At 30.7% G+C, this 72,089-nt stretch overlaps 4 protein-coding genes across 5 annotated transcripts in view; 2 read left to right on the plus strand and 2 right to left on the minus strand.

Moving 5' to 3' along the window:
- Positions 1-22,589: 22,589 nt before the first annotated feature.
- On the plus strand, positions 22,590-23,917 carry LOC100572343. Its single transcript, XM_003245440.4, has 3 exons — positions 22,590-23,408; positions 23,468-23,597; positions 23,661-23,917. The coding sequence occupies exons 1-3, from the start codon at positions 23,061-23,063 to the stop codon at positions 23,786-23,788; spliced, it is 606 nt and encodes a 201-aa protein (XP_003245488.1). The 5' UTR covers positions 22,590-23,060; the 3' UTR covers positions 23,789-23,917.
- A 38-nt stretch (positions 23,918-23,955) lies between these two features.
- On the minus strand, positions 23,956-28,338 carry LOC100572249 (dolichyl-diphosphooligosaccharide--protein glycosyltransferase 48 kDa subunit). The gene is made up of 8 exons (XM_003245439.3): positions 28,000-28,338; positions 27,083-27,247; positions 26,889-27,025; positions 25,145-25,333; positions 24,940-25,071; positions 24,706-24,864; positions 24,402-24,632; positions 23,956-24,315 (listed from the first exon to the last, which is right to left on the minus strand). Exons 1-8 carry the CDS (start codon positions 28,136-28,138, stop codon positions 24,163-24,165), a joined length of 1,305 nt encoding a protein of 434 aa, XP_003245487.1. The 5' UTR covers positions 28,139-28,338; the 3' UTR covers positions 23,956-24,162.
- Positions 28,339-31,927: 3,589 nt separating this feature from the next.
- On the minus strand, positions 31,928-38,401 carry Eri1 (exoribonuclease 1). The gene is given in 7 exon segments (NM_001162474.1): positions 31,928-32,252; positions 32,326-32,517; positions 33,514-33,603; positions 33,715-33,864; positions 35,694-35,832; positions 37,774-38,125; positions 38,237-38,401. Coding segments are annotated over 6 exon segments (1,023 nt in total). The 5' UTR covers positions 38,112-38,125; positions 38,237-38,401; the 3' UTR covers positions 31,928-32,138.
- A 22,391-nt stretch (positions 38,402-60,792) lies between these two features.
- LOC100159643 (short stature homeobox protein 2-like) overlaps positions 60,793-72,089 on the plus strand; it is a 22,158-nt gene continuing 10,861 nt past the window's right edge. Inside the window, exon 1 of one of the 2 annotated variants that reach the window (XM_016805571.2) lies at positions 60,793-61,580. In XM_016805571.2, coding sequence (XP_016661060.1) covers positions 61,238-61,580 — 343 coding nt within the window. In that variant the 5' untranslated portion in view covers positions 60,793-61,237. The remainder of the gene's footprint in view (positions 61,581-72,089) is intronic. The other variant, XM_001946523.5, reaches the window with a different exon arrangement.

A 72,089-nucleotide genomic window follows, 5' to 3' on the forward strand; every position in this document is an offset into this window, starting at 1 on the left:
TTAATTAAACCTAACCATACAAGACAAAATTCATCTAAATCATGAAAATTTGCAAATTATTTTATAAATAAAAATTTATAAAATGGAAAATAAAATAACCATTTTTGTTCCTCAGTCAAAAAGCTTAAATTCTATGTCCCTCATATACATTTTTCTTAAATCAGTTACAAAAAAACCGAAAATGCAATTTTACAATTTTGGCGTTTACTAATTATACATAAAGTATAAACCAATTTAATTATTCAACAAAAACACATAATATTTGTGCTACATTAATACAATTTACTTTTACAGTATCTAATTTACTTTTTATACAAACTTACAACCGTCCAATCTACCAACAATAATTTGAACACTTTATTAAGCCCTTTTCAAAATAAAATGTTTGAGATAAATTGTATACCATTTCAATATCAGGTTCGTTAAATTAATAATTTTAATCATTCACAAATGTCCTAACATTATTTATATTTAAACCATTTTTATGTTTACGTACTTATTACATAATAATAAATTATACAAATTACACAAATATACATAATATATACAAATATACAAAATATGTTCGAATGAATGTATACGATTTATTAAATTTAGCTTTTTATGTCATCGTGGTAATTACTAATTTGTATAATTATTTCAAATATTCTTACATATACCTACAGGAATAGTTTATTTATGATATAATATAACATTACCTATTTATTATTTATATTATAGTATTAATATTAATCGTTTAAATAAATGTAATGTGTAGGTGATGCAAATTGTTATTTGAACATATTTTCATCTCACTTTGACATTTTGTAAATTTATCTCAAACAGGGCGTCAAGATAATTTAAAAAACTTTGTAGTTGATTGTACTTATACATTGTATTAACTATTTAGCAGCATTCTCAACGGCTCAACAGCAATTGCACGGAACTACACGCAGTACAACAATCTCCTGAAGAATTTTTAAGTACGTTTCCAAAATGATTGGCACATATAGGTTTGACCGCAGTGTTAGATCCAGGGGGTGCAAAGGGTGCTACCCCCCCCCCCCCAATCACCGTAGTTTCACCACGTGTTTAGCCAATTTTGTATGGCCAATTTATGTACTTTTTGTACTTTTTCCCCCCCATGCCACCCGCAAAATTAAGCCCTGGATCTGCCACTGTTTGACTATGTTCGTGGTTACCACCTGGTCCGTTATTACAGCGTCTGTATTTTGCAGATCTACACAAGTGACCGGAACCGCTACACCGAGTTCGGCCAAGGTTTTTGCCTCCGTTGGGACAGTCGTGGCAGACGGCGCTATTGGATTGCGGTTTCAGGTGTCATCGACATGATATTTGGCATGGAAAAACATATTTTGGTCAGTGGACTTGTAGCGTAACATTTCGCATGACTCTTGGCCTCAACCAAATTCATCTCGTTGAATGGAATACCTATTATATTATATTAATATTATATAAATAAATAAAGTGCAGCCTTGAGTATTATAAATTAATAGGTTAAAATGTAACAACCGGTTTCCAATTTAAAATACATCTTCTATAACTACCAAAATAAATTTGAGTAAATGTTTTAAAATAAGTTATTACTTAATAATATTCTATCTCAATGCACGTTATATTACTTATTTATTAATAATGACTTACATTGAATAAGGTATCAATAAAAAATTAGTGATATCCCAACAAAAACACTAGGTACCTGCAAAAAAACGCTAAGTATAAAAAAACTCCTCTTTAAGCTATAATATAATTTTATAGCTAAGTCTTCATTAATTAAATAAACTCATACCCTAATTTCTGGTCAGGTGGCACTACTGGGAGCCTTCCTTCTCTTGTTACTTTTTTTTTTTTTATATATTACTTATTTACTCTGTCACCACACTTACTCATTATACACTTATGTATAAATTGTAAATATACTTTATTTTTAATAAAAAAAAAAAGCTAAGTCTTTGAACTATAGATATAATTTATGTTAAAATTGTCTGCTAAATAATTGAACTTGAATTTGAGACTTAAATTAAAAATTAAAAAATACTATAGCATAATGAGTACATATGGCAAACGAAATTTAGTTTAAAATGTATTTAGGTGCCTAGGTAGGTATTTAGCTATTTTGAAGAAAAAAAAGCGCCTCTTAAAAGTCTTAAGAGGATGTCACATCCGTTATGTTGTCTCCGTCTTACAGACGTACAACAATACAACATAGCAAAAACTGTTTTGCGCTGGACAACTTTTATCTTTCTGTGTTTGTAGTAGTGGCTCCAAAATTTCCGAACATATAGGGTGGAATATTATCAATGCAACAGCGTGCCCATATTTTAGATAACATAAATACAATAAAAGTCATTTGCTTCTGAACATTTGGTTTTTTCATTTGCTTATAAAAAATGATTGGATAGTGCTATTAAAAAAAATAGCACGCTGTTGCACAGATAAAGTTCTTCTTTACGTGTTGTGAAAATTTGGTAGTTCCAAAACAAATATGGTGCGATAAAAGTTGTCCCGCGCTAAACAGTTTTTGCTATGTAGTACATCTGTAAGACGGTGACAACACATGCGTGTATGTGACATCCTCTAAAACGTGGTCCACTAGTTGCTATCTAGGCATAGCTGCCACACGAACACACTGAGGTGAAAGTTGTACCGAGTAGGTAAGTTTGAAGTGTGCAGCGTATAGTCATTCGGTTCTTGACGAAATCATTACTTATATTCGTAATATTTGCTATGTAATTGCCTCTACACAACGTGATATTATTATAATAATTGTATTTTTCACACGTACTACAGTATAAATATAAAACAATATCATAATCTATAGCTGTACAGCAGAATGCATATGGCTTTGGCATAATGGATATATAAACTGAAAACCAAAATGTTCGCGTGCTCGTAGCTCGTGTGTCGGTGAGAAAATTATGTTTTGGATTTATGTACACATAATACATATTTTATACATACGATATAATATAATGATGTATTATATACGTTATATCAGAGCGTTAACATAAGTACATGAGTATATAATGTATTTGTGCACCGATTTTCGTTCAATTTTATGTTTAGGTGGGTAGGTATGAGTTTTCCGTCGTTATAAATCTCCTTAGCTGTAATGCGTATTTTGTACTGCAAAAGACCCGACACACGTGCGATAAACTCGTCGAAGGCCGGACGACCCACATTCGATTATTTGTATTACTAAATATGTTTACATATAAACGGAGAGAGCGAGAGAGTTGGAGCGGGAGGGATCTTTAGATTCTTGAAACTTTCTAGGAGTATCGATTTTTTGCGTGCCTACTATTGTTCTGAACACGCGATACGAGTATCGGATTAATTTCAAATCCAAACTTTGGCTACCTGTACCAATTCCGGGTACCTATCCTCCATAAAATATCACAATGCCGTATTATATTATATATATATTGTATATTATTATAATAATATGTACTTGTAATATCATGATATACGGCAGAGTGCGGGCCACTTGCAGGGCCAGCGTACGTTTATTATTTTTTCCGACAAATTGAGCGCAGGAAAACACTGTGCCCCCAATCGCATATTATGTATTATCGCATACACGTCATATTATTATGCGTGTTGTTGTGTTTTATGTACACGATAAACTGTAGTGAAATTTTGTTATTACCGATTTTACCTGATATATTATGCACACCTTCTGCGCTGGGCACGGGGCGTGACATTGCGATGTTATTATTATTTTAATATTATTATGTGCTCGTGCCATCGGACATCGAGTTTCGTGTTCGGTCGGCTTCTTATGCCCGCACCCTTAACAGAAAGTAACAATTATTGCGCAATGAGGACTGTCTCGATAAATATTATGGGGGTGACGAAGAAGTGAATGCTTTCGCCCTTCGCCTGATTTATACCACCGAAAACGGTTCCACCGGTAGTGTTCACAGAAATGAAAAAAAACAATCCTCACGCGTCGATCAGATCTCGACATCGCGTGTTTCAGAAATCGTTGTTTCACAATAAAATAGCCAAACTATATTTTAGTCTTATACCTCGACTAAAACGTCATGCTAAACTATACAGGGTGATTTTTTTAGCTTAATTTTCATCTGTTTTTAAATGAATTGTTTAATCGAAGCAATAACAATTGATAAATTGTTTGAACATAGACTAAGGGGCAACAATTATTATTTTTAATTCCAAAATATTCAAAATATATCGAATTTAAAACCAATATAGATTATTGCTATAACAACCATTATAAGTTTCAAGAACAAAACTTTGTAAGCTTTGATCTACTTTAAATGCCAATAAATAATAAATGAACTTTATTAGGTAAAAGGTATTTCTACGACTCTATGCCTAACTATAATATTTGATCCAATGTTTACAAATTTTCTGAAAAACTTAAGCTAAATAGATTTGATAAGCTATGTGCCTATGTGTGTAAGTTAATTAATGCGCTTGGCATTTTATATTGAAAGAAATAACCGTTGAACAAATACCTAATTATATTATTATTTTTTGAGACCCTAACTCGTAATAATTAAACCAAACAAATTGTTTTCTCGTTACATAAAATAAAATAAACATATCATAGGTTAGGAATTTAGGATATTATGTCAAGTATTGTCGAATAAAATCCACATTTTACAATAAGATTTACATTATTCTAAAAATGTTCTAAATGCTGATTTTAATAATTATTTTTATTAAAACATAGTAATAAACTACCTAATAAATAACAATTCAAACACCGTGCGTGTCTGACCTGTGATCAAGTGTTGTTTTTTAGAATCGTATAATATAATATTTTAGTTTATATTATTATAGAATCTACAGGGTGATTGCTCATACATTCTCCATCGTTTCCCCTTTTATTCATCAATAATGTATTTATTCAAATTATGATTATTTTGATTTTTTAAGAATATTCATACGTTAACACTTTATTTTCAGTATAGATTTTGAATAACTTCAGTTCTTCTATTAGACTTTGATCCATTTACGAGTGCCCTGTAGCAATACAAACTTCTTTTTTTTTTAAAAAGAACCATCCTCTTAACAATAAATTAATAAGACATTTTTTTTTTAATGTTGATGCATTTAAATCAAATTTCAAATAAGTGGTTTTTGTGTTATTACACTAGAAATAATCTTTAATAATAGTTTTACATGAAATATTTATAGTAACCTAGTAATTATTATACATAGACAGTTTTTACAAGTATTATAACTGTTTAATTAGATAATAATTACTATAATTTTCAAATTATATAGGTAGGTATCTAATAGACCTCATATCTTTGAACCTAGTATCAAGGACTATCCTATAAGTACATAAAGTTAAATAATTTAGAAACTACCCGTCAGTTCAAATTTCGATTTATATACCTTCATAAAAAATAAATATAATCTGTTTAAGCATATTTTTAGCATATTATGTAAATCTCAAAAAGAAAAATTTAATATAATTGATTATTAATAAAAATTATCTGGATGAGCATACTTGGTAAATCAGCCGGTATAGTGTATGTGTTATTTGAAATTTATTATTCAGTTTGATCGCTATCCCTACTTGAATGACCTCTATTTAGAACCCCTAAAGTTACCTACATAGACTTTCAAATTACTTGCATTTTAAAATATAATGCCTTAAGAACGGATATAATAGGTAATAGGTATAGATGCTATATCTTCTAATTATTATAATTTATGTGCGTATTTAATACAAATAATTATTAACATATGCGTGCGAAACAAATATTATACATAAATTAATCGTTGTTAGATCGATTAAAATGATTCAATACATCTATATGTACGCATTACTGCAGTGCTATGCTTGCTGTTTAGTTTTTCACGCGCTTCTACAATAAATAATAAAAAAAAAGTAAAGACCTGTCGCACACGCATTATAAAGGGTGATTCATTCAATTTCTATTGTTTTTTTTTATTAACGAATTTATTCAAATTCTTGGAATTTTAATATTAGGTAGAATATATAGAATATAGAAATATATTTAATATACGTCTTAAGGGCCATATTTTTGGACTATATTTAAGCAGCGTACTGTGGTGATTCGAACCTCTATTTTCAAATGAAAATTGCCCTTTTTTATAAATTGTTAAACAGATGACCATTTGATCATTTTAATGTACCTTGGTCGAAAATCTAAAAATTAGTTTCTGAGTTATTTAAATTTGTATACTAAGGATGTCCATGATGATGTATTTGAAAAATTTTGAAGTGTTTGATGATATAAAAATTATAGTAATTACTAAATAATAGTTAACGATCAACATTTTATAATCATAAAACTATACATGTAGCCATATAAATACATTTAAACAACTCAGAAACTATTCGTTCAAATTTTGATATCAAAATTTTATAATAAATCAACTACTGAATTTACATTTAATCAAAAAAGTTTGTATCGTCACAAGACATTGAAATTTAAAAATATATATACTTATTTAAAAATATAGACCTCAAGTGTACTTAAATAAAAACTCCAAAAACCAAATATTAATTTTTAAAGGAAAAATGGAGGTGCAGAGCATACTTGGTGAATCGCCCTGTATACATATATAGGTATTATATATTTACACATATTATAGAATTAATATATACAGTACAATATAGAAAATTACACTATAAGAAAACATGGTAGCGGTATGCTCACACTGTATATATGTAGTGCAATATTGTCCTATAAGAAGTATACCTAATACCGTGTCGTAGCGCAATTTTTTCATAACAGCACTTAAACGGTTCATAAATTACCTATATTTAATATTATGATGTCAGTCGCACTCGCCCGTTTCCGTTTTTCCCTCTACATGCGTACATGTTAACCAGATACGGATTAAAGTGACGGGGTGAGAGGTTAGGGTGACATCGTGAAAAAACCATTTGACATTTTATATTATATATGTACATTGTACAATGTACATTTATATAATAATTTTTATAAAAGGAACGTGCAGGACAGCAATAATAACGATAGAAACCAGAACAACGCGGTATTACTTCCGTCTAAATGACTATATTTATTGATCATTGATAATCTGACTTACATAATTTATTTTATTTTTGACATTTTGTCACTCATTACAATATGAGTTATATTTTGAACCACTTATAGTAGTAGGTACATAACTTTCGCTCAGTACTCGCCTAATCCAGAAAATATCATGCATATTATAAACCTTGATACTAAAAATGCTAAGCTTATTGATTTCAATAGTAACTAACCTAACCTTTGTCATTTGCCAATTTATAATTATTTTTATAAGCGTGATGATGTATTATTAACAAATATTAAGGATAGATCGTATCGATTCTTCAACTCTCGATTTCGTCGTCAAAACTGTGTAGGTATTATGGAAATGGCTTTTAACTTTTTTGAAATTACAATAGCCGCATTAGAAAATGCAAAAAACAATAACGTCGAATTGCAACAGGAATAGGAAAAATAAAACTAAAAAGGTTGGTACAACCACGTGAATCGAATGGGACTTATATATGGAACTAAAACCACCTGTTATCAATGCTTTTGAAATTATGTCGAGCATTTGGAATGATTCGACCACATTATCCGGAGCTTTTCATCTGCTCATCGCTAGTTAAACTAAGAATTTCAAATATCAATATGTGTTCTACAAAACCTACGATGAACTGGAATCGTTTTATAGCCATCGTGTTATAAAATTTGAAGTTGAGCGAATATTTGATGAATTATTAACCGCGCCGCGTGAAACTGTGATCTTATTACAAAAAATCAAAAATAATTCGTATCATATTAAGTAATACCATCGATTATATAAATATAGGTAGTATAAGTACTATTATATTTATATTCATTGGTAATAGGTACGTACGCTATTCTATTAAATTAATAATTATAATTATTGCAATCTATACACAAAATAAAAAAATTAAAACACATATTTTAATTTTAAAATTTGATATTCTTCTTCTTCTCTTTGTGGCCCTTCTCTCGCCCTTTTCGCTTTGAATAAATCCCACAGTGGCACTCCTTTTTTTGTTCCTCGTTTGACGATAATCGATATGAACTTATACGAGAGACAAGAGTGTACCTACACTGGTCACTAATCTACGATTGGCTGTAGCTATATAATTGGATTTTCTACAAAGCTATATCGACACTCGTGTAAAGTGCATATAAGCTCGTACTTTTATTATTATTGCAATATTATTACTGTTGGTGCAAAGAAACAAACCTATCACTGCGGCGGCTTATAGCTATCCTTACCTACCAGTCAAACGTATCCGCGATGAAATTCGAGCACTTAATCCATCGTCCAGAACGTCAATAACACGCACCATATAAAACATTTTATATAATAATATTTTTTTTATTATTATTATTGCTTATTAATAATAAGTTATTATGTCTTTAGTTTAAGTTGATATCTGTGTGCAACGAAAATAATTATGGACTTTTCAAAATTTTGGAACATTTTCGACGACACGTAGTCTTATAATTTTTTTAAATATATTCTTATCTATATTATTTTATGATTGAAGTCACTTATAATTTACAAATTGATGTTCCGTATCCGTGGATATTGTCCAGTTGACTTTTTATTTTGTTTTCCTCTTTATCGTTGTGATTTTTATTCTTTGCTGCGTTTACGTACTCGGAAACGGACAAAATTACTATACAAATAAAAACAGTTCAATACCTACAGCCTACACGTATATTATACCTACATAGTTGGAGTGTAATCGGATTGCAAAAATCTTTAGTAAAAATTGTTTAGGTATTATACGCATTATTATTGCGATTTATATTATATTAAATCTATATAATCACTATAATATACATTTTTTGTATATATCGAGATATTATTATAAGCCCATGTATTACAATATCATACCTTAATACCACACACAGTCATTATTAGTGGTAGGTAGGACGAATATTGTATACCAAATTATGGACGCTCATGAATGATACAAGTGGTGGTCGTAAACGTTTTACGGTTGTTTGGTTTTCTTTTTTTGGGTTATTCGATAAAATAATGGGAAATATTAGTATAATAATATTATAATCATATTTTAAATTATTATTACTATATTACAACAATACGCCCGACGACATTGTCGTAAAAATCAGTAGTGCTCGTTACATTATAATGTTTCTAAGCTATTTATTGCGTGATGATGGTTGACGCGGTTGTTGGAGGTATAATATTGTTTCGTACAGCACAACCGTAATAATATTATACGACTTTTCTGCAAATGTAAGAGTGTACTTTTTTTCGTCCAACAAATACCTATGGTCCTGTAACGTTTTCCGTCGGGTTAAAATTCCATATTTTCGTGTTTTCTCCTTTATCCCGGTAATATGTATTATTTACATTTGACGTATGCGATATGTCACCCGTGTAGTGGAATAGTACGAGACCTGTAGCCGCACGGCCGTGTTCCGTAAATCATATGTAAATACGTCGGCAGGTAGGTATACGCGTAGGCATTATATATTATTATTTTTATTTCATTTTTTTGTGCATAGAAATTGAAGTTTTTCGGCATGAACGCTAAGTCGTTAAGCCGTAAAAAATACATTTTGATTCTTGAAATGACGAAAAAAAAACTAACCACGTTTTGTGCCGTATTTCCTTATTATATATTATTTCGTGATGATATTTTTTATTATTGTTGTCGTATGGCTGCAGCAGATGTTTAATATTGGTATAATAATATAACTCTATTATAATAGTAATGTACCGTGTATGTAAACGTTTAAGTTTTGATATTATAATAAAATGTAAATTGAATTTTATTCTTTGAGTGATATTGAATTAATTATTGTTTCATGAAAGGTTATTATGTTTCAATTAGGTTGAATGTATCTTTAACTCACATTTTCTTAACCTATTCTGAGACACAGACTATCACTTTAAATTATAAACAAGTATATCCACGAACCCCTTTCCTAAAAACAATTGTTGATTTTGATTTTGATTATTATTTAATGTTTTAATGTAATTTAGTAATTATCGTGACCGATATTGAAATTCCAGACTCGCAGAGATATATGGGTAAATGTAATCAAAAATTACATTGCCATGGATACAGCTCACCGATGTCAAAGTACACCAAAATTCGATTAAATTTTCTAATTGAAAATCTTGGTGTGACATTTCGTTTGATCTTAAATCAATTATATACTTATCATATTTCGCGAGGTCTGAGTCGCGTCTATATAGTGTTGAAGTCCACAAGAAATGGATATGCGTATTCATGTTTCTGCTTTTGCATATATAATAATATGTAATATTATGTATATTCAATATTGTATAATTTAAACGAAGAATATAATAATAATATATTACTTATATATAATCAGTTGTAAATTATAGTTAATGCATCAATGACAAGTTGAATTTTAATTTCGACAATTTATTACCGAGTCATCAAATAGTCTGAATTATTTCAAAAAATATATGCGTATAATATACCTACTTGGATTATTTGAAAATAATTCAGGGTTGATCCGTGCACCACCTGCAGTGAAAACTTCGCCCCGTAAATTCCCTTTTGTATTGCAGAAAATTTAAATAACTGCATGCGCTTTACCAAACCGAGAGTCGTATATGGAATTATCGTATTATATATATTTATATCGTCTGTATATATTATAGTATGATATAAGTAGCTACTTTCCGATCGAGGATTTGATATGATACGACTTATAGACACTGCAATATAATGTTGCACCGAGGCAAAGAGAAACGATGAATATAAATTAAATAATATAATATTTTACTATAATGTCACATGACTGTTGCAGTTGCAGCGTATCTCTCGTCGACTGTTCGTCGCGTATTCATATAACGATATATTACTATTATTAAAGGCCACTTTGAGTTTTCTTATACAATGTATTTTATAATATCATACTTTTATATAATTATTTATCTCAATTGAGACCCCCGAGATTATAAAATACGACTTTGGTATATCGAGTCGCTGGAAATAAAAAATTCATACTCAATATATAGTCACTCGTATATACGTCATAAACATAATATGTACGACCCGGTTCCCGAGTACCGAAGAGTATACCTACCAAGTATAATATAGTATACACAGATCTCAAATAACATCTGATCTGCAATTGATTTTTTTCAAACTAATACGAATAAAACTTTGCGCCTTGCGGTAACAATTTTATTGCTACTCTTAACTCGGTTTATTCGAAACCATTGTTATTGTCGGTGGTATTTTATAGGTTAAATGTATATACATATATATTTGTTTTATAATGTCAAAGAGAAAAAAAAAAGCAATACCGAGAAGCTTATACTGTTTCGTTGTTGAGTTCGACAAGAGTATATGTATATATAAACTTCCCCTAACCAAAAAGCTGGAAAAAGGAAAATATTGTTTCCACGATATTTTAATAGAAACAAAAAAAAACTCGGATTTTCGTCGCGGACAAGTGAAAACAAAGAACCCAAAGGAAAAATTTGATAAAAAAAAAAAAGAAAATTGAACAAACTCCTTCCTTACATCGGTAAAGTTAAACAAATATTCGGCGTATCTTTGAAATGCTAGTTTCTTTGATGTGTTATGGTGTATACTCGTATAAAAAATTTTTAAATAGCTTCCTTTTCAACTCCCTTAAAAAAGGAATATATATATTATATATATTAACATTTGGCATTTTGAAGTTTGGTAGATCTTCAACTCTCAATAATACACATCATATTGATAGTTTTTCATTGGGATTGGGTATGTCTATACATCATTGGGATACAAACTAATATCCACAACTTGTCTGCAGACTGTTTGAAATACCGCACTCACAATAAAACACTGCTGAAAGAATAAAATGTTCAAAATATGCTCAACACGTACTAAAACCAAACTAAAAGTTACTTATACCATGCAGTATAAAAAGAACACACAACAAAGAACAGTGAACAAGAAATCCTAACCATCAAGTTTTTTCCGAAATTAAATTATCAAATACACTTTAGTAAACTTTATTTTATAACAACTAATCAATTAAGTAGGTACCCATCTATATGTCTGTTTAAGCGTCATGGTTTATATTGTAGACTCATTATTACCGAGGTAAAATGTTGAAAGAAAAAAATAATAAAAAATAAATAGTTGTACGTTGAGGTCACTGAGGTAAGTATAGATACATTTCAAATTGACGAAGAGATTATATACCTAGGTACCCTACTTATACCCTTATACCGTTAGGACTCGTTTTTAAATAATAATATGAAATGTACGATTGGATATAATATAACATATCTATTACGCTAGATGAATTCCCGGAAATGCGTATGATTATTATATAATAATATTATATAATATATAAATTAATAAATACATTTTCAACAATAGGTACCTATAGTTAACTATAATTTATTAATGCAACTATTTAATAATAATCATAAAATGGTCCAGTCCACCGTTTTCCTGCATAAATAAATAATGATAAATCATACACTTTATATAATTCACTAGGTAGGTAGGTACATGCTGAGCAGGGGCGGATTTACCCATAGGCCACCAAGGCTAGGGCTGTTCGATTATTTCGATTAATCGATTATTACGACGATTATTTTTTTTCTTCGATTATTTTACAGTTTTCATAAAATTCGATTAATCGCCAAATAAACTAAATTCGATTAATCAAGTAATCGAATTTCCGATTAATCAATTAATCGAATTTTTCGAAGAAACAAGATGATTAATCGTTGTTTTGACGGTTCGAATGAACTTATATTTTTAGCACTTTGGGAATTTTGTACTCTATTCCATTTTGAGTGGGTCTGTGTTTACTTTACACCAACACACTAATCTTCATTAAAAAAAATCGATTAATCGGTTTATCAGTCATTGAAAAAATTGGTGATCGATTAATTGTTAATCGTTATAAAATCGAATTTTGGTTTGATTATTAATTTTCGATTAATCGAAATAATCGATAAAATGTGAAATTAATAATCGAGTGGTAAAAAAATTAATCGAACAGCTCTAACCAAGGCACGTGACTAGGGCGCAACATTTATTGGGGCGCAATTTTTTAGTTAATTTTTACTTTTTAGTTTTTCATAATTTCATAATTTATTATATTTACCTAAATTTATATTTGATATTAATTGTTTTTTTGTATACAACTTGCATGAAAGTGGAGAATGGCTCTCGTAGCCCCATAGCAGTAACGTTTTAATTCATAAGCTATAATACCTAACCTTGCAGTTTGGGTTCAATCCTATTACACAGCTAGTGTTGTAATGCCTAGGGGCGGAAAAATGGCAAGTCCGCCCCTGATGCTGAGTCATTTCCATACATATTTAACTTGTTTAAATTGTTTTTGAATTTTGCGACGGAAGAATTTCCGATTCAATTTCACAATAAATCCGTATAGTTTACGACATCGGTATAAGGTACATTATTGAAAAAAAAAAATTCGAAAATGTTAGTTGGATAGCCAGATAGGATGGAAAAGTGATAGGGATAGGGTCATAGGGATAGTTTGTAAAGTGTCGTTTATGTTATACTTACAGCGGAAAGAGGATTTTGCAATCTTCCAAAATGTGCTTGACCATTAATGTTGGTGACCAGCAATGTTACACTGTTGTTCAAAATATTATTTTGGTATATTTTTGAATGATTTATGGCGATTTATCCAACCAAGTATTCATAAAATCTGTATTTTTTCACATTGTTTGTAAGTTCAGCAAATTATTTGTTTTAAATAAATATATATGTATATTATACATGGTTATTATTGTATTTGAATGTTTTCTTTATCTTTTTTCTAAACGTCTGACACGATATTATTGTAATACTGTCATCAGCGATCGACCATAACTCTTAATTCATAATATTATAATGCAAAACTATACAGGTACTATTTGAATAATATTATGCAATATTGGTACATTGGACATTCATGTATATTTTATTGAACGTGTATATAGGTTAGGGTATGTAGGTAGGTATATATATATACACTACCCGTATAGTGACTATAGTGTAATAATTCATACTAATAGTTGTAGATATCTGTGGCTTTCGTAAAATACTTAAGCCAACTTTTATAATATTGTTACACACTATAATTGATATTAAAATATCTAAAAATATGTGATATAAGTTCTCTCTCTCTTGGCTTTACAATTCTTTAAGAATTTTGGCCACCACCGTCACCGTTTTCCAATAATCACGATCCTGAACTCTATCTTCCCAGTCCGTCACTTCAAGTGTTTCTAAGTCCTTTCTTATGCCATCCATCCATCGCTTTCTAGGCCTTCCTCTTGGCCTTTTCCCCGTCGGTTGCCATTCGATTACTGCTCTTCGCTCTTGTACAAGTAGTTTCTGTTTTCCGCATATTATGAACAAACCATTTGAGTCTTTGACAATTAATGTGACTTGTTAACAATGGAACTTCGGTGATTTCTCTTAGTTCAGTATTTTTTCTTTTACTCCATCTGTTTAGCTCGCTACCAAACACTAGACCACAAATCTTCCTCAGTATTTTATTTTCAAAAACTAATAGCATTTTTTTCTAGTTGTATAGTTTTGGGCCATATTTCACGTCTATAAGCTACCATTGGTCTTATTATGACCATGTATACAGTCTGATCTTGGTTCTTCTGGAAAATAATTTGGATTTGAAAAAATGTTATAACGCAATATAAGCGTTGATAGGTTGATAATTGTCAGAGGACTGCAACTTCGTGGACTCATATGTAAACAAGTAGGTACCTAACAACTGTATAACAATATAACATGTGCGTTTATGTGATTTAAAGAGTGAAATAGTGTAAAAAATATAAGTAGGTAGTTTAATAGCATTTTGCCATTAACGTGCATTACAAATCATAAATTGTGGATAATATACTCAATTACAAAAAAGTCAGATTTTGTTTTGTTGTTGTTTTAATATGTGAGGTGGAAACAATAAAATTTACAGTCACCAATTACCATATGATATTTATGTAACAACTACCAACGTATATTTTGTATTTTAATTGCAGTATTACACATATTTTGTTAAGTATAACATAATATACGTATTATCTATCAAATAAAAGCATCGTGTATGTAATTATTCAAAATGTCACTTTTGTTTAATAGTGATTTGCAGAGTGAATCGTATTTGGATGACCCCGTTTATGTTCCGACGATTTATACCCTAGTATTGCACATAACGTGTGAAATAATATCATGATTCACGAGATGTGTGCCTCTGATTATTGCTGCGAATTATTCGGATATCCGGATTCGGATATTCGGATGTATATTTTTCACTTGGGTACTAAATTATTTTATTTTATTTTATTGTTATAATTATATTATTCGTATTTTCACCACTATCATATTTCACACTTCTATAATATAGTATATAATAATTTATTTATAATGTAAATAATTTAATTTTATAAGTTATGAGTTTCAATAGTTAACAATATACTTACAATTTACTCATAACTTATAAGTAATCATCCTCTTTATTAATAAATAATAACTAAATACTGGATTTAACTGCGTTAAAAATAATATGTAAAAATTACCCAAAAAATATGTTAAGATTGCAATTAAAAATAAATTAAAGTTGCATCATAAAATTATAAAATATATAATATTGTTAATTACTTACTTAAATAACACAGTGGACATTAACAAATTAAAGAATTATAAAAATGTTTTAGAATTGTATAACCTTTATTATTTTCTAAGATTTATTTAAATTTATAGGACCTGGAATATGGTGGCCAATAAATTATTATTATCGATATATTATAATAATATCAAGACACTATCGTATGACCGTATGACCGCTTCTCTACTATTAGAAAAAACTATAACGTGAAAATGACAAATGACGATTCGTAGTTATATTTTATTGTTACATGAATAAATTACCTAAGTTAATATGATAATTTGTATCCAGCTCGAAGGTAGTAGCGTGAAGCAAAGTAAAAAAAAAACGAGTAGCCACTAAAACAATGCAATAATAATAATAATAATTATTATTATTTTTAAAACCAATAGCAACCATTTATAAACAAAAATGTCTAAAAAAATCAACGCAAAACATTTTCCACTGAAACTGTGGTTCGAACTCGAGACCCCTATTAAAATCCTTTGTCTGAGAAACTACCCGGGTTGGACCTCTTATTTACATTTTTCGCGACAAAATGTAGTCTATCTTCTTGCCCGTGGTCTAATCTATCCCTGTACCAAATTTCATCGTAATCGGATGAAAGGTTAGGAATGCATAAAGGAAATAGGTGCAAACATTTTTCGTCTTTTATATACACGGTGTTTCAAAATTCTTCATCCGATTACGAACTAATATGGTTCGGCAACGGTTAATCGCAGGTTAATGACCAATGTATTAATGGAAAGATTAGATAACTAAGTTTATTTTAAGTTATCTAGCTGATAAATTTGGCACCGTTATAGATAGTGAACTAGAAACCGTTAGTTTATTTCGTTATGGCGACTCGCAACAGAAAGCGTTTTGCGTCCTACGTTTCAATAAGTGCGAGTCGGTAATAACTGTTCAAAGTGATTTTCGAAGAACTTATGGAACTGAAGCTCCAACAGCTCAAAGCATTCGACGTTGGCACCAAACGTTCCAAGAAAGTGGTTGTCTGTGGGCACAGAAACGCTCAGGTCGACATCGTACCTATGACGAAAACATCGAGCGTGTTCGACAAAGTTTCGTTCGGAGTCCACAAAAGTCTCACGTCGTGCAGACCTAGAGCTAGATCTCCCATATTCGACTGTTTGGGTTCGGGCTGGTGGGGGTCATATTGAACATTTGTAACCAAAGTAAATAAAACTTGACTATTTTAAGTATATATTTTACTTTATTTCACTCTTATATCTTCATTTTTGAAATAAATATAAATTTCTGAAATCGTATGAAGACTTTTGATACACCCTGTATATTTATACAAACGTGTATAATATATAAATAAATAAAAGCATAGCATGTGTATAGGTATACTATATTATTACTTATATCTTAAAGCACGTTATTAGTTACGTCCAATCACGTAACAAGGACTTAAAAATAATAAGGTAGGTATCAACAAAAAATGAGTAATATCCCAACAAAAAAACTCCACCAAACTCTGTGTAAATAAACGACAAGTTTATAAAAAAAAACGGCCATAAAAGTTGTGATATAATTTTAAGTCTTTGAACTAAAGATATAATTTATGTTAAAATAGTCTACTAAATAATCGAACTTAACTTGGCGACTTAGATTTGAAATTTAAAAATACTATAGCATAATGAAATCATACTAGATAATAATATTATGGTCAACCATCATTGAATTAGGTAGGTAATGTATTACTTATCAAGTGTTTTTAAGTCGCCAATAACTAAGTTCAATTATTTAGCAGACTATTTTAACATAAATTATATATATATATAATTTATTCATTTTTATATGACTTATTAAATGGTCTTATTTATTCTCCGGAATTATTATCTCACTTTGGTTTTAATATACAAGCTCACGTTTTAAGAAAATCTAATTTTTTCATGTCCTTCTTTATAAGAACAATAATTGTTTAATTTATTATTTTACTTCCACCTCGTTTTTCTCCAGAGCTCTATCTTTGGCTAACTGTATAATAGATCATGTTGATTTTTTTCCATGTCGCGTTATGTATTCAGACAGAATGTTTATTTGCCATTAGCCTTAAATTTAAATTTACTTGTTTAAATTATTATTATTACTTTTTTTTTTTTTTGTAACTATTATTGTCAATTAATGATTTTTACTGTACTATATATAATTATTCTTTATTTAGCTGTTAACTATTACCATTGGTACTACTAATTTTTACTTCTTTTTTGTATCCTAAATCTATTATAAGATAAGCTGAACTGTACTTACAATTCTTGAAATTGCTAAAGGGTTTAATATCCGTTTATTATACATAAATAATATACTAGCTGATCGATGATCCCACGCAGCACGCACTTTGTTGCCGTAACAAATGACAGCTCTTAAAAAATTGTGATTGTTCAACTTCTTTTGGATGTAACTCGACATAATTAAGTCACCATGGTAGGCAATCCGACTATGTCGGATCGCGGACAATGTGGGACACCATATCAATAGTAGGCGCCGCCTATGAGTACAAGACAAGTGTACAGCTGAGCAGTCAGCCTACTTTTAAATACTAATTCCTACTAATTTTTTCTCCTATAATCAATAGCAACCATTTTAAACCAATGGTAACCAATAATTATTAAAACCCATGGCAACCATACACAAACAAATTTGGCCAATTATTATTTTTAATGTTCGTTGAAGTCCAAGGATGGTTTTTACAGCTGGAAAAATTCGAATAATTGCTGGGAAGACCCTAAAAACAACCCTTTTCTTTTTAAAACAGCCCTTACTATAATATGGATAATATAATATTGATCATCTCCATGGCAATGTAATCACTGATCAAGAACATCATCTATGGTGGTCGATTATTTGTGAGCTCTCTGTTAATGAACGATTAAAATTATAATGATTTGGTAGACGAACAATTTACAATGCCATTACATTTTTTATTCATTATTCGTGTATGTATATTATTTAAAGACGTACATTTTTACTAAAAAAGTTGAAAACTGAAACATCAACAAACTGCCAATGTCGTAAGTGCTTTTTTTCTTGGATTTTCTGTTACCTACTATACTGAGTTTGCTTTTGTCAACTGATACACGAATTAAATTCGTACATAGTGTTTTGCGCAGTGTTAAGTTACCTATGATGACTAATTATTGCATGTGACACAATAATTTATATTTGATATGCCTCCTATACGACGAAGCAATTTAGGTAGAAAAACCCGAAATGCTACAAACCAAGGTAATTACTAGGGCTCGGATGTTTATGCACTTAAAATAACTGTAATATGTATGCATTTATGCACTAAAAAATTACTAAATATGCAATTTTACTAATTACCAATCTAACCAAAGTGCACAAGAACGTGACGACCGAAATGAACGTGAAATAATTCGAATTTTTGTTAATAATTATGATTGACATGATTAACAATAAAGCGATTGCTTACTTTTAAATGCTTATATATGTTTTATTTAATTATTTTTTATTCACACTGACCTATCACCAGGGTGACGGTTCTGTTCACGAGAATTTTTTGCCCCGACAGGACGAGTACGGTGACGGGGAGGTGATACACAAATATGTTTCACTCGGGCGAAGCCGGGTAATTCAGCTAAATGCTAATATAGTGCTACGAATCAGAATTTTTACTCTGGGCAACGGAAAAGTTTAGATTCATCAGAGTTAAATCATACACTTACGTACAAACAGCACTGGGTCCGCGATCTACCCGCTGGTAGATTGCCTACCTGATAATATACTGCTGCGAATCAGAATTTTTATTCCAGACAACAGAAAAGTTAAGATACATTTTGAATACCATACACCGAATATTAAATAACAAATTAAACAAAGTTTGAGGTCATATAGAGTTGGTACATTTAACGGGCAACGAAGTGCATGGGATCAGCTATATAATATAAAAATGAATCGCAGAATGTGTTACTAAGCGCAATAATTCTACTGTACCTACGTGTATTGTGACTGAACTCCTCCTAAATGGTTAGACCGATTTGAATGAATTTTTTTGTACGCGTTTGCGTTTATTCATCTGATTTTAGTACGGTTAGGTTAGGTTAGGATTTTGTATTAATTGATTATATGAATCCACCATAGGTAGAATACGACAAACTTGGTATAACTTTGATACTTTAGAGTTTAGAGTTAAATCATACACTAGCGTACATGCATCACGGGGTCCGCGATCTACCGCAGGTAGATTGCCTACCTGATAATGTACTGCTGCGAATCAGAATTTTTATTCAGGGCAACGGAAAAGTTAAGATTAATATTTCAACCATACACCGAATATTAAATAATGAATTGAACAAAGTTTGAGTCACATAATATAGTTGTTACACTTAATAGGCAACGAAGTGCACGGGTTGTCGGGTTCAGCTATATATATATAGATTATTTAAAAGACTTAGCTATAAAATTAGCAGTATGACTTTATGATTAAACTAACATAATTATAACATACTAAATAATAATATTATGGTCTACCATCATTGAAATAGGTAGGTATATTGTAGGTATTACTAAGCAAGTGTTTTAAAGTCGCCAATAGTCAAGTTTTATTATTTAGCGGATTTTTAACATAAATGATATCTATAGTTCAGAAAACTTGACTATAAAACGATATCACAACTTTTAGAGGCTTAGAGCCATTTTTTTTAAATATATACTTGTCGTTTTTTACACGTAGTTTGGCGGAGTGTTTTTGTTGGTATTTGATCACGTGAAGTGTAAAAATAATAGGAAACTGTAATTAGTCCGATTCGTGTACAGATTTGATCAGATTTAATTTACTATACTACCTGATATTAACAAAAAGGTTGCAATATCTAATAAAACGGGTCTTTAATACAAACCCCATCAGCTTCTTAATCTGTCAAATCTGTTTTAACTTTTTATCGCATTCTCTTCAGCCCATATATTCTTTTCTCATTGCTGTATAAAGTAATTTATCATGTCCCATTTACTTATTGTAATTTGTTTTTGTAAATATTCAATAATTAAAATTAAAAAGATGCAACAATAAATATTATATTAGGTATAGGGAATATTAAATATTTACTTTTCAAAAGTACCAACTATAGAACTGATTTTCTATTAAAAACAACCCTTACAAAATTAAAGATCGAAGCGTTTTAATTTTTTTCTACTATATAGGTATCGTATATACTAAACAGACACGCAAAAAAAAACATACATCATTGTTAAATCAATATATTCATTATTCCGCTCAAAACCTTAAATGAATATAATATCAATCTGCGGAATGATTACAATTTACTTTCAACAATAATACATTTTAAAAAAGAAGACCCAGGTAGGTACGGTAAATTGTAATAGTCTATTATAAGATTTAATTGATACCTTATAAAGTTATGTTATAATATAGGTATATTATACAATTTATCTTATGGTAGATTCCTATTTTTATTTTGAAATTCACTATTAAAATAAATACTTTTCGATTCTACAATAAATACCTATGCTGTAAAACGTTGAAACGTGCCATTTTCAAAATGACATCATGCACTACTAAATAATAGGTAGCATAATAAGTTGACTACCTATGTATATTGCTTATTGTACGAGTATGTTATTTCATTCTATGATTTCGAATTTAGTGACGTCAAATTTTGGTTCAAAATTAAATCCTCGTACACAATATTATCATGTACTTGCTAAATTAATAGTAGGTAAACTTATTTTCTATCGTGTAATTCAAATCTTAGGATTTAGGACTTAATATATAATTAGAAGTTGTTTGTTTTTAATTAAATAGGTATTTTTAATTTTGTTTTTTAGATCTCGGAAATTGTTTTTAACATCGGTAGATATTTATTAAATTACTTTTAGGAGAACAATAATAATAATTAATAACGTTAAGAAAAGTATTGATTTTAATTGTACGAAACTTTCATCACTTAAAAGTTACTAAGTTATTTTAAAGTGATAAAAATCACAATTATTTGGTATCAAACGCGGTCTACCTATAACCTACCGCAATCAATTTGTAATAATCTTTTATTTTAATTGGGTTTTATTTCAATGATAATTTAAATATAATACTTATACGGTATTTTATATTATAATATTATTTATTCGAACTAAATAAAGGGGGATGACAATCACATTGATTTGAAAACGCATTAGAAGTAATCCGAAATCAACGAAGAACACAGTTATGAGGAAATAAACGATAGAAGGATAGAACCGATTCTTTTATAAATAATAATACCTACTTATACCTACATAGCATAGGTCCTAAATAATAATATAATCGAAAATAATATTTTCATCTCTACCAACCTATAATTTGTTTTCTCAATCTAATAATTACTTTTATCGAAATTGTCTGGGTTTTGTAGTTTTATAAACAATGTCTCATCGTGTCTACAGGCACTCTTAAATTATAAATTATTATAATGTAATATTATACATCAGCTGTAGAAATTTTTTTTTTTTACATTCTCAGAACTAATAATATTTAGATATATTTTAGCTTTTGTGAATTGGCTATCAATTATTACGGTTTCTCAATAATTGCTTGAGAACAAATAGATACCTACCATGTGTTTATTTTTAATTTTTTTTTTTACGTTAATGGAAGGAAATATAAATTCCAACTTAAAACAATAATATAGCTACTGAAATATTTAACAAATCTACCTATCTTTAATACAGTATAATAGTTGTGAAAAAAAAAACAAATATTAATAATCTAAATAATATAAATAAAAAAAGTTATTGACATGTCAGAAACATAACGAGTAGTGTGTATATTATGATATTGCACTATAGTCTCAAATATATATTTTTAGATTTTAAATTACACGAACCCAGTGCCCTAGGGTCCATAGTCTGTAATCTTACCCAACTATAATGTTTGTAGTTTGTACAAATATTTTATTGTTCGACGGTCGTGCAATATATGCGGGACAGAACGACCTGCGGTGAAGTTCGAACGTTTAGAAAAAAAAATTCAGTCACGATGTTTACTACAAGACCACCACCACCTGGTCAAATATAATATACCTATGTTGGGAAAAAATTTAAAAAATAAAAAACGTAAACGTTCGTAGGTACAACGCCGACGTCGGTTCACGTTTCCTAAACTGTGCGACGATAGTGGCTAGAGGGGTTGTAACATTATACACGCGAGAGTTCGAAAATCAATATAATATAATATACAATTTTACAGCCACTGCAGAGTAAGTACGTACATGCATTGGAACGCGCGGTAGAGACTTACTGTGGCGGTGCGTAAAAAACAAAATACGGTTAATAATAAATGTATTGGTAGTGTTATCGATTGACTTTTTTGTGAGCATCGATGACCGTCGTCAAAACGCGTTAAATCGTGTTCATTTCTAACCTGTCGGGATCGTCGAACGCAGCGAGATGAAAACCACCGACGTCGGGAAATCCTTCGTCGTGTGCCTGTGCGTGCTGGTAGCGAGCGGCTCGTGTTTCCAGAAGCATATCCAAGCACTAACGGCAAAAGTGAACAGACTATTTGGCAATGAACCGTGCGACAGCGTCAGTTCCAGTTCGTGGAAGCCCAACGACAACAACGCACAGCCCGCCGTGTCACAGTGCAATAATTATACCGGCAACAGATATAATTTATTTGGTGTCGACTGGAGAAACATGGGTTCCAGAATTGCCAATAACTGGTGGATAATTGCTGTGTCTTCAGTTCTACCGTTCATCGTCTTGTGGCGGATCCAATACAATATGAGACATAGAGTAAACAGACACAAATAAGTTGCTTTTGATTTTGTTCTGAATGAAAAATTAATTTTCAGCTCCACGACTGGAAAAAATCGTTCATTCAAAAAGAAAAAGCCCATTCCAGACGACTAACACTACCAGATTTAACTTTGGCTAAACATGCTCGAAGGGAGTCATTGGCTGAATCTACACAAAAACACACACGTAAATATTTTTTTTTTTAAATACAATATTCAGTACTGAGGTTATTGTTATTAATATTTTTAGATCGTCCACGAAAGATGTCTCAATGCAACATTTCACAGTTTAAAAGTATGAGAAAAAGTTCATTTGAAAGAAATGAAGAACTACTAGGGGACTCAAAGAGAGTTCATATAATTAGGCGACGGCATTAATGATTAGTTTAGTACCTAATTTGAAGTATTTACATATTTTGTATCTTGTATGTGCCAATTTTATCTGAGTCAGTATGCACAACAATTGTTAACTGAATTTTAATAAATATAAAAATATTGAAGAGTAAATTCTTTTATAGGATTATAATAAAAAATAACAAATGATATAACTGGTATAATTAAGATGTTTTAATAAAAAAAAAATCACAAAATTAAATCAGTAAGTGCTAAAGTGCAGAGTTTTGTTTTCAATTGAAGTAGATACATTTACATATTTATTCATTAATACATTATTTAAATTTGGACTTATAATATTATTATCAGTTATCACCATCAAGAGTAATGTTAAACAATATAATATTAAACAGTCTGAATTACTCTCCCTTTGCTTTATCTTCTCGATAATGCAAGAAGACAAAACTGAATATAAACACACCAAACATCATTGAAAAAGCACTTGAATAATATGGATATGCACTTAAGATAAATCTTTCATACTGAGTATGTTCCAGTGGAATTACAGACACCTAAAAATAATAAAAAAAAATGCATTTAAATATTTAATGAATGCAATTTCATTATACATGATTAATCAAATTAATTTATTATTTACCATGGTTGAGCTTCTGATTGCAGTAAATCCAATTCGGTTGTATTCCACTTTAAATTGATACACTCCATATGTATCTGGTATTTTAAATGTAAACTCGTACTTGCCATTTTTTAAATTTTTAAGATTACCACGCCAGAACGGATCTATGCGCACAAATTCTACTTGAACATCATCAGCGTTATGAGGGATCCATTTTCCGTTTTCCCAACGTTCCAACTCCACCAAAAATATCTATGAAAAACAAAATTGATAAATTAATTGTTGAAACTTATCATACAGGTTGTTATTGATATAAAAATATTACAGCCATATCCATAATTGTGTAAGATGGTGGAGGTGACGACTCGCCCACTTTATGATGGTCTACAGACTTTACTCTTATCATACCTCTATCTTTTAATGTCCACAAAACAATGTTTGAAGCAACTTCTTGGTTTCCGGAAATATTATATGTTTTTCCATCCTATTATAGTTTAATTTAATGTTAAAATCTGTATCAAAACAGCTAAATCAGATTATATCAAAAACAAAAACTTACAAATTTTTGTACAGAAGTCCTAAAGGCAACATCAGAAAAGAAGTACAAGGAACCAGAAAATACAACTCTGGCATTATTTCTTGCTTGTAAAGCTGCAATTAGTAATAGATCTTTGCCTGTTCCTAATGAATACTGGAAAAAACAAGTATTTTTTTTAATGGTTCATGATATTTGATAACTCGTATTTTAATTTAATCAAACTTACATCTTTAACAGGAAGGTCTGGCTTGTAAGAATATGCGGTAGATTCAGCATGAAGAATAGGAAGTACTAAAGGATTTTTTGGATCCGTAATTACTGTAGTTCCTTCATATAACAGTGGTTTATCATTACTTTTTCCAACTATTTCTTCAGATTTAATTAGGTTTGACGAACTGGTTACTACCAAAGTATGCTATATAATTTACATTTTTTTTTTTTTTGTTAATCATTTATTAAAACTTTTAAGAAAAAATAAAAATATATAAATTTATTATTTATTATCAAGGTTAGGGATTTTTATAGTCAGGGACACGAAAAATGATTCCTGATATATACATAATTGAAAATTAATAAAATTACTTTTCTCATTACATTAAATATTTTTATTTAAATTTAATTTGCATTACCCAACATTATTTTTAACACATTACTTTACTTTTTCACTCCAAAAATAGGACGTTGTAAATAATGTTACTTTTTTTTAAAAAATCAGTCCATAATGAATAATAACTAGTAGGTTCCTTGTTAATGACTTAATGTTATACATGAACAAAATTTATAAGAATTAATATGGAATATTTAATAATCATGTTGATTATTATTTATTATAAACCTTTGAAATCGTAAATAAATATTTTTAATTTTTCTCCAATAACCTATCTTCGAATAAGCCTCTAGTGTGTATAGGCGAACTGGCCTAGGTGAAGAGTAGGAGAAATCCACCGAGGCTGCAGCCGTGACTAGCCTTTTCATTCTGTCTACTTTCAATAAAAAATTATTATATCATTTCATAATATTACTTATGCAAAATTGCTGATTTACAATAATAGATTTTCTGTGAATGATTCACTTTTACATAATATAAATTAAATAGATCCTGAGGCACAAAGATTTTTGGGTATTTTTTGAAAATATTAGAAAAATATATTTAGCGTTCTTTTGAAGCATTAAAATCTTCTCCAGCCGGATCGAGGTACTGCCAGGCCGCAACTAATATTTTTCGTTATACATTCTACATTCATAACTTATTTTAATAACATGGAAAATAACACGTTACTCCATAGAAATTACTTTTAAAAAGTAAATTTGTTACAATTGCATTAATTTAAATAAATTATAATAAAACTACAGCATTACTGCAAAAGTAATTTGTAATTTGAGTTATGTTACTACGCAATAATGGTCATCAAATAATCTGGTTATAAGGGGATTTGATACCATTATTTTCTGTTTTTGTCTAACAAACGCGTGACATAGTATTTTAGACGTGTTTTTTGCCAAACATTCTAATTGATCTATTGAAGCGATAAGAATTCTCAAAACAGATTTGAATTTGTCATCAAGTCTACTTGAAATCTACTTTCCCACATGTTTAACATTATCCCACAAATTCCTAAAAATGTCAGATTAAAAAAAAGTATTTAAAAATGTTCATATTTTAATATTTTGAAAAGATAAAATCAAAAATGTGGGAAAGTTGATTTCAAGTTGATGACAAATTCAAATCTGTTTTTAGAATTCCTATTGTTTCATTAGATTAATTGGTATGTTTGAAAAAAGAACCAGTCTAAAATCCCGTCGTGTATATGTTAAACAAAAGAAGAAAATTACGGTATTGAATCCTCTTAAACTAAATATTTCCAATTCAGTTGTATACTGGACAGGCATGTACATTTAAAAATATATTAAAACCGACATTCAGGTTAATTTCAATATCTAAACTTTTATATTATACTAATTGTTATTACTTTTCCTGAGTCACTAGCATCATAATTCAAATGGTCAATTAAGGAAGAATTTTCTTCGGTAACTTCAAAACCACATTCGGCAGCCAACTCTCTCAAAGCAGAACCAGTAGACACACCACCAGTAAACAAAACATTGCCTATAAATAATAAAGATTCTTGTTATATGAGTAAAATAAGTAATTTATAGGTTTTACCTCCGTCATCAATGAATTGAGTAATTGTTTCAATGTTGAGAGATCCACCAAATTCTTGGACGGTTGGTGCAAAAATAATTAAATTTTCATAAAAGTATTTTCCATACTTAGAAAGCACCAATGTAGGGTCATCAGCTGATTTGAAAGTCAGATGATATCCTCTTTCTAATGATGAAATCAAAATACAAATAATAATTTTTTTATTAAAAGAATAATTTTAATACATATAAGTGATTAAAATCTTATTAGCACTAAAAATTATATAAATATATAATAAAACAACAAAATATGCAATCACTTCTTTTTAACATTAATTATAATAAATTATTACTTGTTATGTATTATTACATCCTGAAAGACTATAAAAAAAACCTAATTATTAATCTTTAAAAATTAAGCATTTGAATTTAAACCTCGACTTAAACATTACATGAATTATTATTGTGAAATGCTCATCCAAATTTCCGTAACTGAATTGTGCAATTGTCTGCCAGCAAATAAGATAATGTTTAAAATTATAATAGAATAATATGTACTATAATATGTCGAAAAACCCGAATCCGCATAATAGGTTTCCTATTTAATTAATCTACTTTTAGATTAATGTATTTACCACATATTATGTATATTAAACTAACACTGTGTAATTCATATTTGATAATAAAAAAAATAATCAAATAATGTATATGAACAAACTAAGTATAGGTTTACTTTGATATTTTTTAAGAATCTTAATAAAAAAAAAGCAAATGCTGCATCAATCCCAACCATATAAATAGTTTAATAAGAACACAAATACTGCGAGAAAACATCAAATTTCGTGAACTTTCTGATGGAAGCCCAAAATAATTCTCACATTAGTAAATGACTCACAATAGCCTACTAGCGACTGTAAAATATGGAAAGTTAAATTTTACCTTTAAGAGTGTTAAATAAAATGGAATGTGTCTCTTTGATGACTAAATTGTTGAGTAGTACCAGAGTCTCTTTGGACGCACTGGCGAACGCAGCAAGGCTTAACGTTAATATTGAACACACGTAATATTTAATTAACATTGTAAAATAAAATTACTCAACAAATAAAATAGGAGTAGAGAATGACCGTTTCGAAAATAGCAATCGATAACAAAACAGAAAATCATTAACTAATATAACAAAACATCATTTGAGATGGATTCGTATAATTATAATAATAATATTATAGTATTATACTTGTCCTATCGTCCTGATGAATTGAAATTGTGAATTGTAACTTGTAAGTACCGAGTTGTGACAAGTACAAAAAATACACCGATAACGCGTATCACAGAACGCCACGATGCCGGCATAGAACAAGGAAGCCAACACAATCGTTTTGTTAGGTGTACCAACGTAAAAAAAAAATTTAAAAACGATTGTAAGATATACACGAAATTAAGATATATATCTTAGTTCGTGGCATGACCGGTTTATATTTATCCCGTATCTGGATTATGAACCATGTAAATGAGGTCCAAGCATCCCGGGACCCGGTTCATTATTTTTCACACCGGTTTTAGCCTATCGAATCACTCCACATTTTCATTTTGGCTCATATTTTTACTATTAAAAACTACTAAAAACTGGAATACTAGACATTGCTTAACATTACAAAGTACACAATGTTTCAATAGTGGATAGAATAGTGTGTCTATACTATTGCTCAAAATAACATTTTTAGAAGTAATCGATGCCTAAAATATGCTTGATTGCTGTAGTAGCCCTATACAAATGAGTAATGACTATGACCTTAGAACAATGCTATGACTGTGCTATGACTATATTGTACGAAACCACAAATTTCTAGATAAAAAACCACTGAAAAAAGTCGAGAAAGAGTTACTTTGCAGTCAAAAATTCATACCTAAGAAAATAAGTATTTTTATACTAACTATCTTTAGGCCTAAACCCAGGGAGTCAAAACGGGTTTGAACCCGGGTCGTAAAACCCGGGTTACCCGCAAAAAATTCTACTCGGGTTTTAACACGAAACCCGAAAGGAACCCGCTAAAAATTGTACCCGGTTTTTAACACGAAACACAGAACCCGTAAAAAGTTGTACCCGGTTTTTAACACGAAACTCGAAACCCGCAAAAAATGTTACACGGTGTTTAACACGAAACACGAAAAAAATGTACCCGTATTGCAAGGTTCAACATGAAACATGAAATCCTCAAAATTAACTTAACTGTATGCACCAAATACTAATAATAACTAATATAATATTTAATTATAATTATCTTTACCCAGAGGCCAGATTGCCAGAACCCAGTCATTCTTCTCCACTTTCAGGACATAGGGGTAATTAGTTAATTTGGAAAGACTTATTGAATTTAATATTTATTATTGTATACCTAATCGACTATAAATTTTACAGTACCTATTCGAATTCGGGACTCGGGTATTTTAAATTATAATTAGTATAGTGTTGATTGTTGACCAAATGCTATTTGGCATTTTATATTTACATTTGTATATTATAATGTGTAAATAATTAAGATAGACGACGACGGTACGCGTCTATTATTGGATATTTTGTTGTATTATTTTTGATTTGTAGCTAGGTGGTGTAAAATGTAAATGTGTAATCTAGGGCTGTATATGGATAATATTTCTAAACGTAAATTACTGCAATTATTGTACTTATGTTTTATACATTAATAATTATTGCAAATAGATAATTCCGACTTTTTTTTAAATCATAAATATTTCATTAGTGAGGGGAGGCCTTAAAAAATACGGCCTTTGGCGTATAGACTTTTTTTCGGTTCAATAATAAGGTAGCGCCGGTTATGTTACTGCGGATAAAGTCTAGTCACGCCTACTCAAAATTCAAAACCCACAAAAGTGTTACCCGGTTTTAAACCCGAAACCCGCAAAAAATTGTACCCGATTTTTAAAACGAAACCCGAAACCCTCAAAAAATTGTACCCGGTTTTTAAAACTAAACCCGAAACCCGCAAAAAATTGTACCCGGTTTTTAACACGAAACCAGAAACCCGTAAAAAATTTTACCCGGTTTTGAACACGAAACCCGAAACCCGAAATATTTTAACCCGTTTTGACTCCCTGCCTAAACCACTATCCACTGTGGTTAATTTTGGGCATTAATTCACTTTAGCAAACCAGCACCTTTTTAATTTTTTTTTTTTTAAATAGATGTACATCGACGAGTTAAGAACGATGGTGCAAAAAAAAATTTGCGGAAACCATTATTGTGGAAGTTATAGACATCCAAAGTTTGCGATTTTACGTTTTTAGGTATATATAGTATGCGGTACGTATGAGCCATGCGCGCAAGACTGTTTTAATGCCGCGCGAAGTAATTTGAGTTTGGCGACCTGAGCCACTTAATTATTATACTTATGTTTCTTTAACAGACTGGCGACCGGAGCCGTTAGGCGACGGGAGGTCCCTTGAGTTTGAATATTGGCGCGGCTTGTGTTACTTTAATGGCATAATTGCATTTAAGCTCTCCCTCGCCATTTTGAATTTTTTTTATCGAAACTTATGTAACTCATCGAGTTAAGAACGATGGTGCAATCAGAATTTTTCGCTCTCACTTAGTTTCGAAGTTCTGGCCTTCCAAAGTTTTCGATTTTACGTTTATACACATGCGCGCAACACTACTATAATGCCGCGCATGGCTAGCTGGTAGTTACGATAGACAAGAATACTAAGTTACCCTGTGACCAACTTGAGGTGGTGTTGCACAGCAAGTCAGGGGATATTTTCGATTTGCGGAGCGGAGCGACGGCGCCGAGGAGCGTAGCGACGAGTGCCTTTAGCATGGCATCACCGTACGATGTTTTTTCAAATTGGTGGCCCACTTGGGGAGGTGTTGCATAGCAAATCGAGGGATATTTTCGTTTTTAATTATCCGAGCGAGCGAGTGACCCCGCTCAGTGCAACAAAAATTTAATATACTAATTTATAGAAGTGTTGCGCGCATGAGTATCAACGTAAAATCGCAAACTTTGGATAGCTATAACTTCCAAAATAACGGTTTTTGCAAATTTTTTTTTGCACCATCGTTCTCAACTCGTTGAAATACGTCCATTTCAAAAAAAAAAATTTTAAAAATGTGCTGTGTTGCTAAAGTGAATTTGTTCCTTAATTTTAGGTAGTGATGATTAACACTACTTATTAAATGTAAATTGATCCAGATTGATATTTTTCATCTATAGTCTTCCTTTTACGTTTTTGATTGATGGTAATTATAGTGTATGACAATACGAGGACTCTCAAGTTTGGTTGCCTTGCACTAATCAGGGTGTCAGCAGGACCGGCTCAAGCAAAAATAGTGAACTAGGCAAAATCAAATTTTGCCGCCCCTAACAATATAAAATTAACAGTATTTTGAAAATTCCGCCCTCTTACTAAAGTGCTGCTTAAGTGCCGCCCTAGGCGTGGGCCTATGTCGCCTACCCCTTGAGCCGGGCCTGGGTGTCAGTGTATGAGAGCAGTCAAACGTACTTTAGTCAAATGATTCTTTTGTTCACTGGATTGTATTGATTTCCTATTATCAATTATGAATAATATTAATTATTAACACAGGACATGTTCATATGTTTATTCTGTGGACTGTGATATAATTATGTCGTATTATACTATTATCAGCAAAATAAAATTGACATATTAATTAAGCTATAATTAAAAAAAAAAATCTTATGGTAAATATTAACTGGTTTTTGAATTGTATCAATTTTCTTTACTATAGTTTTGCTTGTTTTATTTATCTATTAACCTTTACTATTTGTTTTAATATCTATAGAATTAAATACCAAAAAATTAATAAACCAACAAAAAAAACACATTAACAATATAATATAATAACTAAAAAGATATTATTTTATTTTATGTTAAAATTATAATTATTACAATGATCACAATTAAATTGACTTGAAGTCATATTAAAGACAACTAAAATTTTTAAATTAAAAGATAATTTAAAATGTTGTTAACAAAGAATCATATTTTACAATGGAAGGAACATAACAATTGAATGTTGAAACAGTTTTTAATAAATTTAGCCAATGTTAAATGCCATCATTTAAATCTAAACTCTTCAATTGTGTAACAAACCACCTATGGTTATAACTATGCATTCCATCACAAAATATATTGTGCACAGGTCTTACTGGCAATGGATCCTGTGGAAATATTCAACATGCATTATAATATATTTCAAAAATTATTATACAGATATAAAAAAATTATAATTACATCTTTTCCATAAGGTGTTGGGGTTTTAAGCGAAATAATTCGTTCATTTTGATCTATAAAAGCTCCATCTTCGAGTAATCTTATACATATCCTGGATATATTAAATGAATCATCTAGGCCACTATGAGGGTTGCCTTCAAATTCCATATCCAAAAAGGTTAACATTGCATTCAGATTGCAAGGAACTGAATACTACAAGTAATAAGGTTAATTTTGCATTAATATTATAGAAGAATAAATATTTATACAAGGGATATACACAAAATAAACTGTTTGCTTCTGTATGGCAAAGGGATTTTTCTTTTCAAAGGTAACAACATAAAGTCAAAGAAGCTCCTCTGAAGATAATGAGTGATGCCGGCAGTTAGTAGCTTGTAAACTAATGTCAGAAGAATCTATATCACAAAACCCAACAACTGAGGGCAGCTCAAATATTTTGAAACATTCCAGAATTGATGGAGTTAATTTCCACTAATCAGTAGTGATAAGAGGCAATACCTAGGTTTACAGTCTAGAAATCATACAATAATCGATGGAATGCAATAGTGACACACCACATCTCCAGCTGCAAAAATATCACAAGTTGTGAAGTCGACCAGAAAAATCAAGGTCTGTTTTATGAGACAAAAAGTCCCAATAGATTTTTTTACTTAAAAGGGGGTAATCAACGTACAGACAACATGATAAATTACTGCGAAACATTGAGGAAACATGAGAAGAAGTTGTTGACCTCATGTATACATACATCTCATACTTGGTATCGCGTCACCGTATCGGGATTCAACTTTTAAATCAGTTTGGATAAGATAACCTGATTCACTCCCCTCACTTTAAAATATAGATAGTCATATGTCAATGGAAGAATTAAAAGGAATTCACCACCACCATTACTAAGCTGTTATTGAGGCAGTAAACAACAGACCAAAGGTTGTAAGAAGTTTCTACAAAAATGAGATTTCAAAGCTTATTACCAGCTACCTAAAATATATTGAGATACTGAGGTATACAGTGATTATATGAAAAAAAAAAGTGGAGAAACCTCTGTGAATTTTATTATTTTTTAATACAAACTCAGTTTTTTTTTTAAATAAATGGAACTTATTTTGTGTATACCACTCATAGGTATGATATTATTATTTATAATAATACTTTATTAGAGAATAAAATATATGAAATATAAAAAATTACCTTAACTTGTTTTGTAAAATAAAACGCTTTAAATACTTTTCTTATATTAATCCATTTAGTAGCAAATTTTGGATATGGAATTTCCGACATCTAAAAATTGTACGGTGTTAATATTAGCCGAACAAAATAGTTTATAAATAGTAAAATGCTTTACAATTCTTTACATATTATATTTTAATCAAAAACTATATTAAAACTTACCAAACATTGTCCATAAAGAAACCGAGCCATATCAAATGGGCCATCAGTGACAATAGAAAATTTGTGTTTAATTCCAAGTTCATGTTCTTCTAACCATTTAGTAAATCGTGTCAAACATACTTCAAATGAATCAGCATTATCAATTTGATCCTGGTAATTAAGATAGTAAATTAAAAATCGAGGCATTTTTTAATGTAGTACGCTACTTGATATGTTTCTTCCGCAAGGAAAATCTATGAATCGTAAATATGTTTTTGGGGGAGAGGGGCACTGAACTTTGTCTATGAACTATATTTAAAAAAATATCAGTAACTAATAATTTAAAAATAAAGTCAAAACATATCATTTTTATTGAATTCATTGTTAATTATTGTACAATTAAAATTGATACACTTAAGAAGGATCTTTGATAAGAAAAATATGAAACGTAATTTATTGTAGTTAGTATTGAAAATACATTTGATTTTGTTACATATTCAGACAAATAAACCGATTTATGGATCAGATAAATCTGACGCTTAATATTAATTTAATTTGTACAAAAAATGTAGTAATGTAGTAAGTATAACTTAAGAGGACGCAGCACCCGCATGTCTTGCAAGTGCTCTGTTGGTTTAAAAATTAGAGTGAATTGAGCTATTATGAAATTTAGAAATAAGAAATTATTTAGGTAATCACATAGGCTTTTTATTATATTTTAATTTTAAAGCGAGTTATGAGTATTTTAAAATTGTAAATTATTTATACATCTTAAAATACTCATAGCTCGCTTTAAAATTATAATATAATAAAAAGCCTATTAAGTTGCCTAGATAATATTCTTACTTCAAAATTTGATAATAGGTCAATTCCCTCTGATTTTTAAACTTGAGGAGCTACACATATTCTGCCGAGCATACAATTTGCTATGTTATACACTTGTAAGACGGAGACAATATATGCGGGTGCGGCGTCCTTTTAAACATTAAGTAAAATGGTCAACATTAATTAAATAATAGTATTTTAAACGGTACTTTTCTGTTATCCCTACTACCGCAAGTCTCAATTCTGTTATCTCGACTACCTCGCCGATGCTGATTTAGATAAAACCGATAATAAATCATAGCCATGGATATAAATATAAAATTTAAAATACCTCCCCAACACAGTTCATATTTTATACGTACATAGGCCTTTTTTATGAGCGTTTGATTATATAATTTTAACGATATTGTGTATTTAGTGGTAATTTATCAAATTGAATAAGACCTTAAAGCACTAAGCAGTCACCCACCTACCACTTGCAAAAGTTATGGGGTATTTACCCAGTAGCCATACGTGTTCGGTACTACTAAGCTAGGTCTGTCTAACGCACTGTCTCCGCTCAGAATCGTATTTCGTATCCAATGATTTATCATTGAATTCAAATATAACACATACGCATTACAATGATATACTTGACAACTACTATACAGCAGAGTGATACCCACTTGTCCACCTTTTTAATTTATATATAAATATATATATTTAATATCTTGATGATTTTATGGTTTATATTATAACACTACACTACTGTGATAACTTATGCGATAACTGATAATAAACGTTATACTAATATAATATATTATTATATAAATAGCAATGCATGTGTATTATGTATGAAAATACTGAACTAACGGGATAGTACTATAGTAGAAGAGATAACAGAATAGAGTAGTCGCGGCATCGACCGGTAGTAGGGATAACAGAAAAGTACCTTTTAAACTATTGATGAAGATAAGTACCATGATTATTGAATAAAATATTTTTTGGTTTAATTTCAAAATTAAAAATAGTAAAAATTTTTTAGATACTTTCATTTTGAGAAAATTACAAATTAAAAATGAGCATGAATACTAAACTAGATTAAGTTTATGCTATTTTGTATAAATATATAACCTTTTTCTTTAACAAGGTTAGTCCTAAGAATTTGTTAAAAACAGTTTTGAAAATTAACTTACTTGAGTTATACCAGTTAATTTAATGCAAAACTCGGATAACTTTGGATTGATTGATGGTTTTACAAATGCTTGAAAATGATCTATTATTTTCCGTTTTTTAGCATCGACCAATACAGCTGGAAATTCTATGATTTCAAACCTAAAATATTAATTAGATATTACATGTAAAAATTAAACAAAAAAAAAATAATAACAGAGTTAACTAAATTATTTAATCAGACATTAAAAAATTAATTTAATATTTATGTTATATTTGTTTACCTATATTCAATAATTTTAATATATTATTTACTAGTACTACTAATGATCCAGGTGTCTATTTAATAAAGTATTTATTAATTTATAGGGAGATTCAATAAATTAAAAAGCAGTTACAAGACAATTTTATGACTTCTTCATGAAATATTAATAAGGTTCGGATTTGAAGGCAACATTTTTTTTTTTTTTTAATAATAATACTAGAGAAATAATTTTTATATAAATATGCGTGTCATTTAATATGTAAGATGATGAACGTATTCATTTTTGCCTTTTTTACTAATAAATGCCTTTTTCACTTATAAATGCCTTTATTGTGTTTAATTGTCAATTGATTTAATAGTTGTATACACGCCATACTTATAAACGGTACAAATAGATTTTCTAAAGACTATGCATTGTCGGCTGTTAATTATTTTTAATGGGTTTTAGTATCGGTATTGATTATAATATAATCAATGGTATTGGCGATATTTACCGATATCACTAAATACTTTATTGAGTATTTGGTATGGCCAGTTAATTTGATGTTTATAAAAGTACCCATGCTACCTATCTATATATCTATAGATTAAAATATGTTTACATGGCGTTATACTTACTATAGATTCAAAATTGTTCGTCAGTCCACCCCGATTACATTTTCCATGTATAAAAATATTTTAAGCCCAAACCGTCAACGTTTTAATGAAGACAGTTGAACAAAGTACATGACAGTGATTATTTTTAATGCTAGTTAAATATACAATATACAAACTATTAAATTTATTAGTAAATTTTTTTGTAATTGCTTTTTTATATTAATTAAATGCTTTTTTTGCCTTTTTTGACATTTTGAATGTTTTTTTTTACTGATTATGGTCATAATAATTATAGTATATACTAATTTAATTTTATAAGTTTATGAAAATGTACCTATGTAACTCAGGATTTACCAAATAATCAAATTATTGAAAGAGGTTAGAGCAATCTTGAGGAATAACATATTATTTTTATTTACAGAAAGTAATTTAATTTAATATTGATAAAGTACATAATTAGGTATAAATCAAATTTTTAATTTTTTATCAGAAACCTATATATTACAACCAGTTAAAAACTATGGTGCAAAAATGAATTGACAAAAAATGTCAAAAATCATTTGTTATTATGGTTTAGCCTTACAAGGTTCATGATTTTCTGTGTTTTACACACATTTGCAACGGTTATCATTTATTGCATGCTTATAACAAATTAAATTTTTTTTTTTAAAACTAGGTAAATCAACGTTTTAAAAATTATGGTGCAAAAACAATTCTGACACCCGCCCATGGTGGATTTACATAACAAATCGAGATGTGTTTTCGATTTTAATTGTCCAAGCAAGTGCAGCGAGCGAGTGATCACACTGTGTGTATATGAAAATACCATAAATTTCAATTACTTAGCCATAACTTTAAAATATGTCTGACTGCTAAATTCAGACTTCCCTATCGTTTTCAGCATGTTTAACTATATAGGTGTGTTAAGACAAATAAAATTTTAAAAAAAGGGTGTGCAGTAAAACAGAAAAATTTCAAACACACAGTAAAATATTGTTGTACGGACGCGTAAAACACCATGATCATCATTAACTTTGTAAGGCTTTAATTTAAAAACTAATGATTTCCTGCAATTAGTTTTTGCAATATTGTTCTAACTCGTTGTAATACATGGGTTTCAAAAAAAAATTAAAAAATTCGCTTAGGCGCTAAACTAGATTTTTTCCCAAAATTAAATTACAGTTTTCTAATGACAAATATATTTTTGCAAAATAGAAATAATTTATCAGGTATATACGTACTTGTAATCAGCAGGATTATTTTCAGTACATGTTGCTTCAATATCAATGACAACAAAATACGGAAAATAAGTTGCCTCAGATTCACAGATTTTAGCTTTGATCAATGCTTGCATTCTATAGTGGTTTTTTAAACGTTTTTTCAAAACATCTAATTCACCATCAGTATTGAGCATTTTATTTCTCATTGTATCTAACAATTGACGTTTTTTCATGCGATTTATTTTGCCATTAACTGATGCCAAACGCTGAAACATGGGTAAATGTTCCAGTGGTATCCTACGACTATCACAGTCAAACTCTTCGCTGTCAGAATCAACATGACTGTCACTATTTGACATTTCAACCGACTAACCTAAGACAGCATAGAAGAAAACAAATTATTAATATCTATATTAAAATGGGTACCATACAAATTGCAGGTAACAAAATGTAAATAAATAAATACAAATTTAATATACTTTACTTTTATGGGTTCTGAGACGAATTGAATTATGTAATAGATGTACACCAAAGTAATAGTAATTTTTAACTTTTTTGCTAAACAATTTACAAAATTAAATTCTCAAACGGAATTCCGCATTTAACAAAATATCATTATTGCCATGGTTAATACAAAAAACTTATCTATGATTTTTGAGGCCAATTTTCAGAGTGCAGAACTGCTGAGTGTAGACAGCATAATATTTTATTATCTAACTGATAACGGTCTGTTCGGTTATAATTTGGACACGAACTATGATTATAATCATAGTTCGTGGTTTTGGACGTCGTATGGTTCGTTGCACGACATACAAATATTTTTTGTAAAAGCCTCAAAAGTGTGATAACAATAGTGGAACAAAAAGTAGTGGTTGTTACTTTTTGTTCCACAATATATTTGTTCCAACCATGAACATTAGAGAAAGGGCGCCAATCCATAAAAAAAGAATAGCAGTAAGCTCAGATTAAATACAAAAACAATATTATACGAAGTAGTGAATATAGTAACCTTACTGGTACCTAAGTCAATTTTCAACCAACATTCATACCTAAAAATTAAAATATACGTATCTAAGTAGCTATTAATTCTATAGAATTTGTGAATTTTATATTTATATCATGATTTTTTAATAACAATATATTAAATATACACGATCTATATTTATGTATAATATCATTGTAGGTAAATGAAAAACGATTATGAAATATATATGAGCGAAAACAGTTTATACATTACAAAGTATATTTTATGAAAAATCATATGTATTTATATTTTATACATTGCTATTTGCTAGTGGAAATTTGTAACTACCTACCTGTCTACATGTAGTAATTTATTTTTCTATAATAGTAGAACTAATGTATTATTATAGTAGAGAATAGTGAATACGGATAAATGTTCGATAAAATATGTTTGCCGAAAACAGCATTTATTAAATTATTAATATTGAATTATTATATTATAATACTTTGTGTCTTTGACCTTTGTACCTATATATTTGTATCATATTATAATATTATTGTTACCTATAGCCTATAGGTACTAAATTTTGATTCAATACCGACTTTCCGTCTCCAAAATAACTATATATTATACTATAGATAGCTCATCAAATGTTCAAATTGTGATTTTCCTCTTGTATCTATAGTATTGTTTTTTATATGAAAATGGTCAGCAACATCGCTATCTACATGAATACTGGGCTACTATAGGCTTCTCAAGCTCAGTTTGAAAGATCGCAATACCTACCTTCATTCTTCTTTAAAATCTATGTAACATAAACAGCCTAGGTGCTTAAAACACGATTTTCCATCCCTTATATAGTAACAACAAATATTTTCGAATTTTTTTTTGTAAAAATTTAACCGACTGATGCCGTAAACTATCTATCTTGGTTTTTAAATTTAGAATTTAAAATATATTTTTTGATTTAAGAGTGAAAAACTTAATAAAGACTAATGACAAAATGTATAATTTTTTCCCTAAAATGTTGTAAAATTACCAAAATGGAAATTATGCAGTAAAATAAATATTTTCAAAAATGTTCGTGTTTTCATTTTTCTGAAATAATGCTTGTGTCTTAAATTAAATATCACCCCGTTTCGGCGTTTCCATATTGCCAGTATATACATATTTGTATTCATTTTAGACTAAAGCTCTGCATAATAGCCAATTAATAGTTAATATCATTGGTTATAAATACTAGTATTTATAATCAATGGTAATATACAGAGTGATATTTTTAAGCATGCTCATTATTTACCATATTTTTATATTTACATTGTGCATAATTCGCACCCCTGACTCCTGAGTGACACAACTCAAAAAATACGTTTTTCGACTTATTACCATAAAACATTGCGGAATGTCATACTTCATATTTTAGTATGCATGACATTTTTGACTTATGTAATATTAAAGACAGTATGAGCTCAAATATCTTTATTTCTTCTTAAAATAAAATATAGTTTCCAGCTTGAATATCAACATTTCTATCACACACCGAATAAGTACAATCAATATGCGATTTAAGGTTTTATTACAGTATTACACACAACTCATACGATCAACTGCGAAAGAAGTTTCACTTCCCCCGCGCATATTTGTAATACAAAATAGTTTTTTTTATTATTCTTTTAAAAATATAATAGGCCTAGGCCCCACTGAATATTTTTAAAAAAACTATAATAATCTTGTTAGCTTAAGACGTGTAGCTTAAGTCTAAAAATAAGTAATATATTTTATAATTCGTATTTGCATATCAGTCTGTTCTCAATACCTATATTTGTTACAATGAACATTACGTATAATTAATTATTATACAGTGCAAAAATGATTACATAGGTACCTAATTTTTGTATAATATTATATTGACCATGCAAATACATCAGATCAACATTATGTCGACTATTGAAGCCTCGAAGAGTTCGTCTGATGTTAATATACAGTCCGCCACAGAAATCATGATCCAGCTGGTATTTGAAAACCTCCGTTTAAATCGGCCTAAAGGGTTGGAAGACAGTGTTCTCACCAGTTTGAAGCTGCACAGACGATACACATCGTTGCCTAACATCATTTCGTTGCTGTCAATTTCCGTTGACGAGGCCCCTCAGTATATAACCGCTTTAATTAAAGCTGTGAAATGCAACAATATCAAGAGTTTTCAAGCGCAAAGGCGATGCAAATCGATGCCCAACATGGCATTTGATCCAAATTCCGTGGGCGATGCCCCAGAAGCGATTTCGTCCGTCGATTCCACGGAAATGCAAGACGTTTTGACGGATTCACTGTCGGCCGAATCGACTAACAGCAAATTAATAACACCTGCTGCTGTAAAAGCTAAGGACATCGAGTCACTACCTATTACCCGTCTGGTCGACTCTGCCACCTGTTCAGCCGGTCGATTCCGACGCTTAGCAGTCAAGTTCGATAGGTACCGAACACGGAGACGCAGTTAATCGGTGATTCCGAATCGGAAAATGGATCGACAAAACATCTGGACCTGCACGAGACAATAATTAGTGGTTTACAGGGCATGGTTACCCGAAGCGGATTTGGAGACAGTAACCGTGGTCCAACCTAGATGTCACACATTGTGGAGCCGGGCGAAGAGATTCGCCCGGCGAATGTTTTGTTGCGGTGTTCCCGACATAGACCGCCAAGTATAGATTATGTAACGTTTTGTTAGAAGTGTTAGGGCAGTGGCTTTTAAACGTCGCTGCTGTCTTTGTCCCTCCCCTCTCGCTTTTTATAGCGCCTGTGTAATACGCTACCGTGCGCTTTTGTCCGGATTTCGCTCTTTTATGTTCGGCTGGACGCCGTTGTTTTGTTCGCCGGACACTTTGAACAAATCAGTTTAGGCTCGCCTTTTTTTGGCATTCGCCTGTCAGATATTTTTACAATTTCTTAGATTATAAGTATATTATACCGTAAATCCAATTATGATTTACACAAATAAACGTTTGGTATGTTACCTATTTAGTTGATTTTTATTTGATATAATTATATTATTGATTATTATTTGTTATTAATAAACGCGTCAACACGCTAGTGGGAAATTAATCTATAGACTATAAAACATAGTACCTATATGTACCAGGTATACTATCGGTAATTTTTGTAACCGGTGTAACGATTTCATTTTTTATCAAAAATGCTAACATAAACTTTCCAAGTATCTACAGTTATTCGTTTTTAAGTTAATAAAAAAATTATACTAATATAATATTAGGTATGCGGTTATCCTTATCATAATCAAAAACGTAAATGTAAAATAACAAACACATTTATGAATAAAATTAAAAAAAAAGTCGTAAATTATAATATTGTATTGATTCGCTAAGACATGACGATTTTTTATGCAATTGCTTCATCATATTGTACTTATTCTATTAAATTTATTTTATCTTGAGTTTTACATAAAATGCAAATACTTGAAGACAAAATATTTAATATTATCCGACATTATAAAGTTTTCATTGGCGTTTAAAGTTTAATATAAACGCTGTCAACAGCCACAACGTTGAAATTTGTTTGCGGTGTAAAAGTTACCAGATTCATTAGGCCCCCGAGCTACGTTATACTCATTAAAAACTAAATCGATAAATAATAAATAAATGAAGTACAAAATTGTGAATACGATGTTTCTATCAATTTATAAACTTTTTTATAAATTGAATTCTTTTTATATCGTACCGTAAATTTAAAACTTTTGTATTTATTTTGCTAGTTGAATAGTTGATTATCGTAAACATTAAATAAAAAATGATTTATTATACCACTTTTTCACTCGGTCTCGGTATATGGTAAATCTTCAAAATAACTAATTTAAAAGAATTCTGCGTAAAGGTCAGACTAGTTGTAATTCAATAATAATAAATACCGACCAAATGTCAGTAAATAGTCATAGTGATAAATAACAATATAAAATTAGTATATATTTTATAATATTAAATCTATACTTTTTGTATCAATGTACATTGTACACTGTTTGAAGTCATAAGAGAACATAATTAAGTTTATTTATAGTTTTAGTATTTTATACATATATAAAGTAGATGTTACTGATAAATGATAATATTGCGATACCTTAAAGCACAGTCACGAGTGATAATATATACACTTTTTGTAATCTACAAGAGTTTTTTATTTTTTTTACCAATCAATTTTTGGGCTCACAATTTTGTTCATAGTATTAAGTGGTTGTAGGGCGTCTTACGCGACAACAAATTATGTTGTTTCGTGTAGGTACACTTGCACACTTGAACATGTGTCTGTTCTAGTGTTCTCCCACATATTATATGGATAATACTTCTTGTGTACTTGAAATTAAAGAAACTTTGTTTAGTATTGTATTCAATAAGTGATAAAGAGCAACATAAAAATTCCGTTCCTGACACTCTCGTCACTGTGGCGTCTCGCCGCGTGGGGATGTACGTCATGCGATATTTCTCGTATTGTTTGCATTGTAATTATGGTAATAGAATTATGTGCATAGTTGTCCTTGATTGTCGCTGATTTTGTATTTGGTTTACGAGCCCTACAACAGTCGGTTCATTCGCGTTGTATGTATGTATGTATATGTATTATTATTATCATTATATATATATATAAGTAAAAAAAGGGGAGTGGCGTGGCGGTGGCGTTCGCGAATTTCGAAGTTAACTAACTTCGGACTTGATTGAATTACCACGGGGTGCGGTGACGGGGCCACCCTTTTGACCGCACCCCACGCAGCATTGTCGACCGTTTTTAATTGCAACGGCAAACACGGGTCGTTTAACGTTCGTTATATTTGCAAACGGCAGTGCGCCACGGCGACGGGCACAGATGTAATGTAAAAGGAGACCATCCTGCAGAACCCGCAGACACCACTACTGATATATGTATCTATAATATAATATACATTTATTTGTAAATTGTAGGTACCGACAAAGTGTATATTATAATATTATATGTATACATTTAACATTGGTACATGGTATATGTGGTAGGTATACCAACAGGCAACCACTGATAAGGTAGGTATGTAAAGGTACATAATATATTTCTTTATATATGCCTTTATGTGTAGATATTGTTATAGTATAAATTATAATAAGTTATGTGTTTTTTATTGTTATAAATTATAATACTAGCTCCGTGATAATATAGTATAATAAGTAATAAGTAATAATATAATATTTTAAGGGCCCGGCCACACTTCGGTATTTTCGCCTTCAAATCCAATATCAAATATAGTTAGGGCCAAAATATTGCAATTTTCGTGATATTTTTCTTTCATTTTAGCCCAATTTCCTTTATCGCTCCGACCCTCTTCCACTCTTCACTGTTGATCTTTCAGCGCGTTACACGACAATTATAGGACATTGTTAATTGTTATTCTTATAATATTATATAGGTAGCTGAACATAAGAATGTATTATTATTGTTATTATTATTTTCTATTATCTTCTGTAACTTTGTAATATACTTATTATACACCTCACATTATTAAACAATAAACTGTACTACTGTAGTCTGCAGGCAATATACATATTATGATTGTATGATTGTGATATATTACGTGATATTATGTACACATAATATACTATATTTTAAATATGTCTGGGGAAAAAAAAAATCTGTATTTTTATATTTATGAACGGTCAAAAATGTTTCGAGAAAAAAATATAATATACTCAACAACCATAAAAGATACATGTATATTGTTTATCATATATTATACAAGGGTGTTTTATATCTAAAAACGTCACGCGGTGTAGTTATTTGCGGTGAGAGGAAAAACAATTATTAAAATCACATTATTAATCGAATTGTATTTTTTTTGTATTTAAATAATATAATTTGTAGGATAAAAAATGCGTGGATATACCAACAAAAAATATACTAATAATAATATAGTTATTTTTTTTATATAATCTGATTTTAATCTTTGATCTATAGACTAAAAAAAATGATGTCTGAACAAATTCTGGTCGAATGGTGTGTGAATTTTAAATGAAATGATTCGAAAATCATAATATTTTATTTCTATAAAAATTCTTAATTTGACTCATCTCATTATGTAGTATATTAAAATTATAAATTAAGTCACTATGATAATATATTGAAGTGTTATATATAAATAACCAAATGGTAACTATCCTTAATTTTTAACATAAAAATAAAATAGGACGAAAAATATATATTTGATAAAAGCCATCAATCTGCAGATCTAAACATGTAATGATCTAATTTTTAAAATAATTAAATTAAATCTTATTAACTTTATATCTCGCCGAAATATCAAATATTATTTAGACGTTCGATGCTAGTATTATTTTCCCCTGTCTAAGAGCAAATGGTCATCCATTTGTATTTGTAACTTTCACTTAGCCCAGTGCATAACCAAGTTAACCAGTGCTGCCCATAAAACTAGCTTTGCAAAACACACCCTCTCCTCCACTCGGACGCGCAATGGATCATATATAGGGTGGTGTCACTATAGCATATAGCGCACTATAGTCCGGCACCCTCGCGAGCCCCTGGCCGACGCCACCTTGATCAACCACCGGGAAGGAGGGGTGGTAAAATGAAATATATAAACGCGGAGTGACATAACTTGATAAAAATTGAGATGTATGGACGTCGTAAAAACGCCGGACCTTCCATAAAAATGGATTTCCAGCAAATAGCCTTTACCCACTTTCCTTTCAAAAACATTCGTATAGTGTAAGGGGGGTGAAAAAAGTACCCATTGACAGTATTTTACATGGATTAACGTCACCCGTAAAGAATTTTCAAAACCAATTTTCATAACTTTTAGTGCGTCATGTATTTATTATATTTATAAATATTTTTTTCCATTTAAGTTTATTTGGTTTCTTGACCTTTATACGATGTAAACAAATTATGATATGTACATACTCAGATACTCTACTATCTCTCTCTCTATATATATATATATATATACATTATACATAGTTTATACTCTAAATGTTTTGTTTTTATATACTAGCAGGGAGCTAGGGAATTGCCACAATATACGTGAATTTTTTTTCTGCAAATAGTATGTAGATAATTTTACGATAATTTGCATTTTACAACAAGATTCGTTTTATACATGTGGAACTGAATGATAATGCTCCTTCTACCTACTTGATGGAAGAGATTCCAAATTTATATGATACCCATTATCCCGACTTTGAATTATGAACAGACCCTTATCCACTACCGAATATCAATATTGTGGTCCTACCAAAAACTCATATACATAGTGAATTAACAACTCTTGAAGGTGCAACAATAGTGTAGTATCACGTAATGGGTACCAGGGTACCTATAGAAATGTATGATGGACAATTGAAAGTAAAAAAAACAGGTAAGTCGATTTCTCAAAGTAAATGTATACCTATAAATTGTTGAGTTAGTTTTTTATATTAATGTATTACTTAGTACTTACCTGCAGGTATATTACTTTAATTAATATTTGTATATTTATTTATTCATAAATTATTGTTATAATTGTATAGTTTAGATAAAGTATATAGTTAGGTTAGGTAGATTAAGATTCCGTATATAGGTACATAGTAGAATAGAATTTAAAAATGAATAATTCAATAATGAATCAATCACAGTTAGATTTAATACGTAACCTATATTATAGTTTTATCATAATTATATTATATAATATAAATAATATAATTGTTATTTATTATACATACAAATAAAAATAATTCCTAAGAATAACCATTTCACAAATGCTGTAAAAAATCCATAGTTGGGTGTAGAATGTAAATTGTATCTACATCTAATTTTAATGATTTTAATAAATAATGGTAATTTAAACAATACCTAAAGTATCATACTTTGGGGGAATGTGCATAATATTTCTATTTAATAAATTAGGTAGGTACTTAATATAGGGGGAATTAAATTGTAAATAAAATACACCTATATTATTTAAATGATTATGGGAGGTATTTAAATTCAATGTAATCAAATTAAGTTCTGCTTGTTTTAGATAAAAACATTCACGAAACTAAATTAACGAGTTTTATGAGTTTTTCATGTATATATTCATATTATATGTTTTATGTAATAATTTCAGTATATTGCATACATAGTTAACCACGATACTCTTATATAGCAACACGTGAGTATATAGTTATATATATACAACAACCAATTTTGTTATACCAATAAACCGTTGCCAAAATTAAGTTTGCAAGAGAAAGGTAAACTTATGAGGATTAAATGATGTTATAATCCAGTAGATTGTGAGAAAATCTTGGAAAATTCGTCTTCTATAATTATTTCGGATATTAATTTCACCGACAGCTTAGTTCTTTAACTACTGTTAATTTAATTTAATCTCAGTTTAAAGCATTATTTATAGTATCCAAATATCTTCGTACATTTAATTAAACAAAATGTTAATAAATATTAAAGTCAAATTTATTTTTTATATTATGAATACTCAATGCTCAATTATATAGTGTATGGATTTTTTGAGAATGTTGAAAATTGTTAAAATGTTACAATGCAAATATCATATAGGTATTGAGTAAATAGGCAATTCAAATGCATACGAATACTGTCGTTGTAATTAAAAAAAAATATTTACTGCAGTAATACATGTGAAATTATTATAGATAAAATGATAATATGTAAATTACATGAAAAACCTTACCAACCCACGTATCACAATTAATTAATTAATTAATATTATATTTATTTATATTTTATTAATTCAGTTTCGATTAAAATAAAAAGTTTATTATTATTTAAACAATAAATATACAAGAATTATAACTATTTTAAATTGGTTACCTTAAATATACCTAATAATTATATTAGTTTGACGACCATGATATCTAAGTTATTTAAGATTTCTAAGATTTTTACGTTTCTTTTGAAGTACCTGAGTAGTAAGTACCTAATTGATTTTTTTGGGGCAATAGAAGTTTTATGATGTACTTTTATATGGCTCAATAAAGAAATTGGGTAAGATTTAGCATCTTAGAAATCATTTTCTAATACCTAGTTCAGATGAGCTCTATATTGAAAGTATTTATAAATCATTGGCTGAGTGAAGGATATGGGCTATACTATCCCCGAGTTCAGTGCAATTTATTATTGCTATCTCCTCCAAAACTATTGGGCCGATTTTCACGAGGATTGAAATATACGTATATATATTCATTAATATCTGAAGGGTGCATAGATTAAATTTGGCGTTTCTAGATGGTGTCATTTAGTAACTAAGATTAATTACTCATCTACACACTAAAAATAAAGTTGTCTGACTGACTAATCATAACGTGTATGGCAAACAATATGATGGCTAAACTACTAAAGTCTAGGGACTTTACATTTTCATAGTACCTTCTTACCACAATATGGGTGCACTTAATGATATTTAAAAATTTGGTGATTTTATTTTGGCGTACGGAAATCGAATATTTTTTGTATATTATTTATATAGTATTGCATTGGTTACAGAAAATAAAATAGTTACCTATATTAATATGATTGGATATAATTAATTAGTGATCTACCAGCAATTTATTAAGTTTTTAATATTAAAAAAAGACAAATATTGTATTATATATTAATGTTATTTTCATTTATAATATTGTGTCTAAAAGTGGTCGACGAAGTGGTTCACCAATATACCATAGCCAAAGACCATAAGTGTAGGTACCACTATTGGTTATATAATACATATAATTAATAATTGTATTATATAATCAATTGTACGACAATGGTGTTGACAGCCATGGGCCATGCACCCCATCATTGGCCATATCAAAACATTGAAAAAACATAAAAATAAATCATTATTGATAATTATAGAGACATTTTTAAAGTATTTTGGCTTCCCCCCCCCTTACCCATTTTTAAATTCTGGTTGCGTCACTGGCCAACAAGAACGTAATGAGCTAGTTCAAAATAAACTGATTATTTCATTAATGACAAAAAAAAATAACAATTATATACAATATAATTGACTAGCTACTATCACTCCATCTTAATTTTTTCCACAAACACACCTAGTAAGTAAACTTTACTTCTCCAAAAAATCCCCATCAAATCACACGTATTGCACAAACGAGCCCTTTTCTTTAGCTGTTATTATGTATAACGTAACAATATCTATAAATATATAAGCATGTATAACATAAACAGTGGCGGATCCAGAGTTAATTTTTTTTGGGGAGGGGGAGTACAAAAAGTACAAAATTTTGCTACAAAATTTGGCTAAACACAGTGTAATATAAAGGAAAACTTTCCCCTCTCCCTCTGGATCTGATACTAATAACACACAATATACGCAATAAAACTTAAATTATTAATTGTCAATAAATAATTTCTTTTGTCTTATTATAAAATGTTTGATATATTTTATCAGTTGTTTGGAATATCAAACTGTAAACCAGAAGGACACTTTCAACCTACTTATCTATTTATTGATTGTAATAATATATTTATTAAATAATTAGGCCATTCTTGCAATTCTTCGTATTGTAAAGTAATTATTTTAAGGGTAAAATTTTGAATTTAATTAGATAACCCACGTGTATGCTGGACAATAGGTATAAATACAGTATAGTATTGTAGCAGATTAACCGCAACCCCGACTCTTTTAGAAAAGGGATTGCAATAATAAATCACCTATGTAATCGAATTATTTCACTTACAGTTCACTAGGCGCACCATAAACATGGTCACTTTCGTACAGATTTATAAATGAAGATAAAATAAAACGATTTTGACCTTTGGGTCATAATTTAAAATTAACCTCTCACATTTTCGCCTTTGTTGAAATAAACGTCGCTTACATTTATTATTGTAAGTCTAAATCTTAAACATTTTAACTTATTAACTGTTTATTTAGATAATATGATTATTAATTACTACCATCATACATGGTTATTATCCATTAACTCTTACTGATATTGAAAATGTACAAAGAGAAATGTTATTATTTTCAGATTTATTTCCGATACACAATAGTATTTTTAGATAATACTTAATATCTACACAGAGCTTTTACAAGTCTTTTGAGTGTAGTAGTGTGCATAGTAGGTATATAGACAAATTTAAATCAATCCAGATGATATGTGATCGATTGTTTCTCAAAAAAGAGACTAGGTACTAGACTTGATACTATAAAAAGATTTAATTTAAAATACACATTTTATCACACATGTAGGTAATCCATAAGAAACCTTATTTAGATAATATTATTATAATATATACATTTCATATTATGAAAATATATAATTTAGTTTTGAACCCGTCCCGAAAATGTGTTCCAACTGCGGCCTTAAAGATATCAAAATGTCATTAATAACACACAAAAAGTGTATAATATTCAATTAGGATTAAGTCAAAAACGCGACACAAATGTTATATTATCAGTTATATATTATTTAACTTAAAAAAACAAACTAACTTTAAGATTCTAAGCGGCTAAGCCTAAAAGTATAAATCGAGTCACAGAATAATACAAATTGTAATACCAGAATATTAGGTAGGTAGGTTAGTAATTAGTAGGTAGTGAATAATAATAATAATTGGTCTTTAGAAAAATTAACGTGCTCGAAAATTGAATGCTACGGGCCGATGAATGATGAACGTACTATCTGGCTATATAATAATATATAGGTACACGACGTCGCCTGGGAGATTTTTGAATTGATCGGTCTCTGTGTTGGAACACTTGTATTTAGCTCATTAGAAATTCTCAATTGAAACTGACACATATACCAATCTACGTCTAAATCAAAAATGGCTGTCAATTACAGCAACGATATACAGGCCACAATATTTGAAATTATCGAAGTAATTGTAATCCGTACAATGGAACGCCTTTATGAAGATGAAAACTACGATGAAAACATATTACGAGTTGTTACTCCTCTTATTTCTTCTATTCGTATGGATACGGCTACTCCAGAACCAGAGCCTCAAGAAAGAACTTCTATCCTAGACGACGCACAACTAGAAGACACGACCAAAAAGGACGACGAGAAAGAAGAACATTTCGAGGAGTCAAATGTCTTGAACAGTGAATTGCCCAGTGGCGATGCGCTGTTTCTCACAGAGTCTGAGCCTTTAGCTTCGATTCCCGAAACAGCACCACTCGGCTACGCGGTTCAAGAAAACGATGGTTTGAAAGATCTATCAATAGTTCAGGACGATGTATCAGCCTGCAGTTATGCGCAGTCTGGTGGCGACGCACTGCTCTCGGAGTTGGTGACTGTCGACCTAACTCTGAGTTCCGAGGACGGACCTCTCGACGACGTAGTGATGCCTGCTGCAGAAGACGTATTATGTGCAGATATTAAGCAGCCGGCCAAGGAATTAGCTGTGATGGATAGTAGCGATGAGCTGATCGGCAAGGTGGACCCTGCAGCAGAATTCGAAAAACGCGTTTCTCCACGTAGAAAATCGACGTGGAAAAGTATAAAACGCGTTTTTCGCGTGTTTTTCTGCTGCGGGTGTAAGACCGTCCGAAGCTAAAACTAGCACAGCCCACTTGGGCCGAAGACGACGGACAGGATGACGGCGACACAAATGAGGGTAGGATACGGGAAAGAGCACGGAAGGTGCGCGGCGGTAAGTCACCCGCGCACGTTCTCCGACTACCCGCAGCGCGACGGGTTCGCGGGCGTAGCGCGCTCGGCCGTAGTTGACACGCGAGATCCTCTGACGGTTTGGCGAACGGCTGACTGCAGTTACGGTCACGTGAGCGACGGACGACAACGACGACTACGCGGCGGCTATAGCATATGTACCGACGCGGGCAACGATTCCGCCACGACGGTACCAACGATGACGACGGCGATGGCGACTCGTTTCGACGGCAACGGCGGAGACTTTGGCACGGGGTGAGTGGTACAGAGATTATGTGTTAGGAACATGGACGTGAGCGCCACCGGACCCGAGGAAACTTAGGCTAGTTAGGTCAGGTTAGGTTAGTTAACTGTTCCATGGTCCGGCGGCGGTCATTGGATGAAGACGCGGCTGAAGGGACGACGCCAGGGCGAAAATTACCGGGAGTCAATATAGGATCCGATGACTTTCGCCTTTTCGTCCCGCGGTAATCCCACATCGGCCGCGTCGCAGACTGTTCCGCAGCACAAAATCTCTGTTCACTCTCTCCGCGTGTCTATTGGTCTTCGCCGTCCGTCGCCGAGTCGTCACCTTCAACCGTCGACGCGCACGACATCGCGCACTATAGCCGCCGCTCGTCGCCGTCAACCGAAGTCGCTCCCGTGGCCGTCTCGGTCTGACCTCGCAGGCTCGGCAAGGTCGTCACGCGTCCGAGCAAACGTGCCCGTGACATTCGTCAACCTGGGGGACCGGTCGTGGGAACGTGCAGAGGTGACCAGTGGCCACAAAATTACATATCTGCACCAAATCGCCATCTCGTATCCTCCCCTCCTAGTTTATTGTGTCTCCTATCCGTCGTATTTCTTTTTTCCCATTAAATTTCCCTTACTTATCTCAAATATTATTCACTTTATTAATTTCGGCTTTTTCTTTTTTTGTTCTAACTTTTTTTTGAACATACAAAATTGTTTAATAACGGCAACTGTTTCCAAAATTGTTTCCGTTCATGAAATTATAATTTTCAAAATTATATTCATTATATATTTCATATTGTTTTTGTTTGATAAATAAAAAAATATTTTGTGATCACAAAAAACTATTGTTACTTTTTTTCGTATTGTCGAGTGTATAAATCAATTTTTACAGATTTAACGACTATATAATATTATTGACTTGAGTTAATATCCTAATCTGAACAAATCTTGTAACAGCCAACAGGTATCTATTACTGTATACTTAGAAATCACTTTTCGACGGTACCTATGTGTGTTTTGGCAGTTGTACAATAATATAATTATAGGCATAACCGCAAAATATGTGGTACGACCTTTACCGAGTGGAAAGTTTATAAGACCTTTGCATAGCACATAGGTATATTATAACATAATAATATGAATACAGCGTTTACGTGATGTGTGATGTGTCATTAATAATTTTGTATAAGTAATGAGTATAATCATTAAATCATTCATTGAGTATAGTAATATACTTGTATATTTCATTGGTTATTGGTATATAATATAGTTTTTGATAAAAATTGTGAATATATGATTATATAGATTGGTATTAGGTAGGTACTTGAAAATATATTATTTTTCGTATATTTTCACATAAGGTCGCCCGCAGACAAGTATGTGCGCCGCTGCCGGAAAGTAAAATACATGACTATAATATTATACCTAATATATTATAAATATATGATAATATATGCGCCAAATGTTCGGGAAATTATTCGACTAACACATTTAATAAATAGGTAGTTGAAATTACTTAAAACCAATCGTACTAATATTATATTTTATTCTACGTATAGAAACTTTTTTTTTATATCTTTTATTTTGTTTTTTGCTGCAGCAGGTTGCTTCCGTCTGGCAACCTTTTAATAATTTATTAAATACAAAAACTATAGTTTTCTTCAATAATATTGTGGTCAAAATTATTGGGGACAAATAAAATATCAATAAAATCGCACATAGCTTAATTCGCGTTTTACTTTATTTTGCTCAATTTCGCTTAATCCGAACAAAAACCTAAGTCGAAAGTATGGTGACTTCAATAAGTACCAAACATCATAGGTGTGCGTACGGGGGTGGCCTTGCCAGCGGAAGACGGAAGTTGACAGCAATGAAATGTTAGGTAATGACTTATATCGCCAATGCAGCTGAAAACTAGCGACATAACGCTCTTGGCTCTTCCAACGGTTTAGGGCGATTTTCTCGGAGATCATCAAACACATGCATCATGATTTCGGATTCCAACTATGTGTCGACATCGGACGAACTCTAATTCACTGCTACGATAGTTAACATAATATCGATCTGATATATATATATGTACGAACAATATAATATTATACACAAATAAATATACAGTGCACTGTAATCAGTTTTGGGTAGTATTCCGGATAAGACAATATTTTTAAATTCTTATGAAGCAGGTAACATCTTTAATATTTTAACCATAGTATCTAGTAACAATTCTTGTGGTAAGTTGCTGTAATAAATTATAGGTGTAGAACTTTGTGAGCGTGCGTTTTCTAAAATATTTATGTTAAAATCATCACTTTGAAGACTTAATGTCCAGTATGGCAGTACCTATGTATTAATATCATGAGAGCCCTTTTTACTCATCACGTATACATGCTAATATTTATTGAACACTTGACAGCGAAAAATCTCAGAAAAATATATCAAAAATGTTTCTGATGAGTTTAACTGCACCCTTGTTTCGATGTGACTTGCATTTTAGTCAATAAATATTAAACCTCTTTTTTTCACTAATAAATAGGTACCCATCTAATTATTATAATACTAGCTGATCCTGTGCACTTCGTTGCCCGTTAAATCTACCAACTCTATATGACTCAAACATTGTTAAATTCATTATTTAATATTCGGGGTATGGTTTTCAAAATGTATCTTAACTTTTCTGTTGTCTGGAATAAAAATTCTGATTCACAGCAGTATATTATCAGGTAGGCAATCTACCAGCGGATAGATCGCGGACCCAGTGCTGTTTGTACGTAAATGTATGATTTAACTCTGATGTATCAAAGTTATACAAAGTTTATCTTGATATAATACGGTGGATTAATATAATCAATTAATACATAATCCTAACCTCACCTGACCGTACTAAAATCCGATGAAAAAAAATACCTAATTTACTGATCTGCTCGATTAACCAATAGTAACCAATAATAAATAAATACTATTTCTATTAATTATTTCTCCTATAACCAATAACCTATAAACAAATATTTCCATCGTAAATCTCAAAATCCCCGTTTAAGCACTTCTATTAATTGGCAGTATCGTGATGTTATACAGCCTATACTTCGAGGAATGGACTATCCAACAAAAAAAAAAAATTTTCAATTCGAACCCTGAGTTTCAGAGTTCATCTCATTCCCGAGCTCCTGAGATTTGCACGTTCAAACAAACAAACTCTTCAGCTTTATAATATTAAAAAGTATAGATTTAAGAACGCAGTATATCGTGTTCTTTTCTTTTTAAATGTTCTTGAACAATTGTATTCGCATATAATATAATATTATAGAAGAAATCGGGAAAGGACCCAATCGATATGCTTTGAGAATCATAATCTCCTCATACCTCTATATTATAATATGCTGCAGTTGTAATGTATTATTATGTAACTGTATATAACTGTATAAGTGATATTGTTTTCAACGGACTTAACGACGTACCCTCGGGGGGTCATAACTATCGTCCCGTCGTGGCGCTTAAACGTGCGCATCGAGTAGAGGTATACCTACACATAATATTATTATTATATCGAACGGCAAGCTCATGGCCGGGGCGCCGAACGAGCCGTAAAAGCCGCGCGTACTTATACATCGTATTATATTATACCACGTTTGGTGAAGTATACGAGTATATACAAACTTAGAGTGAGGCGGGGGGACGTTTAGTGCGTATTACATTTACCGGGTGATCCATTTAACGCAAAACACTCGCATTATTTCAAAAACCACGATGTTAACGTTTTTGAAAATATATTTTTTTATATTACGTATAAAATATACTTATTAATATATTACGTACCTACCTGTGTTGTAAAAACAATATTTTTCTAAAGAAATTTTTACTGATTTCTATCGTGATAATTTTTCTATTTTTTTTTCTCTTTTCTTATGACAACTCGTTTTTTCAATGACTCATTCTAAAGAAGAATATTTTTTGGAATACATATTAATACATAAAAATTGGAGTAAAAATGGACGAGTATCTCACGAGTTAAACTTCTAAGTATTTCAAGTTGGATGAGCTAACAGGTGCATGGTATACCCAACAAAATGTTAGTCCACTAGTCCACTCATCTGAACTTTAAACACTTATAATAGTATAATACTAATAACTTAATATTATTCGGTGAGTAAAAATAAACTACTTGTCCGAAATTTGATATTCTTGTTCGAAATCGAAATACTCCGAACAATATTCTGCTTAGGAATATGAAATTAAAATGTATACTGTTATTCAAAAGAGTAAAAAACTTAAAAATTAATAACTTACGTTAAAAAATTAGAAAAAATATTATATATTTTTTTGTAGGTAACGACTTAATATTATGTGTAAAAGAAATATTTTTAAAAACTTTAGTGTTTTCTGAAATAATGAGTTTCTTACGTTAAATGAATCACCCCGTATATTTGTATACAATACAATATATATATATATAATACACACCTAAAGCTCCGCGCTGGTGCCGTGTAATTCATTAGTTAATTGCCGGCCGCGCGCCCTGTTTAATTAAAATTAACGCTGGTGCTCGTTTATTTATACCTATGTTAATATATATATATATATTATATATAATTATAATGATAATAATAATATATGCGTGCGGGACGATAACTCGAAAAAGACGCATCGGCGGAGTGGGTGGTATATACTGATGTACCGAGGAGTAGGTGAAGAAGTCTTATCTTGGGGTGTCGTATAATTAAAACCGAGCGGCAAAAGGGCTACATATATCCGTTTTCTGTGTGTGTGTGTGTATGAGAGGTGGTGCTCCTATTGCAGTTTAAGTATAAATCCACACCAACGGGGTGCGTGGAGGTACAACTTTATATACTATGCACACACACACACACACACACACACACACACACAAAATATATATTTATATGATGTATACATAACAATATGCTCTCTCTTGGCCGCCGCCGCCATCTTTGGCGCGCGCATTGATTAATCAACCCCCGAACGCAAACTGCCGGCGGTTTAATTAATTTAATTTTACAGGTACCAGCTATATAATATAATATATACTTACGGAATAAACCTTTCTTCATCAAAGCATAAGCGCCTAAATGTGTGTGCGTGCGTGCACTGTGTGTACAATGTACCTACATTATAATATGTGGACATGTGGCACTGGTAGGTATTATATATATATATATATATTATTGTATACCCTTCACATTATATATTCAGAATTACAGACGTATCGGCGGGAGTATACCTAAACAGCATATGCATATTATACTTCGCGGTAAACACCCGGATATATTATACACTTATACGCATCATATATGCGCATACAGTACCTACCTACAATGCGGAGAGTGAAACCAAACAAAATGAAACCGGAATTTTTCGAAAGTTACGATACCTCACCTACTTGTATAGAAATACTTGTTCGATTATTTTGATGAGTTTTTTTTTAATTGTTTGGAAAAACTTTTTTTTACCTATATTTGGCTACCTATTTCATCTCTTGTTATAATTGAGTACCGCCGAGAAATTAATGTTGAATTATTACAATTCAAACCTACCATACCAACTTATAACGAAATATAGACATACCTATACACGCATTATATAATAAAGGTAAAGATATTAAAAAATAATGTTTAACTTTTGTACAAGTCTTAAAAAAATTGAAAATAAAGGTGCATACGATAATACCGAAACGGTGACCTTAGCCTAAAATATTTTTTGGTTTTTATGAACGGATTTTTCTTGATGAGCCATTTTTAGAGACCATACACCATATTGTTTGAAATCAGTACATACTACGTAAGACCTAGGACCTAGGTAGTATAAAAATCTCCGTGTTCTATGTACATCGACGATCGCGAAGGCAGGCGCATCAGTGCATCTTGATTCACGAGCGACATTCGTTTAAAATATTTCATACGCTCCAAGCGTTTTACTGAAACGTCTGAATCTGAAATTAAATGATATTTTTTCGTTATTGGTGAGGTTATTATATTATATAGCTGTATTTAATTATAGGTAGATATTACAAAGATGTACCTATATTGATTTCTTGTTTGATAATTATTTATTTTTATTTTTGAGCTGCACGTGATACTTAAAAAATGTTTGAAGAAGTAATTGTTTTGAGACCTCAGATTTAAAAAATAAAGCTTATGAAAAAATAGAACCAAGGATCAGCCCCTCCAAATAAGTTTATCAAAATCCACTTATGGACTCAAAGCGTATTTGTATTTTCCTTAAACGTGATATAACTGTATCAGGGGGAGTGTTCTTCTGATAAATGGATTAGGTTAGGTTAGGTACTATAACATAATATTTTAGTTGAAATGTTTATTTTTGAAATTTGTACCAAATAAATAATATTTTTTGGCCAAATTCAATTGAGTAGTTTTTGAATATAAATGCTACACACTAAACACATACATTTTGGTTTTAAGATATAATTTCTTTATTCGAGACCATAAGTGTGACAAGCTGATGCATGCTTTTATCTGATCTGCCCGAGACCTGAATAACCAATGGCAACCATTAACACACATAAACAAATTTCAATTCCCACCGCGAATCTCAAGATCCTTGTTTGATCACCTCTTTAAATGTGAAAAATCTTTCTTATTACACATCTAAATCATTAGAGCAACCACTATTTCAAATTTCAAGTTCTGTAGTTTTTGAGATTTAATGATGAATGGGTGAGTAAGTAAATGATTGAGTGGTATTTGGCTTATATATATATATTGATTATTCTTATCAATATAATATACTTACGATTTAATTTAAACTGGGTAACGTAAAATTAATTTTGAAAATATAATATTATTATAAATGTACCTATCCTTTTACAATTAATTTTATAAACGTGCGTCGGGCATAGCAGATAGCGTATAATGTAGACGTACATTTGCCTAATAATTATACTGAACTGTTTTTTTTTATGCAAAATTATATTGTGAAAAGAGTAAAGAACTAACAATTGGCAAATTTATTGATAAACTGTTACCTATTCGTTTGTGCGTGATATTTTTCGTAGCACGTACATGCCTTTTTGGAATTACGAATACGCAATTAGCCTATGTGCGGTATGTATATAAATTTAATTATACAAATTTAGTCGTATTTGCAAGTACATTTAGTCGGCACATCGTGTAAACAGCTACGCAGTTAATTGGGTCGCAGTTTCGGATGAATCGGCGTTCAAACTGTTTTGTTTATCTTCCGATCGTTATCCAAACGAATTCCACTTTTATACAATATTATTATAATTTCGAAGTTTAAATAATTTAATGAACCTGCTGATTGAATTATGACAATACAGAAATCAATATTGGTTAACACGATTACATGAAGTATATATTTTGTATAATATATACCTATCGACCAACCTAATACTTCGTAGTTCGTATACCTAGTAATATAAAATGTATTATACTATATTACTATATACATTATACAATATTATAGTTATTACTTATTTAGTATAACCATTGATTATAAGTAATATAATAATACAATAATATATTGTATTTTATAAATCAATGGTGTAGCATTTTTGTCATTCAAATCTTAAAATACAAAGCAATTCAAGGTACAAATAGTACCTATACCAGCTATTTTCAATATTATAATATTGTGAATTATGATAGGTATTTTTTTTATCTAAATATTACATTATTTTAAATATAATATTTTGCAAAATACCAAAATAAATATATCATAAACTAATATACTTATATTCATTTTTACATAATATATTATATTCTCATCCAGTCAACAATATTTCTATTATATTCTGTTTAATGGAAAAAAACTTATATAATATATACCTATAGGCTATAAAAGTCGCTATACCTATAGACAACTATTAATTAATATTCAATTAAAAGTTTAATGATGTTATGTACGGTGTGATACTAGAGTCGGTATAGTATACACTATACAGATTAGTGATTACATGGGTGTAACAAAAAGACCTGACAATTAAAAAAAAAAAATTGATACTCTCTACTCTCTAGTTAAACGTATGGCAAAAATTATAAAAATTATGTGGATTGTAAATAGTTTAAAAAATATGTTTGTTTCAGGAAATCGTCCTAATCGTCCCTACACCCAAGACTAAAAAAAAAACACAGCGAAAGCCATATGGAAATTCAAATCGGGATGTTTGCACCATATAAATTTACCTATCAATTGAGATGGTTCATTATTCTGGTGCGGGAAAACATAAGTATAAGCGCATCTCGATGGTGGAAACAAGAATATTACATTAAAATAATATCAATATATAATATGTAATGTACGTTGTCCTGCGAAGGGGTAGTTGTGCCACGAACGCGCAGGGGGTGGGGGTGAGGTATTTCACGCACAAATTTATTGTTTCAGTGGTAATCGTCGAAATGGCAATGTCGAAATCGAACAATCCTATTCGGCGGACGTACATCAATCAACGAGCACCGCCGCCGCCGCCGCGTCGTATACATATTGCACGGCGCTGGCGCGTAAACCTCGCGGGACTGTCCGGATGCGGTCGGTTGCTTTGTCGCGCGCACATACCGGATATAAAATAATATATACATATCGTTAGGCCGACGACTTTACTTGTCCGCATATAACGCGAGCCGCAATAATATATCGTTGTAAACGTGCGTGTAAGTCTCGTGTACGCATGTATGTATATCACTGTGTGTAACGATATAAAGCTCCGTAGTCGGCGGCGGTGTAAAAACGTGCGTGTGCGGTGTCGGCGTGATGTGCGTGTGCGTGCGGCGCGGTATGCGGTGTAAAAAGAGCGAGAGTGACAAATTCGTTTCGCCCCGACACGGTCGGCCCGGCGCGGCGTCGGTGGTGGCGTTACCGGTACATATACGAGAGCGGGCTGAGGCGGCGGCGGCGGTGGGCCCGCGATCATTTGTCGATAATGAATTGGGCCCCTCCGATCCGCATCGCACTTAATAAATAAACCGCCGGCTCGGGCGCCGCCCATACGCCCAATGGCCGTCCGTTAAACCGTACGGCCCCCCGACGGGGGAAAAGACCCGACCACCCCCTGCGCGATCGTCACCCCGGCAACCGCGAACGGTTAGGGGATGTACGTTTGGCGCGTCGCACGCACATTATATAACATATAATATATATATATATTATGCCAACATTTGTATACATACAATATACATATATATATAATATGTATATATTTAAATGGGGAATCTCTGTCTCTGCACATGTATTTTGTACTTTATATATACATAAAACGCGTCGATATATAAATTATATGTATAGGTATATATACCGCGGCGGGGGCGCTCGCGCGCGCGCACACACACACACACACATGCACACATAAACATTATATTCCGATTGAGTGTCGATAACGGTGATGAGGGTGCACGGGGTGGAAATAGTGCGCGCAATCGCCGTGTAATCGAGTGATAACGCGTTGCCGCCGCCGCCGGCGTCGTGTGGACCAGTTGAAGAGATTCGCGTTGTCGTCGCCCGCTCTATGCTGCTGCACGCCGCGGCCGCGCCGTTCCCTGGCTCAGCACCGACCGTATAACATTAGACCGTTGTCGCCGTCGCGCACTGCGCCACAACGCACCATCGCCGAACTATCTGCTGCCCGGGGCCTCCGCCGATGGACTCGCGAGCGTCTTCGCTGTCGCCGGTGATCGACCCGGACGACTCGAGATCGCCTCCCGGATCACCTGCACCGCCTGCGCCGATGACGCTCCTGCAGCCGCGCCAGACCGCCGTCGGACTGCACGCTCACGGAAACCACAACAATAACAACAACAACGACGTCGACGATGACGAAATTGACGACGACGAAGACGATGACATTGACGACGACGACCGGCGATCGTCCGGCGCGACAGCCAAATCACCACATGCACGCGCGCCGCCCTCGCCGTCTGACCATCACCGGGCGCTGATCGCCGGAATCACTGCCGCCGCAGCCGCAGCCGCAGCCGTTGCAGGTACGTGCCACCGCGGCCGCGTTTAATTATTGTAATAAATCATGCGGCGTAGGTAATGTTATCGCAATGGACAATATACGTTTTTCGATGTATTGTGATAATAATAATGAAAAAAATAATAACATTATAATATTATTATTAGTTATTACTAAAACGCCTACCCACGTGATTTTTGCTCAAAATCTGTCCACTGAAATTCGGTATCTTGTATCGTATAATAGATATAATAGTTGGAGATTAACGCTCTACCACACCTATAGTGATTTCGGTCGTGTCTGTAGATTTTCAATAAATCGTAATAATTGTATACAAGGAATCTGCGGACATATATATGCGAGACACCTGGACTTGGAAATCTACAAAATCAAAACAATCTACAGATGATCGATGATAAAGAAATTAACTGATGTCAGAGAGAGATAGAGAAGTCCGAGAGCCGACATTGTTAGAAAAGATAGTATACAACTTAAGACCAAATATATATAGCCTTTACGAATAGCGAGTGAAGAAGGAAAGACAAAGATTTAAAAAAAATGGTACATACCTATCATATTCTGTGTACATTTGGTCAATAAAATGTGTCCCGGAAGGAAGTGACCGGCTGGTGTCATATAATATGATAGTATACTGTATACCCTAAGTTATGAAAAAAGAACTACTTTAAAAGGGGAGGGGTTCTAACTTTTTATTTTTTTAGTTATGGGCAATTCTTTTTCTTACACAAACTGAACCACATACACAGTCAAACCACAAATGTAAAAATTATTTTTATAAAATTTAAAAAGTAAATAAAAGTTGGCAATAATTAGAATTTTTGAAAAGAAATCGCGTATATAACTTCAAATAACGCCGTATTTACTGCAGTTTTTATTTTTATTTTATTATTCTACAGAATTCTACTTTTTTTAATTTAATAAAATAATTTGTATATTTCTGATTTGATTGTGTATAAAGTTCGGTTTGTTTAAAAAAAAGTTAAATTGCCCAGGGCTAAAAAATTAAAATTTAGGCCCACCATTTAAAGGGTTTTTTTCATCATTTAAGGTATACTGTCAAATGATTCCGGCCAGTCACTTCTTCACGGGACACATTGTATATCGACTATCTCTTTCTAACAATGATGTTGGCCCTTTGCAACCAACACCAAGGTATGGGAAACGTGCCGTCTATATATTCTATATTAATATATATACAGTAGAAACCGTTTATAATGACGTTCAAGGGACCAAAGAAAATAGGTAATAATAACTGGTTGTCATTATAACCAAAATGACTAAAATCAAATTATAACTTCAATAAATATTATTATTTTTATTTATTGATGTAATGTATGATATAGAAAAATAGTAAAGATAAAAACATTTAATTATGTACGTATTATTTAAATTAATTAATTAAATTATCATTTTTAAAAAAATCTGTTATTTCATTTTGAAATTCTTGTTCGATTCTGTCTCAAGCTTTCCCATATGTTAGAAATCGTATAGAGTGACCTACCCCAAATTTATTAGGTATGTGGGATTTTTTTTCACCTTTTTTTAAACAAAACATGAAATTTGCTTTATCTTCAATTGTGGATTGCTTTCGTTTTCACATTTTACAATTTCAAAATATTTAACACAAGAACACTAAACACATTTAATCTCACGACGATTAGGTACCCGTACCCTGATGATAAAACAAAACTGACGACAAAACAAAGATGAAATTGTCGGTATTATCGGTTGTAATAGTACCTTCAATAAAGTAGTCATTGTAGATAAAATATGTTTCCAATATAACCGAAAATAACCGTCATAACATCCGTATAGTCATTATATAGACGTCATAAAAACCGATACAAATTAGTACATACAATATAGGAGTTTTGCAGGGACCTTTAATCTAATGTCTATACCCAATATGTCACTACAACCGGTGTCATTATAAACGGTTTCTACTGTATATATATATATATGATGGATATGTTGATAACTATAAAATATTAACGTTTTCGTTTTTTCGACATATTATGTACATAGGTACAATTAATATTACCTATTCATTAGCAATAGATACAAAATCCAACGATTTAAATTTTAAATAATGTCAAACATTACTAATTAGGTAATGTTAGTACTTTTTCAGTATCGTTGACATCTTTCAGAAAATATTAGATTAGTAGATCTCGTTAAGAATGTAGATAACATACTGCAGAACGCACAATAATATTATATATTTTACAAATGTATAATATTTTACATATTTAATGGCAAGATTGAAAAAAAATAAATAATAAGGTAATTTTTGCCACCCCTGGTCAATAGTCTATAGGTCTGCGTGGTACATACATTTATATGTTATACTGCATTACGTATTATACGCATACAATTTAAATTAAATAACTATACATTATATTGTACGGAATACCATTATAATATATAATATAGCAGGTAAACGACTCTTATCATGACACGGTTAGTAACTTAATATAATGATTATAACGATTTTCATTATGGGCACGTCACGATGTCCTATTCATAATTCATATTAATATTATTATGTACCTACAGATCAATGACATTTCGGGTAAAGATGTAGGTTAGTTAAATCTGGATGAGATTTCCGGAAGTTGATACTGGGGTGTACGTTTCCAATTAATAATAAACTTATACACGTGGGACACACTGGGGCACCGTGAGAGATGCCTATATTAATGTAACAATAAACTTGGAAGGTTCAATAATCCACTAAAAAAAGGCGCTACACGATCGTTTTTTTAAGGGACATCGATATAGGCAATTATTATAATTTAAAATCATAAATATATTTAAATACTTGTGCAGGTAATTATTTACAAGTGGTCCAGTATCGGTAACATTTATGATTGTTTGGTAATGACCAAATTATAATAATAGAAAAACACTTTTGTGCGGGAATGAACTGAGAAGGCTACGTATATCGAAAAATAGACAAAGTTTTCTTAGTTGTATTATGACAATTTGGCTCTAGAAATATTATGCAAAAAACGGGTTTTAAGTTATAACAAACTAATTGAATGGAAAAGGACGTGCGGCGTCCTCTTCAGCGATTAAGTCATTTAAAAATTTAAATCGTTAAAACTTTACCTAGGTACATGAGTTTAATGTTACCTATATTATAAATTATAATATTTAGTTCATTTCATGAATACCGTTTTGCAATACAATTATAATAACTACCAGTCCTATATACATAATAAAGTCAAGATAATTTTGTAATATAGGTACTAAAGTTGTATTTCGATAGATAAAATAATACCTACTTTTATTTAAATATTATATAATATTCCCGTAAAATGTATATTTTTAAGTTGTACAGCCAAAACACTAATCAGGATTTGAAAGAAATAACCTCCATATATAGATGAATAGAGTATAGAGAATATACTCTATTCGTCTATATAGGTTTATCTTAACTTTTTTTAAATTGTTGGTTAAAAAAATATGAAACATTTTTTTTTTGAGCCGCAACTGAAGTGATTATTGGCTTGAAATATTTACAAGAGAAATTATGAAAAATTATGTTATAGACTATATTATAGCCTAGACTTGTAACATGAAATAACACAATTCTTGAATAGTAGGCAACTATATTGTATATACAATACAATACGTAGGTATTCGACCCTCTTGATATCGTGTAAAATCTACAGTAACAGCGAGTCATAAAATATTACGATTATGTTGTTTAGTAGTAAATTATTCAATGTCAAGATTTAGATAGGTATGATGAATATGATTGTTTTGTGTTTTGTAAATATTCACATTACCCATATAAAGGGCTATAAGTATACAACTGAACCATCTTATTTCCACTATTTCCACACACAAATATATAACTTGGTGTAAATATTTATATACCTATTTAATAAATATAGGTATGGTGATATATTATAATATGTGCCTATAATGTAGGTATAATAAATATGATATTATGTTTCACGTATAATTTATAAACGGCTATCATGGCATAAATAATGTAAAACGAACATTTGAATTAATAACAATAATTTACATAATTATATATGTATCTTGTTTATTACATTGTAGAATTTTATTTACCATACGATATTTTTTTTTATTTATTCTTATTCTATAATCTATACTTAAAATTAATTTAATTATATTTCGCTATTTTTGTATTTTTTCAAAATAAGTTTTTGTGCATATATTATTTAGGTATACATACAATAACATACATTGTATGTCTACCTTGGTAATGACGGTCTGTCACTACCAGGCAATATTTATAAAAAATAAACAAAAAACATTAATAATGTAAAATGTCTATAAATATTTCAAAAAAGGTCAAAATATTTTGAAAATTGTATTATGTATAGAAAATTAAAATATTATCATTTGGTGAATATTTCAAGTAAATTTTTATTGTTTCCAATTATTTTAAAAAAGTGGGTTATGAAAATTTTAAATTTTGACCTCCCAAATGATTACCAACTAGATTCTCTTTTCTATCAGAAAAGATTTTAAAGTTGAAATTCGAAGCACTTTTCCTGCTATAAATTGTGTACAGTGAACACATACACATAAAAAAAACACACACACACACATATCATTTTAAATCTATATATTCATTGCACCGCTCAAAATATAAAACCATATTAAACATAGTTTTATTTTATTATTGGCAAAATTGGGAATTTAAAATATAGGGGACAACATACTACAACACTATAGCCGTACACAGGGGCCACAGAGTGACAAAAATAATTATCCAACATGTTAATTTATAATATAATATATTGTATATACCTACCTACCTATGGATTGTATACACCTATAATTATATACCCATTTCGTATAATGAAACTATTTAAAAAAATTTCAAAATCTATGACCAACAGCCATAAACCATAAACAATTTTCAATTTAAATACGTCTGCTAATCATTTATGCGTTGTACACTTTACTACTATCACCACATAAAAATGAAAAAATTAGATTCAAGAAAATACTGTAATAATTTTGAGTAACATATAATGTTATAACTTATAACCAATGCACAGTTTATGTGAACCATGAACGAATGATATGGAATTATAACAACTTTAGATGGTAGGTATATAACGCAATATAATATATTATAAACAACTGCTAAGCTGCAGTATCCTGTAAAATCCGTTTGTTCGGTTTTATCTGCAGATAATCTGACCAGTATAAATGTGCTATTATTATTTTTATTCCTTAGCGGTAAATATCAACCGAAATGTTGTGTCGGTTCGGCAATAATAATAATAATAAAAAAAAAATTTAATAATGGGAATGTATTTTTTATTTTTATTCTTATTTTTTTTTAAAAAAAAGGGGGGAATCGCGTTCAGTCGTACCTATATATAAATAAAAGTTGTTTTGGTCGGTGAGGGTGATTGAGTGCGCTGCGTCCACCGAATTTCATTAGAACCGTATATATATATAGTTTGCCAGTGAGCGGCAAAAATACCAAATTGGATTTTTTTCCACCCCCTCGTCACCGCTGTTGCATCTTCGCGCCGTTTTTATTCGTTTTATTAATCCGAGGTCGGTTACACGGGCGAATTTATTGTTGTTTTTTCACCATCACATAATAATACACGCCCAGTAAAACAAACGTGTGCGCCGCTGTATATTATATTATATCGTATATATACACGGTGGCTCGAAATCATTATTATCGTCCCCGGCTCGGGTTAATCGTATTACACAATTTTTATCGTACACGACGCATCTATATATATATATATATATATTATACAGTAGTGTAGAGTGTAATATTCGGCGAGATTGAATTATACTTGACTGCGTACATTAATGAATGTAACTGCTGTGCGGCGCAGTGTCTGTACATATATATATATATAAACGGAGCACTCCATTCCGGCGTACACTGCACACTAAACCCCGAAAATTACTGTTACCAATTATTATCATATCGGAGAACGTCTCGTGGGGGAATTGATAATAACATAACGATAACGTCACGATGATACAGACCAAACACTGCAATAGATATTGTCGTTATGCAGTCGTGTTGCGGCATCCGCGATGACAATAACGATTATTATAATTTATGCGCGACCATCGTAATTTTCACGGATATTTTCGCTTTACAGCATTTTTATTTTATCACATTACCAAGGCTGGGCGAGTTGGGTTTTTTTTAACTCGTTAAGCTAATACAGAAAAATGGTATTATACGATATGATGGATATTATAGGTAAATGCGTATATAGGAATAGGAATGGTACAACATTGTAAATTACCAAAATTGGTCCGTTTTTGGTTTAAAGACATTGCAGATGTAGACAAAAAATGTAAATTATAATAGAATAATAGAATTAAGTATATACCTAATCCACGAACACGTTTTTTTTTATTTTTTGAAGGCGTAATTCCGACATTGTAATTAATAGCGATGAATATTTTCAAAAAACTAATTTAAAAATATTACTAATTATTTGTCTGAAAACAATCACTGATATTGACGGAGTGAATGTTTTCCTTATCACATAGGTATTCACATTTAACATACAAACTTCTGCATGTGGATCAAAACTGCCTCCGAGACCACACATATCCACTACAAATCACAATATATCCTTTATACATTTTTACTCTTATAATATAAGAGTACAAAAATTATAGCACAAAAACTTCGAGTTCAATGTGTATGGCAAAAAACAAAATACCATGCTGATAAATTTTTATACAACGCACTTGCGTAAGAACTTAAATTTATACCCTAGTCCACTATATACAGAAATAAATATGAAACACTCAGAAACACTCATGGCCAGTTGCAAGATCTAAGAGATGTCTCTGATCACTTGAAGACTACGTCTACCAAACAACTTATTAGTAATTCGTACATGGCGTCCTCTAGCTATTTTGCGTAACACCAGTGGTAATAATTCCTAAAGACAAAACTAATGATTTTTTAACCAAATTTCTGATATACATTCCATCCACAGAAAACAATCTACTAAGTCGATAAATTCCTAGATTCACCAGAACAATTTCATCTCTCTTCAAAAAATATTTCTCCCAACTGAGGTCCTGCAATACACTATATCCGGAAAAAAATCTCTTACTAAAACTTGATAACTGCAGCAATACTAGATCACCTCCCAAAAAAATGAATCATCTTAACATGCATAATTAACTCGATGCCCAGTCCATCTAGCTTTCGTAGAACTATTCTACTGTCATACTAATATACTTAAACCAAAAAAAACCATCAGACAGTCATCATTATAAATATATTTACCTATAGGTCCCTAATAATTTACTTTAATACCAATCTTGTCGCAAAACTCAAATTTACCAACATGCGTAATTAGTACGTTATTTAGGTACCTAATATTATAGAGTATAGATCAACGTCTTATCTGATATTCATAATTATACGCAACAAATTCCTCTCCTTAAACATTCGCTCTCGTCTTCTCCTCTCTCTGTCGACTTTAAATCACACAACAACTAAGATATTAACCTATACATATTTTATCAAACGAATATTTAAACATACAGTATTCAATTATGGGATTCTACAATTTGCAAACATTTTTAACGACAATCGTATTCAATGTTTCCATTCTTAACTTTTCGAGTTAAAGCAAAGCATCTTTTTATATTTTATGTAGGTACCTTACAACCAAATCACTCAATAGGACAATACGCAATAATCTTTCAATCTCTCCAATCCATGATGTAGCCAAAACACATATTACTAAAAATGCAATTAAATAATCTTCAAAATCACATAATAATATTCTAGTGGACATGCGTCAAAAAAATATGCCTGTTAATTTAAAAAGAAAAAGGTTAAACATATAGAAATATTGGTAATTTTATAATATTATATAGATTGCTGCTAAAATAATGTATAATGTTTCACTAGTTTTCAATTAAACAATTGTTGAACACATGTAATAGTTCTTCCAGAGATAAGACTCTTCATTCTATATAATAACATGTCATTTTTTCTTCATTACAACTTACAAGTATCACATTAAACCTTCTGTTTCATTATAAAACCACCTTGTTTCAAATAAATTTATAATATATTTCGGGGCATTTCTTTCAATTGTAGATGGATCAAGATAAATTATATATATATTATTATTATTATAGGTGTGAACGATTTTCGTGAGGTGTAAAATGATAATATAGTTTATATATATATAGGTACCTATGCTATAGCGAAGAATGGAGGGTGGTTTTCCTTTCTTTCTTCCTTTCTCTTAATTAAAGTAATGGGATTAGACTAATCCGAGACATAACAGAGGCACAGTCGCAGGGTGGTGAGCCGGACGGTGCTGCGGGGGGAATAAAACGTCTTAAGGCCTCCTCAACTGCGGGGCGGGACTTCGTAACTACACCCTAGAGTACTTCAGGGCTACAGACTTAAATTAATTGCCCCGTAACTCCAACAAAGCGTCTCATCGTCGTAATTTTATTTCATAATAAAAATCGTAGACTTGTACAAAGGGTTTACTCTGTATTTATATATATATATAATATAACAATACAGCTTATTTTCGAACACTTACTTTTTTTTCATCTTTTTTTTTTATCTCACTGTACTTTATTTTAATTTATTTCGTCCCAACGATTAACAATTACTATACTTCTCATTTCAATAATGTATGCATATAATTACGGCGATAAATTAAACTTGTTATTTGTGGTTTAATAACCACACCAATTTCAACATGAAATATGGAATAAAGTACACTTTTGGCAACTGCAATATTTTTTTATTATTTACGTCACGTGCCAATATGTGTCACATATTTTAAACAAAATATTGAATATTATTTTCAGTGAATAAATATTTACTTCATAAACACTTTAATATTTTATTCATTCACTCTGCCTTTAACACTGCACTACATCTAGTCATTTTTAAGTCAACATTAATCAAAATAAAAGAACACTTAATACTTATATTTATTCAAATTTAAGTTGATTTGATTTGATACTGAATATTATTATTAAATAATTTATATGCATTTATACATTAGTTTTGTTTTCTAAATAGCCTTTTTCCTATTTATACATTTGTATATGAATTAATGTTAATCTGAATAGAGCGTATATATATAAGATATTGTAAATTTTATAATGTATACAATGTAAATGGATATATTTTTTTATTAATTCAGTCAGCCAGTTTTTAGTTAGATAAGTGGTTCAACAAAATATGTATTTAACTTCTTCTTTTAGTGAAAATGGATAGACATGTACAATAATTGGACTTTTGGAAATAAAGTATATATATATGTATATTATTTAAGTCAGTGTTACATAATAATAGCGAACATTTTATCTTTTTAGTAACACGATTGCAAACGATTGTCGACAGATTAAACAAATAATATTTTATACCTTATATTTAAACGACTGCGAACGATTTATTGGGCGACGTAGAAGCTTATTTTAATTTATCATATCAATTATATAAAAAAATTTAAATGTACCTTATATTGACTAATAATTTATATATTCTTAAAATAGTTAAATTTTTGAAACAATTGACAAAAAATTGTATTATTTGAGGTATAGTGTATTTAATAGTGTTTGTAAAATTATTTAATTATTTATCGTGATTAATGAATAGATTTAATTTATTAATTTATAGAAATATTAAAATGTAATAATATACTACAAGAAATAGTGTAATAAAATAAAACTCAATCATGCAAATTTTACTCGAACGATCCGCAGAAGCTATTGTACTCCATTAAATGCAGGTACCTACACTTATACTAAATACGATTTGAATGTAATCGATTTGATAGGCGGAACCCCAATTAATTTGTTAGACCCATTTAAGTAGCTGCAAATCACAGTGTAAAAATAGGGAGGAAGGACATTTGGAAAGAGTGAGAGAGAAATCGAGGAAGATGGAAATGAATAATGAAATAAAGAAGACGATTACGTTAAGCTTTTAATAGCTATGTTGTGCGCTTGTTTAATTTGCCAAATGGTATTAAATGCACATATTCGAATTAATTTTGTTTTTTTTTTATCTCAAACCCCTCTAGTTACTGGTACTTAAAACCTTAAGCTTCGAAAAAAGTCATAATAAAAGCGGTAATCAATTAGTATTATTGGCAAGTTAACAGAATAATTGTTAGAATATAAAGTACTTAACTACTGCAAATCGAACACTATACGTAATTATATTATAATCATCATTTATCATATTTTAGTTATTTTCGAATGTACAAGACAAGTATAATTCCATGTAAATGCACATTAATATATAAGTAATAAAATTATCATTTAGACACATCTGTTCATTGGTTTTATATTGTGGGAGACACATTATTTCCATATATTATACATATTTACACATATAAATATAACAACAAAATAAAAATAAAGAAGTACACTGTACATTGTACATAATTAAATTGTATAAGTTAGCATTTCTAATTACACTTATCTATGGAAGTGTATAAGAATTAATTTCTTATATTAATTTATC

The sequence above is a fragment of the Acyrthosiphon pisum genome, chromosome A1 (genome assembly GCF_005508785.2).
Source record: "Acyrthosiphon pisum isolate AL4f chromosome A1, pea_aphid_22Mar2018_4r6ur, whole genome shotgun sequence".
In the NCBI taxonomy this organism is placed as follows: Eukaryota; Metazoa; Arthropoda; class Insecta; order Hemiptera; family Aphididae; genus Acyrthosiphon; species Acyrthosiphon pisum.

Excerpts from the sequence above, each read along its gene's own strand:
- LOC100572343 (XM_003245440.4), top strand. The coding sequence starts at position 23,061 with ATGAAAACCACCGACGTCGGGAAATCCTTCGTCGTGTGCCTGTGCGTG. Across the intron at positions 23,409-23,467 it reads AATACAATATGAGACATAGA|CTCCACGACTGGAAAAAATC; the intron begins GTAAACAGACAC and ends ATTAATTTTCAG. Across the intron at positions 23,598-23,660 it reads ATCTACACAAAAACACACAC|ATCGTCCACGAAAGATGTCT; the intron begins GTAAATATTTTT and ends TAATATTTTTAG.
- LOC100572249 (XM_003245439.3), bottom strand. The coding sequence starts at position 28,138 with ATGTTAATTAAATATTACGTGTGTTCAATATTAACGTTAAGCCTTGCT. Across the intron at positions 25,334-26,888 it reads ATGCTAGTGACTCAGGAAAA|CATACTTTGGTAGTAACCAG; the intron begins GTAATAACAATT and ends TAAATTATATAG. Across the intron at positions 24,633-24,705 it reads ACACAATTATGGATATGGCT|ATATTTTTGGTGGAGTTGGA; the intron begins GTAATATTTTTA and ends TGTTTTTCATAG.